Raw genomic sequence first — 72089 nt, 5'->3', positions numbered from 1 at the left:
GTTTCACTAACTTCCATTCCTTAGCCCGTTTAACACCGTTTCTTCAAGAATTAAGCGTTTTTTCTTCAATTTCAAATGTTTTCCTTCATAACCACACTTAATCCTAAAAACACAATAAACACCGGCATAATATCGCACAAAACCAAATAAAAGATTAAAATTGCCTCTTAAAACATGTCATAAAACCATACCAAAACTAGTCCTAACACGTACCATCCGTATTCTAACTCTTCGTGCTCCATGGTTACCACGTGGACACCCCTAAGGACGAGGCTGGTGTGTAAGAGGAGGCCACCACGAGGACCACGGCGTGACCATTGCGTGTGGCATCTTGGGCACCGCGAGACGCTTGTCTCCTTGTGGTGTCGCGAGGCGAGCGGGGTGAGCGGGGCGCGCGGGGCTCGCGAGACGCACTGGGCGCGCGGGACGCTTGGGCTCTTTACTAGTGTCCAAGGTGGAGTGGTCGATTTGAGCAGGGTCATTTGGAGCAGAGTCATTTTGAGCACTAATTTCAGGGTTCAAATGGACTTCAAACATGGTTGCTTTGGACCTTCTAGGGACCTTAGGCATGAGACGTGGTTTCTTTATCGGTCTTGAATTTTGAGCATCCACACTTGCCCCCTAGTCTAGGAGAGGATCTTTAGGTGCTCTGGTAGACTCTTCTCTTTGATTCTTATAAATAGGCCCTCATGCCAGGCCTATACTGTGGCTCAGCGATTTGCCGACTCGGCTCATAACCTTTCCATGTCAAATGCCTAGAGGGACCGTCTTGCGGTTCAGGTCCAGGAGCTTGAGGGGGAGCTTGCTGAAACCAGGTCTATGATAGAAAAGGCCTTGGAGAAAATTTCTGCCTCATCGAAAAAGAAGAAGAGGGCAATTGCCAAGGCCACGATGTTGCAAGAATGGGTCACCAGCCTAGCGGCCGAACTCTAGGGTGCCAAGGCTACCGCGGCTGTGTCGCAGGAGAGAGTCGCTTCCTTAGAGGCGGATAGGGCAGCTTTTGAATATATGTCCATAGAGCGCGCCCTTTACGGTGTATGGAGGCATGATCCAAACTTCGATTTCTCCTCCTTTGGCGAGCACGCCGTTGCCCGGGCGGCTGGGTGGAACGCCCGTAGCAGGTGCCATGGTTGGTGCGTGAGGCGTGGCAAGGTGCACACGAGAAGCCTAGCGAAGTCCCCTGCATAGCGAGTGGGTTCAGGGTCCTTAGAGTGTCTCGCAAAGCTAGGCGGCCCTTTGGGACCTATGTTCGGATGTGTGCGTCTATGCATGCGGGACATGGGAAGTCTAGCAAGGCTGCACCCCATGTGATCACTTGGAGGCAGGATGCGATGTCTCGCGTAGACACGACGCGCGTAGGAGGCTAGCTGTAAGCCTCACGTAGCGAGGGTGGCGCCTCGGGGTACCCGTGTCCGAGGGCTGAAGCGTGCGTGGGAGGCCAGTCATGAGCCTCGCATAGCGAGGGTGGCTCTCTTGGATGGAATTCATAAAGGAAGAATTCCTACATTCACAGCTCCGACGCCCTCGACATCTCTCAGCGTCAAGACAAGTAGGGCCTCGCTATGGGAGGGCCTCATGCACCTGTCCTCTCGTGATGCGTAGCTTGGCCTCTTAGCCTAGCAAGGCCATACTTCATGGCTCATAAGGCGATGCTTCCCTTGGGACAATCTCCTTGTTTCACAAGACTTACAGGTCTGAGCCTGATAATGTGACTAAGTGACCTTTAGTCTTGTATTTTAACTATGTACTGGAGATTTTTTTTTTTATGGTGGATTTTTGGTGTCCACACTTGCCCCCCAGTCTATAGGGAGGCCTTAAGGCTTTCTTGTAGACTCTTTCCTCTTTTTCTTTTTTTTTGTATTTATCATGCTTGAGGTCCTTTGGAGCCCACGCGAAAGGGGGTTCGATAGGTCTCTCTTTGGTGCACCTTGATCGTATTTATAAAGATATATTGACCCCTTGGGTTCTAGTTATCCTTTTATATATTTTTGTGCGCGCTTATTATTTCTTGCGAGAAGCGTCCTTCTCGTCATTAGGCATAGTACTATTTTTGCAAGCGTCTTCTTTGAGACCCTTTTTGCAAGCGTCTTCTTTGAGACCCTTTTTGCAAGCGTCTTCTTTGAGACCCTTTTTGGAAGCGTCTGCTTTGAGACCCTTTTTGCTAGCATTTACTTTTGAGACCCTTTTTGCAAGCATCTACTTTGGAGACCCTTTTTGGTGGCGTCTACTTTGAGACCTTTTTTGCTAGCGTCTACTTTTGAGACCCTTTTTGCAAGCGTCTACTTTGGAGACCCTTTTTGGTGGCATATACTTTTGAGACCTTTTTTGCAGGCGTCTACTTTTGAGACCCTTTTTGCAATTTTTGAGGTGATCTCCCCTCGGGTCGGGACTTTTATGGCTAGATGGTCTTCGTTCAATCTCAAACTTAGTCAGCGACCCCTCTAGCACGACGCCCCCTTCTATATGGAATCTTTAGACGTATTGGCAATAGGGCAACTGGAGGAAGGTTCACTTTCTTCAACATGGAAGTTCTTATGGCCCTCTTCCAGACGTATGTACTTCTGTGCTCTCTCGAAGAAGTCATCCAAATTCAAAACTTCTCTTTTGAGCATGCTACCCCATAACTTGCTTCCTGGAAGAAATCCGGCTGTAATAGCCATCTTGAGCTCCGCTTTGGTTAAACATCCCACCTTTGTTGCTTCTATACTGAACCTATGGATGTAGTCCTTCAGACTTTCATTCTCGCCTTGTTTTATGTTAGCGAGGCTGGTAGTTGGCATGACGTAATCACAGGCTGCATGGTGTTGCTGAAGAAATTCATCAGAGAATTGTTGCCATGACTCGATTGTTCCTGGCCTTAACCTCTTGAACCACTTGTACGCCACTTCTTTAAGCGTAACGACAAAGCAAAGACACTTGGCCTTGTTGTTGACCCTTCTATACCTCATCAAGTTATTGAAGGAGTCTAAGTGATATTTTGGGTCTGTAGTACCCTCGTACAGAGTCATGCGAGGCTCTCTGAAGCCAATGGGCATTTGCTTAGCCTGAATCTCCCTTGTGAAGGGTGAATCATAGTCGAATTCTTCGTCATCCATGTGCCCCCCAAGTGTAGTGGTGATCTTGCCTCGAGGGCTTCGCATTTTGGTGTCTAGTCCCCTCCTCTTTTTTCATAAGGAGTCTTGCGGGTTCTCAGGCTGATCCCTTGCCTTGGTTGTGTTCCTCGGAGGAACCACGGGGGGGTGCATTTCTTACTTCTGACCTCTTCCCATGGATCTCTTTTCTTAGGCCAAGGGGTGCCTCCTTTGAGGGGACTTCGACCTCGCTCTTACGACCATCATCTTCCCTCCGCCTTTGCTCCTGGGGACATTTCGTTGGCCTAGGTCCCCCATGGTACTTTGTCTGGGGGGTTTTACTCGTGGTAAGTTGGTTCCCCCATCGTCTATGGGGACTGTGTTTTCCCCTTTTTTATGCTCCTTCCCTTTACGCTTAGGAAGGGGTATGCTTGACTTCCCTTGCAGTAGGTCGTTTAAAACCTCCTGCATGTTCTCTATCGTGGTTTCCAGCCTTCGAGTCTTTTTATGCAACTCGTGAATCTCATCCTTGTAGAAGTGAGTCCTTGAGCTGGAACTTACCGAGCATACCCCGGGACCCTTGCCTGGCCAGTGCGTCGAGGGACATGGGTCCTGGTGGCCTGAGCGTAGTGTCAACTGGGGACAGTTAAGTGGATACACTAATGGCTCTGAATGACCTCCGCCGGGCTGGATAGCTGGGGACAATGCTTCCCTCTCCTCCCCTGGGGTAAGAGGTTCCTCCGATCTACCTCCATGCTTAGGTGGAGGGGGGTCTTTCTTGGACGCCGTCCACTCTACTCCATCCCCGCAAACTTCATTATCTTGCATTTGTCGTAGGCATTTTGAACGTCTTAGCATTTTTCTTTGTTGGTAGCGATGAATGAACGTTGGCCTGATGCTTGTTCTTCCCACAGACGGTGCCAAACTGTTGACGGTGAAATCTCGTCAACGAAATTAGGTCAGAAAACTCAAAGGTAAATGTTGCGATGTTTAGATAAAAACATAGGATGAACTTATGGAAGGATAAACATAGATCAACAATGGAGTGAAAATTGTATATTACTTAATAGCCTCTGCATACAGTGAATTTTCCAACCCTTTTTCTGGAGGGGTGATCATCTATTTATATTGGAGCTCTAATGGCTCCTTTTTACATAGTGGTCCCTTAGGACAAAATAGTACATGAATACACTGTCAGGATAGCAGTACAGGTGGTAGTGGTGTTGGAAGAGTGGTGGTCTTCTCTAGTGCATGTCAGGGGCCTGCAAAAGTGCTCTTGTCTTGGTACCATATTATGCCCCCACTACTTGTCGAGTACTGACCTCATAAGCGTGTTGAGGGAGTCCTGGCCATGTACCATTCTTGTACTGCCACTACCAGTCTCGCGTGGACACCATACCATCCATATTCTAACTCTTCGTGCTCCATGGTCACCACGTGGACACCCTTAAGGACGAGGCTGGTGTATGAGAGGAGGCCACCATGAGGACCACGGCATGACTGTTGCGTGTGGCATCTTGGGGGCCGCAAGAAGCTTGTCTCCTGGTGGTGTCATGAGGCGAACGGGGCGCGCGCGAGGCGCGGGACGCTTGGGCTCTTTACTAGTGTCCAAGGTGGAGTGGTCAATTTGAGCAGGGTCATTTGGAGCAGGGTCATTTTGAGCACTAATTTGAGGGTTCAAATGGACTTCAAACATGGTTGCTTTGGACCTTCTAGGGACCTTAGGCATGAGACGTGGTTTCTTTATCGATGTTGAATTTTGAGCATCCACACACCCAATTACTCAATTATGGATTTACATGCATATTTAATACACCTAAACATGCATATAATCATTTAATAACATAATAAATCAATTATGGCCCTCCCAGCCTCCTAATCAAGGTCCTAAACCTTATTAGGAAATTCAGGGCATTACAGTGGAGCTCGATAAAGTATTTTTCTTGCATCATTTCTATCGTCGGGTAGCCTTCCTATTGTGAGGTATTCCATTATGGGAGTCATCCAGGTCGATCTTGTGTCGATCATTTCGACTTCTATCATTTCTGTTGCACTCGGATTCTCCAAGAACTCCACTAGCACTACATTAAATGTCTCAGCTTCTTTTGTGGTGGCAAGTCTTGCCAAGGCGTCAGCATTTGAATTTTGCTCACAAGGTATTTGTTCAACAGAACTGTACTCAAATTTAGACAGTTCTTCCTTCACCTTAGCTAGGTAGGCCGACATCTTGGTATCTCTAGCTTGATATTCTCCTAACACCTAATTAATCACGAGCTAAGAATCACTATAGCATTGGACTACCTTCGTCGTGAGCTCCCTTGCCACTCTTTGCCCAGCTAATAATGCCTCATATTCAGCTTCGTTGTTGGACGCCTCGAATCCGAATCTTAGAGCTGTATGAAATTGATGCCCTTCTGGGGAGATTAAGATGATCCCAGCTCCCGATCCATTCTCGTTTGATGATCCATCCACGAAAATTTTCCATAACTCCTGCATTGGTTCCTTCAAGGGCTCCTCTTGAAATCCGGTGCATTCAGCCAAAAAATTAGCAAGGGCTTAACTTTTTATTGAGGTTCGTGGCACGTACAATGTCTCAAACTAGTTAAGCTCGATAGCCCATTTTAAAAGGCGTCCCGACATTTCAGGTTTTTGTAATACCTGCCTTAAAGGTTGGTTGGTCATGACATTGATTGAATGGGACTGGAAATATTGCTGGAGCTTCCTGGAAGCCAATATCAGACAGAATGCCAGCTTCTTTATCAGTGGGTATCATGACTCAGCTCCAAGAAGTCTCTAGCTTGTATAATATACTGGTTTTTTTGCACGGTCTTCTTCTCGGACTAACACAACACTGATTGCATTTTTTGTCATCGCCAAATAAAGTAACAGAGGTTCTCTAGACATCGGCTTAGATAACACTGGGGACTCGGCTACGTGTGTTTTTTAGGTCGAGTATTGCATGTTCGCACTCCTCAGTCCACTCAAAAAAAATTTTCCCCTGAGCAAGTTGTAAAATGGCAGGCACTTGTCAGTAGATTTTGAAATAAAATGATTCAAAGCTGCCACCTTTCCAGTCAGGCTTTGAACTTCTTTACGCGACCTGGGCAAGGGCATTTCTAACAACGACCTGATTTTTTCGGGATTTGCCTCTATTCCCCTCGTGTTGACTATGAAACCCTGAAATTTTCCAGATGCCACTCTGAACGTGAACTTCTGAGGATTCAGCTTCATGTCATACCTCCTTAAAATTCCAAAACATTCTTCTAGATCGGATACGTGGTTATCGACAATCTTTGATTTGACAAGAATATCATCGACATACACTTCCATACTTCTCCTGATCTGATTAGCGAACATTTTGTTGACTATGCATTGATATGTAGGTCCGGCATTCTTCAGCCCGAAGGGCATGACTTTATAACAATATACATTATTTGGGGTCATGAAGCTAGTATGTTCTCAGTCCGCAGGATTCATTGTGATATGGTTATATCCATAATACACATCCATGAAGGACATGAGCTCGTGGCCTGCCATGGCATCTACCAGCTGATCAATCCTTGGTAATGGAAAGTGATCCTTAGGACAAGCTTTGTTCAGGGTCAGAGAAGTCGATGCAGGTCCTCCATTTCTCGTTTGGCTTTGGGACCAGCACGGGATTGGCGACCCAGATCGGGTATTTTGCTTCACGGATAAACCTGCACTTTAATAGTCGAGCTACTTCTTCCTTAAGAGCCTCAGCTCAGACTGTTCCCAAGCGTCTCCGTTTTTGGAATTTTGCAGGCACATTCTTGTGCAAATTTAAAGTGTGCATGATTACACTCGGGCTTATTCCCACCATATCTTCATGTGACCAGGCGAAAATGTCCAGATTCTCTTGTAAGAAATTAACCAACTTCTTCTTCCTTTTATCATTAGATTTCTTCCCAATCTTTATGACTCTTGAAGCTTCATTGGGGTCAATGTTTACCTCCTCGAGCTCCTCTATAGCTTAGAGTTCTTACCTGTATTCGCTTATCTGTGGGTCAATGTCATCGCGTTGGCCATCGTTACTATCCTCTTTTTGCTGAGGTTCTTCCGTCCCGCAAGTAACTTCTACTTCCTGGGACTCCTCACCTCCGTCATTTATGGCCATATCTTGTTGCCCGAGTTGTGATTTTCCCTTCATAGGAATGCTATAGCATTCTCCGGCAGCGAGTTGATCACCTCTGACGGTGCATATTCCCGCAGCTGAGGGGAATTTTATTGCTAGGTGGCAGATAGAGGTTATGGCTTCAAATGTCATCAACGTAGGTCGGGCCACAATCGCATTGTATGCAGCTGGACAGTCGATTACCATGAACTCAAGTTACTTGGAGATAGTTCGTGAGCTATCTCCCAATGTTACCACTAATTCGATCGTCCCGATGGCTGCTGACCCTTCACTAGAAAACCCATACATTTTCGTTGAGGTCACCTTCAATTCTGTTATAGACAACCCCATTTTTTCCAAGGTGGACCTGAAAAGAAGATTCACATAACTCCCCTGATCTACTAGTGTCCTCCGGACCCTCTGGTTGGCGAGCTGAACAGTTATGACCAAAATTTCGCTATGTGGGAATTAAACGTGGCTAGCATACTCTTCTGTAAAAATGATTGGTTGTTTTTCCAATCATTTTTGTTTTGATAATCATTGTTCCATAATGAACTCCACATCGTTATGGGATTTCAGTTTGTTAATGTACCTCTTTTGGGCCCCACAGCTCGTGCCTGCCAGATGAGGTCCTCCCGAAATGATGGCTATATCTCCCCCTATTATCAGAGGAGGGTCGTCTTGATTCACTTGAGCTCCGGTTTGACTTACGGGAGCTTCGGGGACTGATGGAGGGTTTAGTCCAGTGGGCTGATTAGAGACCAACCGATTTCAGGTAAACTAGGCCAAAGGTCTCGCCCTGGGGAGAGTTTCGATCTCATCCCTCAGCTATCAACCTTCATCAGTGTTTTGACCGATATCATTATGGAAATAGAAGAACTTTGAAGGATCTCCCTTCGCCCCCTAGTTCTTCAACGGTTCTGGCTTCTTCCATGGAAGGAGAATAGAATTTTCCAGGAAGATGCGCTCCCTAGTATCTGTTAGGTCGGTGTAAGTGGCGTAAACATGCTTGAATTTCTTCCCATATTTATTTTTCTTTGTCCCGCTCTGGTCCCCTTCACCATTTTTCTTCCTCTTGTTATTTCCCCCTTGGTTATTCTTGGTAACAATTTGAGTCGTAGCTGCAACATCAGTTACCGCTCCAACGGGCTGGACAGGGGTCTGGCTAGTTCATGCGACAGAAGCTCGTGCCTCCTCTTGGTTAATCCACTATTGAGCTCGTGCCAAGAATTCTTCCACACTCTTAACTCCTTTCCTTTGAAGTTCTTGCCACAGGTCGCCCCCGAATAGGATTCATCTCCTCAGTGCCATGAGCTTGGAGTTATCATCAGCATCCCTAGCTCATGCAACGACATTGGAAAATCTACATAGATAAGCTTTCAATGTTTCGCCAGGTTGCTGCTTTACATTGGCCAATGAATCAGCCTTAACTCGAGTTTCTTGTGAAGCTCGTAATGCTTTTTTGAACTCAGAGGAAAACTTCATCCACGAGCTTATGGAATGTCTCCTGTACTACTTAAACCACTGCCTGGTTGGCCCGACCAGAGTTTCAGGGAATAAAATACACTTTAGATCGAGTTCAACATTGTGGGCCATCGTCATGGTGTTATACATTCTGAGGTGATCTGACGGATCTCCATCTCCATCAAACTTTGACAGGTGTGGCATTCTGAAGCCTACCGGATATGTGGCCGCCGCAATATTTGGAGTGAAAGGCTTGAACTCATCCTCTAAGTCGCAATCGTCTTTATCTTTTCCAGATAAAGGCCTCTTCATTTGCTCTTCCATCAAAGCTAGCCTCTTGAGGGTGTGGTCTCTGGTCCCTAGGTTACCTGGGGGCTGTTCAACAACTCCCATCCTATCGTATGCGTTTGATGGGGAGCTTGGTTTGGTGGGGCATTCTCATTATCACATACTATGGATGGACCTCCATCTTGTCAATTATAATTAACATCTTCATTCAGAGCTGGATTCCTTCTCTACGAATTCAGGTGATCGCACAAATCAGGTTGTGAATCGTACTGAGGGCTTTGTGCTGATCTCAACTGATTTCTTAGATCACCCTCGGACCTACCACTACGACGACTTTCATTCCAGTAACTTCCATTTATGAAGCTGACAGCTCGCGGTTGGGGCCGAGGATCTGGATTTTCAACACGTGTCTGTGGGACGTAGGTATTGGTCGATGGAGGAGGATTTCTCCTACTATCTCCATAAGATGGAATGTCCCATGTAGGATGAGGTGGCGTCGGATGTCTTATAGGTGATGGGGGATGCCTTATTGGCGAGGCAATCCTTGTCCCATCAGGGGGAACTAGATTGGCCCGCCTTTGTTCTACCCCATTATTTCTAGCTCTCTGTGCCTGACGATCTGATCGCGACATAGGAGGGTTTTCTAGAACATTTTGTCTCTGTGAGCCTATCCCAGCCCCTCCTCATGTATTTCCATGGTCATTCTTAGGTGCCTGTGAATGAGGCACCAAACTTGGGTTGCGGTTCTAACCGATCGACTGACATGCTGATGACCCCTATGAGGGCCACAGGGTTGAGCATTCTAGAGATTTTTCCCTCTAGGCACAAAACTTGGGGTGGCAGTTCTGGCTGACCGACTTGGTTTGGATCGGTTATTCCTGTGGGACTTGAGACCCACTTTTCCTCTTTCCGCATTAACATCAGTTGCGAGAGGGTGTAACCGAGCCAAAACTTCCTCAATCTGCCTGTTTTCCTTAGCAAGATGGCTTCTCAATTGCATGTTTTCCAATTCGACATAAGTTAAGTAATTTGGATTTGGATTAGGTGGCAATGACTCCTGTAGCGTCCCAAATTTGCTAATAACGCTCAGGGCCTTGATTAGCGTGCCTGGAGGGCAATAATTGATTTATTGTATTAATATGTGAATTTTATAAGTATGTGATTAGAAATGCATGTTTAGGTGAATTAAATATGCATGTGGGCCCTGTTTGGTTATTAGGGGCACATTTGTAATTTTAGCCCATTGAGGACATAAATGCAATATTTGTGTATATTGTGATCTTTACCACGTGTGAGTGGTAATATATTTGTGATTCACGATTCGAGACAGTCCCAGGGAGTGGTTTAGCTAGGAAGTCACAATGGGACCCGATACCCGACTCGGGGTGAGTCAAGGGGTATTTTGAGTGATAGACATTTAATTGAGTTATCGAGTTATGAAAATAAATAATTGGAGATATATTTGAATTTAGAGAATCTAGGAGGGAATGTTGGGAAAATTTACCATTTTTCCCTCGGGGACTTTTTTGGTAACCCGAGCCTTGGGATTAACTTAGTCACTTAAGAAACCTAAGACAGAAACAGAAAACTTTGCCTAAACCGACCCTATCTTCATTCTCTCTCACTCTTGTTTTCTCTAGACCTTTCCAAGGGAACCATTGAAGCCAAAACAAGGAATTGGATCTCTAGACTTGAAGATCAGCTCAGAATTAGCTTGTGAACTCAAACTGAAATTGAGGTAAGGATTAAATTATGATTTTAGCCATTAAATTCTATAGTTCTTGGCTGAGTTTTAGTGTTCTTGGGTTTTTGAAGTTAAAGATTGAATTTGGGATTTGATAAGGTTTTAAGCTAGCTTTTTGTTGGGTTTTGTTGCTGGGAACATTTTAGAACTACTGTGATAGTTAAATTGTGTTGTTGGATTGATTTTGAGTTAAATTGGCTGGGTTTTGGTTGTTGAAATGAGGGATTTTTCTGGGTTCAAAGGGGTCGGGCCACGGCTCTATTCTTGGTGAGTCGCGACCCTCTAGAATAGATGGGGGCCAAGGAGAAAGGCGGGTCACGGCACCACTATGGCTGGGCCACGGTGCGTGTCTGAGGTTTGGGGAGGCTGAGCCTCTAGTTGAGGCGGGCTGCGGCACAAGGTCATGGGGCCGCGACTCTTAGGGGGTTTTTGGACCCCGAGAGGGTTTTTGGCTCGGAAACCCAAAAGTTAAGGCTCGGGATGAATTTTATCACCCGGATTGATAGAATTCAAAGTCCCGGAGACTAGAATTATATCCCAAAGTTATTTAATTGATTAGAGCTTGATGGATGGATGTTGTTTACACGTTGTGACTAGGTTTTCAGCGAGGCTCGGACTAGGGGACTGTGCTCAAGATATTGGTGCTCGGGAAGCTTGGGACACAGGAAAGAAAATTGTTGTACCCGTAGAGCAGGGTATGGCCCTATAGTTTGTATTGTAGGGCATGACCCTATGTGATTGTGTTGCAGGGCGTAGCCCTACTGTTTATGTTTGTATTTGTTTAAGTATTTGTTGATTACATGCTATGTATTGCATATTTGTGAATGAACGGTGAAGGCTGAGAACGGTAGGAGGCCGAGTACGGCAAGGGGCTGGGAACGACATTAAGAACGTGGAGTGCAAGGTCGAGTACGGTAAGGGCTGTGAGCGGAATTGAGCACGCGGAGTGCAAGCCACTAGGGTGAGACCCTTCTCGGATGTTTGAGTCATCAACAAGGTGTAGACCGCGACCCTAGGGCCTGGTAAAGCGCCTGGGACGGCATGGCTACTATATGTTTAGCCCGTTGGCTGCTTTGTTATATGCTGATTGATATATATGCATATGCTGATTATTTGTGTTGAGTTTTCTTGCTGGGCTTCGGCTCATGGGTGCTCTATGGTGCAGGTAAGGGCAAGGGAAAGGTCGACCAACCATGAGTACGGAGAGAGTGAAGCAACATGTACATGTTCGAGGTGCCTGGCTGCCACGACCAGGCGTATTTTTGGGAAATGATATGTATTAACCTGAATTTTGTCGTTTGGTCGACTTTAAATGTATTACGAGTTGTAAATCTATTTTCTAAACATTATTTTCGGATCCCAATTGTAAAACCTTTTGAGATTTCAATGACTATCCAAATATTTTGTATTTAATGACTGGAATGGGTTTTATCTCAACTTAGCTACACTAATAACCTAAAACCTCAATTAGCGAGTGATTAGCACATTTTAAACTCGCTTAGTAACGGCTCTAAGGAAGTAGGGCATTACAACTCCGAACTCCCAGTGTCGTTGTGACCCTCCGGTTGTTTCCCCAGAAGCTGCTGGATCTTAGGGCCATGTTCTTTGAAACAGCGGTATGATAGGCCTCCTGCCCACTAGGTTGTTCTATCTCATTATCGTTCATTGAGCGAGTGAGCACCATGATGAGAATCGATTGGGATCTTCATCAAGCACTATTTTCCCTCTCAATAAAAACACCAAACTGTTGACGCGGTTTTTGCCAACGGTGTATTAAGAAATAATAAGGTAGATTAGTTCTTAATAAACCGTAATGAAAAATAAATGATTTCACTCAAGAACATAAAACTTTTACGTGGTTCAGTGGTTAAAATCCACCTAGTCCACGAGTCTATATTATTGTTGTTTCTCTCTCTATTTTGGCAGAGTTTTGGTATTACAGAATAATGGTCCCTTTTCCTGTCCAATATTCCTAGTATTTATAAGGGAAATTGTTGGACATGTTTGGGTAACCGCGTGAGTCAATCACGCATTTACATAATTATTACATTTAATACAAATAATTCCCATTTATATTGGGATATGATTTGATCGTAAAGTAAATGTTCTCCTAATATTTAAGATATTAAATATGACAGCCTGGTCATAAATAAATGTATAAAATGACCCGAGACTCTGGGGATCCGCGGATATGCAATATATTAGAATTACCACGAGCTGGATATCTCCTCCAAGCTCGTGCTTCAATGGTTGTTTTGATATTTTGAGCTCGCGCTTCACAGCCTTCGTGTTCGTAGCTCGGGTTAAACCCAGGACGCCTAACACCATGCATGACCACATGAAATTGGAGTTGTCCACGTGGATAATAAGCAGATATCATTCCCTTGGTTATTTCTCCATATATTTATTTGCCAACTATACCCGAGCTAAGTGAATGAACTCGGGCTAAAATTAGGGTACAACATTTTCCCCCCAAGCTCCTACTCGTGTTAATTAAAGAAAAAAAGATTTACAACCAACCGACCTAAGCAGCAAAATAGGGTTTAACCCTAGTTCCTCTTTAAACCCTCAGCAGTGGTGGTCGAGATGCCGCATATGTACACGTCGTCACCTAAGCTCTCCAACTCAAGGATGGCCCAACTTTCTTTTGCCTTTACCTGCACCACATAGCACTTGTGAGCCGAAGCTCAGCAAGAAAACTCAATATGCTCATGAACAGTAATAACATGTTACGAAATCATAATAAGCATGCCTAGCAATAATAGCCCTATTCATCCATGCAAATAAGTCCAAACAATGATTGTGGATCCTGCCCTCCTGTATGGATGACTATCAAGTCAATCCTAATCAGATGAGTGATTAACACTTCGAGATTCTGATAATCATGATGGGGCTTATATCCCTAATCAGATAAGTGACTGGTGAGTAAGTCATGAACTTGAATCAGATAAGTGACTGATGAGTGAGTGACGAACTTAAACCAGATGAGTGATTAACAATTTTAGATTCTGATAATCATGCTGGGGCTTATAGCCCTAACCAGATGAGTGACTGATGAGTAAGTCACTAACTTAAACTAGATGAGTGACTGATGAGTAAGTAACTAACTTGGGCTCAGCACCCATAGCCATGTGACGTTGCAGTCACCTGAGCCTTTTGGCCCTGGCTCTAAATAACTAGTCTTTAGACTAGACAAGCGCTTTTCATTTTCATCGTAGAAATAGTTATGGATTTTATAAGTTTAACCTATGGTTTAGAGATATTAATTTTATCATAAGGTTTGATTAATGAATATAGTCCTAAGAATATTATTTATTATAACCTAAGGTTTAGATAGAATAATTAAGAGCGTGACACTTGTCACAAGCATGTTTATTAAGGATTTAAGTATTTTTTTATTAATAGTTTAATTAAAAGAAAGATCTAGAAGCTCTAGAACCTTCCATTATCTGTTAGGATCACGGTTTACTCAGTCAAAGTAGCTTTTAATCAATTTCAAATTATCCTGAAATGTGCAAAAACGTGTTTGAAATATTAGCGTATGCTGATATATCGCAGCTATAAGGGTCGATATATCGCCTACAATTGATATGGAAAACATGTCGACTTCGCACGAACGAAACCTCGGACCCTCAACAACCTAGGCGATATATCGGCTCAAATGACCAATTTTTTAATTTTCATAGAAGTCTGAACTAGAAAGAGCCCTCAACAACCTTGACTCGTTCCTGAACGTTTTTGACCAAGTTTTGGGCATCTGTTGAACAGATAATTCAAATTTATTCATTTTTAATCATTTATTTATTCATTTTAAAGGAGTTAGTTTCACTCCTTGAACTCTATAAATAGGACCCTTCACTCAGCTATTCTATTCATCATTCAAGCACAATTCAGAGCCTCCGAGCTGCTAAGATTGTTCTAGAGAGAAACACTAGGATTTTGGGGTTAAAGCTTTCAAATCTAAAGCTTTTATAAACACTTGGGAAGTAAGTTTTTGTGTGATTTTGGTGTTCAAGGTATAGATCAAGGTTCTAAGCTATCCAAGGTATTCATTATCTTCAGGGTTAGTTCACTATAGTTTCTATTATTCTTTCATTTTTCTTCAAATCCTAACTTGTGATTGTGACTTTTGGTTAGGTGTTCAATTCCTTTGAAACATAAGGTTTCTGGTAAGTTCTTATCCCGATGGTTTAGATCTTCTCTTCAACTTCATTTCTTTAGAAACTTATGGTTCCTTTATGTTTGGTTTTAGGAGTTTCAATCCCGCTCTTGTCTCCAATATTCTTGTTTTTGGTAAGGAAAATTAGGTAGTTTAGTATTATGACCTAGTTTATGTAGTTTATGTTTGTATGACCTAACATTTCTGGTACAATAAAGGGGTAAGTATGTCTGGACCTAAGGTGTCCAATGATGTATGACGGACTATGTCTGGTAGGCTTGGTTGCCAAAACTTTATGACGGACCCAAGTGATATCCGGTGTATGACAGACTTATGTCCGGGGCATAATTGCCACCCCCTATATAAGCACTTATCTTTTTATTATATCTTATTGTTATTATGATCTATGACCTATAGTTATGATTATGATTATGACTTATGACCTATGATCTATGACTTATGACTTATGACCTATGATGTATGACTTAGGACTTATGTCCTATGATCTATGACTTATGACTTATGACCTATGACTTATGACTTAGAGTATGATTTATGATTTATGACTTAGATTATGATGTAGAATTATGACTTGAGCTATGATATGACCTAGAGTTTTGTGTTTGTATGACTCTTGTAAATTTATGTTATGTTTGATTATATGACTAACCCTTGTTTGTATTTTCCTTACTGGGCTTAGAAGCTCACTCCTTATGATGTTGTTATTTCAGGGAATTGAGGAATATGATTGTAATGTTCTCTTGTGTTATTTTCATAAATTAGCCCAATGGACACAAGACTCAAGTGTGGTTAGAAAGGTTAAAGTTATAAGAAGAATACCAGACCCTGAGTATGATAATTGATCTGATGTGGAGGATTAGACGTATATAAGAACACATCATTAAATTTATGATGTTTTAGAATTATTTTTTTCACTAGTTTGTAATTTCTTTTATGAAACATGTTTTTTGCTTTTGTTATTGTTATTGTTTTATTGTTTAGAAAGTGTTAAGAATTTTTGGATTCAATTGAAAGTGTAAAGTTTAGACTCCTCTCTTATGGGTTATCCCATGTAACGTCCTGGGTAGCCAAGACCGTTACACTGTGTGTTTGTAAAGGTACAAGACTTGCAAATCAAGTCGTTTAATGGAAAACGTGTCACTAATCATTAATCAACTAGGGTTAAAAGGTTTTTGTCACAAAAGATACATTTCATTTAAATAAATGTTTTGTACATGGGATCCCAAAAGTAATAGAGTTCAAAGGACAGTTTACAAAATTTACAAATATACACAACCACTGGCTGCTCTAAGAGCAAAACAAACATTTAAAGTTCTCCTGTTCCTGTCCATCCCTCGACTGTGGCAAACGAGCCGCTAACTATGTACATTCTGCCTCTAAAGCTCTCCAAATCAGGGCTGATCAAGCTTACCCTTGCTTTTTCTACACCACGTAGCACCCAAGAGCCAAGGCCCAGCAAGAAAACCATAATATCACAACATGGTGAATGACAATAACCAGATAACTTATAAAACATAACCGTATACTCAGTCATACATAGCATTCACATAGACAGACATTCGACATACCAAACTCATCAAATCAACATTAACAAGCAAGTCATATAACAATCAGGGTCGACGCCCTTAGGCTGTACCCTCTGTTAACCCCATAGAATCCGGTTTGCTTAAATCGAGCTCAGTGAATATTAAGCTGTCCTCAGCTAGCAGTGGTTGTTCCGCGCCCTATGCGCCAATATTAACTCTGACACTCTTAAGGGTTTTTTTTTATATTCACATGGTGTAATTCCATCATACAATAATGCATAAATGTATAGGGAACCCTTAGTCCCGACATAAACTCACAACCGGGTGCAGTTTTCTTACCTTTAATTCTGAACGCTTTGATTACGAGAAATGACCCTTGAGCACGATCCCTTTCCCGAGCCCTAGCGAACACCTAGTCACAACCAAGATAAGGGATTCCGTCAATAGTAATTGGATAAAGGTTTTCGGTCCAAGTTCTAGCCTTCGGGACATCGAATTCCACCAAACACGGTAGTGGAATCGATCCCGAGCAACCTAGGATAGGTCCCCGCACCTAAAACCTCCTCATAGCCAAAAATGCCCTTAAGAGCCATGGCCTTAAGCCCTTTATGCAGCGACCTGCCTCCAACCAGAGGCCCAGCCTCCCCAAATAGCATACACGGGTCACAGTCCAACACTCCCCATGTCGCGGCCCGCTCTTCTTCTTCAGCTCCCACCTGTTCTACATGGCTGCGGCACACCAAGAACAGAGTTGTGTCCCGACCCCTTCAAACCCAGAAAAATCACCATTTCTAGCAGCCAAACCTCACTCAATTCAACCCAAAACCATCCAATAACACAATTTAACTTTCACAAACATCCTAACATGCACTCAGCAGTAAAACCCAACAAGAACCTAGCTTAAACACTCATTAAAATCATACTTCAATCCTTGAAACCCAAAAGCTCATAATCCTCCAAAAACAGCCAGCAATTCATAGAATTCAAGTGCTAAACCACAATTAGAAATTTACCTTTACTGAAAAACAAATCCCCCAAGTAGTTGCTGAGCTGATTCCCAAGTCCTTAGCCTCAATTCAATCTTCAATATCAAGAACCCAAAAACACTTAGAACCCAGCCAAAACTATAGAATTTAGATAGCTAAAATCATAATTCAATGCTTACCTAAACTTCTGTCTGAACCTCCAAATTGCTACTGAAATACTCCCCAAGATTCCAGCTCAAATCCTCGAGTTTCTATCTAAATCTTCCTTGGTTTCAATAATTTCCTTGAGAGATAGAGAGTTGAGTGAGCTGAGAGAAGAGGGAAGGGTCGGTTTAGGTGTTTCTACCGTTTTCCTTAGTTTTGTTTTATCTACCCTTAGTTAATCCCAAGGCTCGGGGTACCAAAAACGTCCCCGAGGGCAAAATGGTAAATTTCCCCAATATTCCCTCCTAAACTCTCTAACTTCAAATATATCTCCAATTATTTATTTTCATAACCCGATAACCCAAATAAATATCTAATACCTAAAATACCCCCTGACTCGCCTCGAGTCAAGTATTTGGTCCCGTTGTGACTTTCCCGCTAACTGGCTCCCTAGGAATGCCTCAAGTCGCGTGCTGCAAATATATCCACATAATAATGTGGTCTCCACAGTTATAACATATAAACAAATTTATGCCCTCAACAGGCTAAAATTACAAATATGCCCCTTAAAACTAAATAGGGCCTACATGCATACTAATACTCATAGACATGCATTTCATATATCCATATAATCATATAATCTTGCTTATCATGGAATCATACATTAAATCATTTAAATCACACATAAACCAATTAAGCCCTGCCGGCATACTAATCAAGGCCCTTAAGCCTTAATAGTGATTTTTGGGTCGTTACAACTATCCCCTCCTACTGAGAATTTCGTCCTCGAAATTTACCTGAATAACTCGAGATACTGATCCCGCATTGCTGACTCAAGCTCCCAGGTCACTTCCTCGATCCTGCTATTCCTCCTTAACACTTTAACTAGAGGGATTGTCTTATTCTATAGAACCTTATTCTTTTAGTCTAAAATCTAAACCGGTCGCTCCTCATATGACAAATCGGTCTGCAACTCCAAGTCCTCATACTTCAACACATGTGTCATATCTAAGACGTATTTCTGAAGAATAGAAACATGGAATACGTCATGTACTCCTGACATCGATGGTGGCAAAGCCAACCTGTAAGCCACCTGCTCGATCCTCTCTAGGATCTAAAAAGGTCCAATAAATCGAGGGCTCAGCTTGCCCTTCTTCCCAAACCTCCTCACCCCACGCAGTGGCGAAACTCACAGAAACACATCGTCCCCAACCTAGAACTCCACGTCCCTAAGCTTAGGATCAGTGTAGCTTTTCTGTCTACTCTGTGAAGCAAGCATTCTTGCTCGGATCTTCTCAATAGGTTCATTAGTCTTCTGAACCATGTCTGGCCACAAGTACTTCCTCTCACTCATCTCATCCTAATGAATGGGTGATCTACGTCTCCTCCCGTATAACATCTCATATGGAGCCATTCCAATCGTTGACTGATAATTGTTTTTATATGAAAATTCAATCAACAGAAGATACTTACTCCAATATCCCTCAAAGTCAATCACACATGCCTTAAGCATATCCTCCAACACCCGAATCATCCTCTAAGACTATCCATCAGTCTGAGGATGAAAGGTTGTGCTAAACTTCAACTGAGTCCCCATGGCTTTCTGCAAACTACCCCAAACTTGGAGGTGAAGATAAGATCCCTGTCTGACATAATAAACTTAGGAACCCCGTGAAGACGTACAATCTCCCTTACATACAACTTCGCATATTGATCCACTACATAAGTCAACTTCACCGGAAGAAAATGAGCTGACTTGGTGTATCTGTCCACTATTACCCATACCGAGTCATAAAGCCCCAAAGTCCTGGGTAAACATCCCACAAAGACCATTGTAACATCCTCTCGTTTCCACTCAGGAATACCCAAAGGCTGCATCAACCCTGCTGGTCGCTGATGCTCAGCTTTCATCTGCTGGTAGGTCAAACACCTGGCCACGTACTCCACTACATCCTTCTTCATCCTAGGAAACCAATATAATGTCTAGAGATCCTGATACATCTCTGTGGTACCCGGATGAAGTGAGTATGGTGTAGTATAGGACTCATCTAGTATCTCTTGTCTGATCCCTACATCAACTGGAACACAAATCTGCCCCTGATAGCATAACATACCAACCTTAGAAATAGAATAATTCTTAGCTACCCCTGCTAGGACATTCTCTCTAATCTCTTGTAACTACACATCCACCAACTAACCCTCCTTGATCCGTTATAATAGGGTCGACTACAAAGTAACGCTGGCCAATCGGCCCACCACCAATTATATCCTTGCTCTAGTCATCTCAACCTACTCTCTGGAAATCTGAATAGAACTAAATAATTGCCTCGAGCCCCTCCGACTCAATGCATCCGCCATTACATTGGCCTACCCTGGGTGGTAAAGAATGTCACAGTCATAGTCTTTTACCAACTCCAGCCAATGCCTCTGCCTTATGTTCAGGTCCTTCTGTGTGAAGAAGTACTTCAAACTCTTATGATCGGTGTATATCTTGCACTTCTCCCTGTATAGATAATGTCACCAAACCATCAGTGCGAATACCACCACTGCTAATTCCAGATCATGCGTAGGATACCACTGCTCATACTCCTTCAACTGTCGCAAAGCATAAGCTATAACCTTCTCATTCTGCATCAACATAGAACCCAAACCTAACCTTGATGCATCACTATATACCACAACTGTCCTTCCTTTGAAGGAAGACTTAGCACTAGAGCAGTAATAAGTCGTCACTTCAACTCTTGGAAACCATTCTCACACTTCTCTGACCAGAAGACTTTTGATTTTTCCGTGTCAATTCTGTCATCGGTGCAGCAATCTTTGAAAACCCTTCCACAAACCGTCGATAGTAACCTGCTAACCCGAGAAAACTCCAAACCTCTGAGGCGTTCCTTGGCCTCGACCAATCTCTCACTGCCTCCACCGTAGATGGATCCACCTTGATCCCATCTGTGCCAACTATGTGTCCAAGAAAGGTCACTTCTGGTAGCCAAAACTCACACTTTTTGAACTTGGCATATAACCGATGTTCCCTTAACCTCTGCAAGACCTGTCGAAGATGTTGCTCGTGCTCTACCTCTGAACTAGAGTACACTAAGATGTCGTCGATGAAGACAATGCCGAACTGATCCAAGAAGTCTTTGAACACCCTGTTCATTAAGTCCATAAAGGCTGTCCGGGCATTGGTCAAACCAAATGACATGACCAGAAACTCATAGTGCCCATATCTCGTTCGGAAGGCCGTCTTCGGTATATCCTCATCCTTGATCCTCAGCTTGTGATAACCAGATCAAAGATCAATCTTTGAGAACATCGTCTTTCCCTGCAGCTGATCGAACAAGTCATCGATCCTTCATAGAGGGTACTTATTTTTTATGGTCAACTTGTTCAATTCTTTGTAGTCTATACACATCCTCAAAGTCCTATCCTTCTTCTTTACAAACAAAACCGATGCACCCCATGGTGAGTAGCTAGGCCTGATGAACCCCAAATCCAGAAGTTCATGTAATTGTATCTTCAATTCCTTCAACTCTACTGGTGCCATCCTATATGGTGCTCTTGATACTGGTTCTATCCCTGGTGCTAACTCAATAACAAACTAAATCTCCCTATGTGGCAGTAGTCCTGGTAGATCCTCAGGAAAATACATCCAAGAATTCACAAACCAATCTAGTGTCTCCCGGCCCTGCTGGCAAAACTCTAGTAGTATCCACCACACTAGCCAGAAAACCTATACATCCTCCCTGTAATAAATCCCTGGCTCTCAACACTGATATCATGGGTATACGGGGTCCACATACTGTACCCATGAACACAAAGGGATCCTCTCCCTTAGGCTCAAAAGTCACCATCTTCTTCCTGTAGTCAATAGTAGCCCCATATTTGACCAGCCAATCCATGCCCAAGATCATGTCAAATTCCTCCATATCTAGCTCAATAAAATCTACTGAAAGCTCTCTACTATCAACCATCACTGGCAGAGCTCTAACCCACCTCCTAGAAACTACCAATTCCCTAGTAGGCAATATAGTCCCAAACCCCGCAGTACAATACTCACTAGGTCTACACAATCTATCAGTCACCTTACTAGAAACAAAATAATGTGTAGCACCAGAGTCAATCAATACAGTAAAAGGAGAGTCAGTGTTAGAAAGCTGACCTGTCACAATTGAGGGACTAGCCTCGGCCTCTGCCTGTGTCAAGGAGAACACTTGAGCTAGAGTCAAGCTGTCCAACTTCCCTGCTTCCCTATTCTTCATTGTTGGGAAATCCTTCTTGAGGTTTCCCACTGTTCCGCACACAAAGCACGCCTTGGCCCGGCACTCGCCTTGATGGCATCTTCTGCACCTCGTGCACTCTGGGTAACTTCTCCATGCATCACCGCCTCCCTAACGACCACCCCGACCCCTCCTATCAAGACCACCAGCGGTCGAGGTGTCAGGGGTCTTCCTCTTTGGATCATTGGGGCCTTCGCCCCTACCAGACTTTGAATATGGAGGCACTGCTCTGCGCCCCTCTCGCCTTGCATCACTCTTCCTCGAAATCTTATTCTCTGCTTCCTCAGCGATAAGAGCCTTCCCAACAGCCTGGGCATAGGTCATCCCCCCACGTACTGTTGTAATTCTCACATCCCGGGCTATCATAGCGTTAAAACCTCTGATAACCATGTCCTGCCAGTTGCATCTGTAGGCACAAGATCTGGTGCAAACTTCGCAAGTCTATCGAACTTCAGGGCATACTCAGTAATTGTCATGTTTCCCTGCACCAATCCCACAAACTCATTCACCTTTGCTTCCCTGATGGAAACATTATAGTACTTCTGACTGAACAAGTCTTTGAACTCATCCCAACTCAAAGTTGTCACGTCTCTAGTCTGTGATGCCATCTCCCACTAAATGTGGGCATCCTCTCTTAGCATATATGTGGCAGAGGCCCCTCTAGCATGACCTTCTACCCTCATCAAATCCAGGATAGCAGTAATCATAGTCATCCATTGTTTGCCCTTCAGTGGATCAAGTCATCCCTCAAAGATTGGAGGATGCTACCTCCGGAACCACTCATATAACGACTCCCACTTATTCCCCACTTCCACTGGCGGAACAACTGGTACCACTGCAGGTGGCACAATGGGTGCATCACTCCTTGACGGAGCCTGCTGCCTCAGAAGATGGATCTGTTCATCTTGGCTCTGAAGTTGGGCATGCATATCTGCCATAATCTGCTGCCAGTTCTCAGTGACTAGCGGAGGGTTCTGGTCCTGGTCATCATCTCTAGTCTTAGACCTGGCATCGACTAGTCGCGTAGATTGCCTTGGATGCATAGCTATCCAAGTTAATCTGCAATCAATGACTCGACAATCATACCATGAGGACAGGGTAATAGTCTTTCCATAATCCACCATTGGGAATCCACCAAACACAAACAATCAAAATATAAACATTTATCCATGTATTCATCCATATATCAGCAATATACAAGTAATCATTTCAGATATTCATTTAAATGCATGGAAATGCTAATAAGCATGCCTCAATATTGTCACACAGCAGTCAAGGGCCATGCCCTATCAATATCCCATTCTCCCTATTAATCCAACAGATAACAACAATCATAGCTCTTTCCAATCACTTAAGCAAATAAACATGTATACACATTTACCAAACCCTAAGTCGAGCTTGTCTTTTGCAGTGAATGTACATGTCCATCTTGTCTTCAGGAACCCTTAAACCTAGGACACTCTGATACAAGTTGTAACATCTTGGGTAGCCAAGACCATTACACTGTGTGTTTGTAAAGGTACAAGACTTGCTAATCAAGTCGTTTAGTTGAAAACGTGTCACTAGCCATTAATGAACTAGGGTTAAAAGGTTTTGGTCACAAAAGATACATTTCATTTAAATAAGCATTTTATACATGCGATCCCAAAAGTAATAGAGTTCAAAGGACAATTTACAAAAAATTTGGATATACACAACCACTGGCCGCTCTAAGAGCAAAACAAACATTTAAAGTTCTCCTGTCCTGTCCATCCCACAACCATGACGGTCGAGCAGCTGACTATGTACATTCTGCCTCTAAAGCTCTCCAGATCAGGGCTGATCAAGCATACCCTTGCCTTTACCTACACCACGTAGCACCCATGAGCCAAGGCCCAACAAGAAAACCATAATATCACAACATGATGAATGACAATAACCAGATAACTTATAAAACATAACCATATACTCAGTCATACATAGTATTCACATAGTCAGACATTCGGCATACCAAACTCATCAAATCAACATTAACAACCAAGTCATATAACAATCAAGGTCGACGCCCTTAGGCTGGAGCCTCTGTTAACCCCACTGACTCTGGTCTGCTTAAACGAAGCTTAGTAAATAGTAAGCTATCCTCAGCTACCAGCGGCTGAGTCACGCCCTGTGTGCCAATATTAACTCTGGCACTCTGAGGCCATTTGTTTGATATTCACATGGCGTAATACCATCATACAATAATGCATACATGTATAGGGAACCCTAAGTCCCGACATAAACTCACAACCGGGTGTATTTTTCCTACCTTTAATTCTAAATGCTTTGAATACGAGAAATGACCCTTGAGCACGATCCCTTTCTCGAGCCCTAGCGTACACCTAGTCACAACCAAGATAAGGGATTCAAACAATAATAATTGAATAAAGGTTTTTGTTCCAAGTTCTAGCCTTCGGGACATCGAATTCCACCAAACACAGTAGTGGAATCGATCCCAAGCACCCTAGGTTAGGTCCTCGCACCTAAACATCCTCATAGAAAAAATTCCCTTAAGAGCTACGACCCTAAGCCCTTTATGACGCGGACTGCCTTCAACCAGAGGCCCAGCCTCCCCAAATAGCAGACACGGACCGCGGTCCAACACTCCCCTTGCCGCAGCCCGCCCTTCTTCTTCATCTCCCACCTGTTCTAGAGGGTCGCAGCACACCAAGAAAAGAGCCACGGCCCGACCCCTTCGAACCAAGAAAAATCACCATTTCTAGCAGCCAAACCTCACTCAATTCAACCCAAAACCATCCAATAACACAATTTAACTTTCACAAACATCCTAACATGCGCTCAGTAGTAAAACCCAACAAGAACCTAGCTTAAACACTCATTAAAATCATACTTCAATCCTTGAAACCCAAAAGCTCATAATCCTCCAAAAACAGCCAGCAATTCATAGAATTCAAGTGCTAAACCACAATTAGAAATTTACCTTTACTAAAAAACAAATCCCCCAAGTAGTTGTTGAGCTGATTCCCAAGTCCTTAGCCTCAATTCAATCTTCAATATCAAGAACCCAAAAACACTTAGAACCCAGCCAAAACTATAGAATTTAGACAGCTAAAATCATAATTCAATGCTTACCTAAACTTCTGTCTGAACCTCCAGATTGCTACTGAAATACTCCCCAAGATTCCAGCTCAAATCCTCGAGTTTCTATCTAAATCTTCCTTGGTTTCAATAATTTCCTTGAGAGATAGAGAGTTGAGTGAGCTGAGAGAAGAGGGAAGGGTCGGTTTAGGTGTTTCTACCATTTTCCTTAGTTTTGTTTTATCTACCCTTAGTTAATTAAGTTAATCCCAAGGCTTGAGGTACCAAAAACGTCCCCGAGGGAAAAATGGTAAATTTCCCCAATATTCCCTCCTAAACTCCCTAACTTCAAATATATCTCCAATTATTTATTTTCATAACCCGATAACCCAATTAAATATCTAATACCTAAAATACCCCCTGACTCGCCCCAAGTCATGTATTGGGTCCCGTTGTGACTTTCCCGCTAACTGGCTCCCTAGAATCGCCTCAATTCACATGCTGCAAATATATCCACATAATAATGTGGTCTCCACAATTATAACATATAATCACATTTATGCCCTCAACGGGCTAAAATTACAAATATGCCCCTTAAAACTAAACAGGGCCTACATGCATACTAATACTCGTAGACATGCATTTCATATATCCTTATAATCATATAAGCATGCTTATCACGAAATCATGCATTAAATCATTTAAATCACACATAAACCAATTATGCCCTCCAGGCATACTAATTAAGGCCCTTAAGCCTTAATAGTGATTTTTGGGTCGTTAGAACTATCCCCTCCTACTGAGAATTTCGTCCTTGAAATTTACCTGAATAACTCGGGATACTGATCCCGCATTGCTGACTCAAGCTCACAGGTCACTTCCTTGATCCTATTATTCCTCCATAACACTTTAACTAGAGGAATTGTCTTATTCCGTAGAACCTTATCCTTTTGGTCTAAAAGTTGAAGGACCAAAAGAAAGATGACAAGCTTGTGCCAGCCAGAGTTTTGTTCTTACTAGAGGTGAAGCAGAAACTAGTAATACAGTGGTAACAGGTCAGGTCACTATCTCTGGTAAACTATGTAATGTAGTATTCGATTTGGGAGCTACGCATTCTTTTGTCTCTATGAATATGATTGATAGCTTAGATAAGCCATGCGAACTTTTTAGAGATAAGTTTGTCACGGAGTTACCCTCGGGGGAAAGAATGCTATCTAGTAGAGGGGTGCGCAATGTTGTAGTTAAAATCGAAGGAAGAGAATTACCAATATAATTGATCGAGTTAGACCTTAAGGATTATGAAGTAATTTTAGGCATGGACTGGTTAGCAAAATATGGGGCAATGATAGACTGCAAGGGTAAGGCAGTCAACTTTCAAACAGAAGGCGATGAGCAGTTCACCTTCAAAGGAAAAGTTTCCCGAACTCGCATACCAATTGTCTCAGCTCTCAAAGCTCAACGGTTAATCAATAGCGGTTGCTAAGCGTTTCTAGCCAGTGTGGTGGACAAGTCACGAGAGATGCTGCTCGAACCAAAGGATGTACCTATTGTATGTGAATTTCCTGAGGTGTTTCTAGAAGATCTACCAGGATTACCTCCGAGCAAGGAAATCGAGTTTGAAATAGAATTGGCACCTGAGACGACACCAATTTCGAAAGCTCCCTATAGAATGGCGCCTATCGAGTTAGAGGAGTTAAAAATACAACTGTAGGAGCTATTAGACAAGGGTTTCATCTGACCAAGCTATTCGCCTTGGGAAGCACCAGTACTATTTGTCAAAAAGAAAGATAGGAGTATGAGGATGTGCATCGACTATCGAAAACAAAATAAAGTAACAATCAAGAACAAATACCCTTTGCCTCGAATAGACGATCTTTTTGATCAACTACAAGGATCTACAGTATTCTCGAAGATAGATTTGCGGTCAAGGTATCATCAGCTAAGAGTACGAGAAGAAGATATCCCAAAGACGGCTTTTTGGACTAGATATGGAAACTACGAGTTTCTGGTGATGTCTTTTGGCTTAACAAACACACCAGCAACGTTCATGGATCTTATGAATAGAGTATTTAAGAACTACCTGGATAAGTTCATGGTGGTGTTTATAGATGACATATTGATCTACTCAAAGACGAAAGCCAAGCATGAAGAGCACCTGCGACTGATGCTGGGACGACTCAAAAGTCATCAATTATACGCTAAGTTTAAGAAATGAGAATTATGGCTAGAGAAGGTGACATTTCTAAGACACGTTATGTCTAAAAATGGCGTAGAAGTAGATCCAGCTAAGATCGAAGCAGTGAAGGACTGGCCCGAACCCAAGAGTGCCATAGAGGTGAGAAGTTTTCTGGGATTGGTAGGATACTATAGACGATTTTTTGAAGGGTTCTCTAGAATAGCTACACCCTTAACAAATTTTATGCAAAAGCAACATAAATTTGTATGGACGGAGAAGTGCGAAGAAAGCTTCCAAACGTTAAAGGACAAACTCATTTCAGCCCCTGTTCTATGTGTCCCAAACGATAAGGGCAAGTTTGTAGTGTATTGCGACATATCGAAGTAGGGACTTGGATGTGTTTTGATGCAAGACGAAAGAGTGGTCACCTATGCCTCGAGACAGCTAAAGGAGTACGAGCAGCGGTACCCGACCCGTGACTTAGAACTAGCAGCAGTTATTTTCGCTCTAAAGATTTGGAGGCACTATCTGTACGGAGAAATGTGCGAAATCTATACGGACCACAAAAGTCTAAAGTACTTCTTTACGCAAAAGGAGCTCAATATGAGGCAGTGAAGGTGGCTAGAGTTAGTAAAGGACTTTGATTGTGATATCTTATATCATCCGAGAAAGGCTAATGTTGTGGCAGACACACTTAGTAGACAGAGTTACGGAAGCTTGTCAACACTTAAGGGGATAGCTCAACACTTACAAGATGATATTAAAAGGTCCGAAATTGAGTTAATAACTAGACAGCTAGATCACCTCACAATCAAGTCAACACTAATGGAGGAAATAAAGGAGAAACAACAAGAAGACGAGTTTCTTCTTAAGATGAAGGCAGCACTACAGAGCTCAGAAAATGTTGATTTCTCCTTGACAAAAGAAGGCATGTTACGATATAGAAACTGAGTATGTGTGCCAAAAAGTGGAGGATTAAGAGAAAGTATTATGAAGGAAGTGCACACTACTCCGTATTCACTTCACCCGAGATCAACCAAGATGTACAACGATGTCAAGACAATGTACTAGTGGCCGGGGATGAAGAAAGACATAGCAGAATTTGTAGCAAAATTCCTTACATGCCAACAAGTTAAGGTCGAACATCGAAGACCTGCTGGAACTTTGCAACCATTAGAGATTCCCAAATTGAAATGGGAAGATATAGCAATGGACTTCGTGACGGGCTTACCAAGGACCACCAACCAGCATGACTTTGTTTGGATGATAGTAGATTGACTCACAAAATCTGCTCACTTCTTGCCAGTAAAAGAAGCAACCGAGGCAATAGAAAAGATAAGACAACGAATGACTGCCGCTCAAAGTCGCCAGAAGAGTTATGCCGACGCTAAGAGGACAAATGTTGAGTTTTCAGTAGGCGATCACGTCTTTCTCAAAGTTTCTCCGATGAAAGGGATTATGCGTCTCAGAAAGAAAGGAAAGTTAAGCCCAAGGTTTATAGGTCCTTTCGAGATATTGGACAAAGTAGGGCATGTAGCATATCAGTTGGCTTTACCGCCATCATTAGCTGAAACGTATAATGTTTTTCATGTATCGATGTTGAGAAAATATATATTGGATCCATCCCATGTGCTCGATTACAAGGCTTTGGAGTTAAAACAAGATTTCAGTTATGAAGAATAGCCAGTATGTGTTCTAGAACGGGGAACTAAGGAGTTAAGGTCCAAAAGTGTCCCTATGGTTAAAATTTTGTGGAGCAATAGCACTGAAAGAGAGGCCACATGGGAATTGGAGGAATATATAAGGGAGCGATATCCCAAGATGTTTGGTAAGTAAATTTCGAGGATGAAATTCTTTTAAGTAAGGAAGAATTGTAGCGTCCCAGAATTTTACTTAGCTAGATAGTAGTAGCAGTAGTAGTAGTAGTAGCTGTAGAATTTTAGTTTTCGTGGATATTGGTCAAAGCCGGGATTTAGTTAGAAACTCGTAGAAATATTTATGGATTTTATAAGTTTAACCTATGGTTTAGAGATATTAATTTTATCATAAGGTTTGATTAATGAATATAGTCCTAAGAATATTATTTATTATAACCTAAGGTTTAGATAGAACAATTAAGAGCGTGACACTTGTCATAGGCATATTTATTAAGGATTTAAGTATTTTTGATGAATAGTTTAATTAAAAGGAAGATATAGAAGCTCTAGAACCTTCCATTATCTGTTAGGATCACGTTTTACTCAGTCAAAGTAGTTTTTAATCAATTTCAAATTATCCTGAAATGTGCAAAAACGTGCTTGAAATATCAGCGTATGCCGATATATCGCAGCTATAAGGGCCAATATATCGCCTATAATTGATACAGAAAACACGTCGACTTCACACAAACGAAACCTCGGACCCTTGGGATCATGGTAGGGGCGATATATCGCCTACCCTAGGCGATATATCGGCTCCAATGACAAATTTTTGAATTTTCATAGAATTCTGAACTAGAAACAGCCCTCAACAACCTTGACTCGTTCTTGAACGTTTTTGACCGAGTTCTGGGTATCTGTTGAAAAAATAATTCAAATTTATTCATTTTTAATAATTTATTTATTCATTTTAAAGGAGTTAGTATCACTCATTGAACTCTATAAATAGGACCCTTCACTAAACCATTATATTCATCATTCAAGCACAGTTCAGAGCCTCCGAGCTGCTAAGATTGTTCTAGAGAGAAACACTAGGGTTTTGGGGTTAAGGATTTCAAATCTAAAGCTTTTATAAATACTTGGGAAGTAAGTTTTTGTGTGATTTTGATGGTCGAGGTATAGATCAAGGTTCTAAGCTATCCAAGGTATTCATTAACTTCAGGTTTAGTTCACTATAGTTTCTATTATTCTTTCATTTTTCTTAAAATCCTAACTTGTGATAGTGACTTTTGGTTAGGTGTTCAATTCCTTTGAAACATAAGGTTTCCGGTAAGTTCTTATCCCAATGGTTTAGATCTTCTCTTCAACTTCATTTCTTTAGAAACTTATGGTTTCTTTATGATTGGTTTTAGGAGTTTCAATCCCGCTCTTGTCTCCAATATTCCAGTTTTTGGTAAGGAAAATTATGTAGTTTAGTATTGTGACCTAGTTTATGTAGTTTATGATATAGTTTATGTCTGTATGACCTAACATTTCAGGTACAATAAAAGTTAAGTGTGTCTGGACCTAAGGTGTCCAATGATGTATGGCGGACTATGTTCGGTAGGCTCGGTTACCAAAACTTTATGACGGACCCAAGTGATGTCCGGTGTATGACGGACTTATGTCCAGGGCTTAATTGTCACCCCTGTATAAGTACTTAACTTTTTATTATATCTGACTTGTTATTATGATCTATGACCTATAGTTATGATTATGATTATGACTTATGACCTATGATCTATGACTTATGACCTATGACTTATGACTTAGAGTATGATTTATGATTTATGACTTAGATTATGATGTAGAATTATGACTTGAGCTATGATATGACCTAGAGTTTTGTGTTTGTATGACTCTTGTGAATTTATGTTATGTTTGATTATATGACTAACCCTTGTTTGTATTTTACTTACTGGGCGTAGAAGCTCACTCCTTATGATGTTGTTATTTCGGGGAATTAAGGATAGTAAGGCTGATGGCGACTGTGGGACCTAAGAGCTTCGTGATGTACTCGTGGGGACCATATAGTCGAGGAAGATCAAGTGGGCCTATTTATTTATTTTTATTAAAGAAAGTTTTATTTTAAAGTTTTATTTAAATGTTGTTCATTTTTATGTTAAAGACAATTATTTTAGTTTTGTAAAACCATGGATCCATGTATGTATATATTTTCAAGTTTTTATTCAATAAAAGATCAATATTTACGATTATGACCCAACGATGTGTTCTCGGTAATCTATGAGAAATTATGGCGTTACAGTACAACAAGGTTTAAAATAAAAGTACTCTTTTATTTATAGAAATCTATCGTAAAACAACTTAAATGTTTAAAAGAATGAAACTCCAGAGTTTCGTAGTTATCGTAAATAAATAAAACAAACAACTTAAAATCCAATTGATAAAACTAAAACATCATTCTTAAAACTAATAGCGATAACCTTATAGGACATAACCCCATAACCTTAACTGAGAATTTAAATCAATAACAATAGCGATAATATAACATAAATCATAACTCATGAAAAGACTTTTCCCAAGTTGAGTTGGATAGTACCGTATAACGTAAGCATGCAATTTCAACATATCATAAGCATGCATTTTTCGTAACGTAGACATGCATTTTAAACGTAAGCATGCCAAGAAATTATCACATACACATACAGAACACATAACCATAATTTCATATAAGCTCATTAAACATAATCATTCACTAGCACAATCATGCATTAACATAAACATATCGCATAAAACAGTTTCTACCATAAAGTACGTCAAGCATACACCCTGCGTGCAAGTGTCCACTCTTCTTACCTCCAAAAGCAACAACAATCCACACACCCTAATGCGTCTCTTCACGTATCCTCGGCGAGCCTATACAAAACATATAACATCAAAGTTTTAAAAACCTCAACCAAAGAAAACCATAATTATACCCACCACTATTCTAACTATGATTAATTCATCCCTATATCATCCTTAAGAAAGTCTTAAACTCCCTATGCATATAGCCCAAAAATTGACAAATATATATCTAAAAGGAACATTAAAGTCCTCAAAAAAACACATTTCTGGGCCACTGGCGCGGTCGCGCTCATAAAGCGTCAGGCCAAACTTGACAAGTAGTGTGGTCAAGCCAGGGTTGGCCAGGGTTGGGTGCGGTCACGCTAGGTCTCTACTTTCAGAGATCACCGTTGAGATTTCTAAACCTGAAACTCGAGCCAAATCGTAAAATCTCGATCCCAAACCACCAAAACAGGTATCCTAACATTTTTCTAACCCCATGAATCCAAATATTAACATCCCTAAACCTATATTACACATTCATCAACCCAGAAACAATAAAAACGGTCTCAGAACTTCAAAAACTTAAATTGACAAAACTTTAAACATAAGTTTGAACACTTACAGATCACGTTCCAGCCACCAAAATCTTAGATCCTTGACGTCTAAGGGATCTCCTAGCCTTTCAATATCCCAGATTGATGATCTCGTCCAAACCTCAAGCTTTAAAATCTCAGATCAAGAATGAGATATTGTTCTTGGTATGTTTTTCCTTAAGTCTATCGCAAAACTAGATTCTGAAAATCACACGACATTTAAACCTATTTTACCTATTAATTAATTATTTAATCTGATTTTTTTAATCGTCTAAAACAAAATTACCTTTCTGTCCCCAACCTCAAATTTATCCTTAATAATCACTTAAGACCCTTATTATAATTTCAAACCAAAACTACTAGTTCTAACTTTTGATAATTACGCTTTCTATCATAAAACTCATAATTGTACTTTGACCCCCCAATACACAACTTCTATTACACTTTGGCCCCTAATACCTGAAGAAACTAATGCGTGCGGATTGCTTGACAGAACAAATAAAGAAGCATACATCATAATGCATGCATATCATAATTCATATAATTAAACACATAATGTCATGCAATTTACCATAATACCCTTACTAATAGAAGCATATATTACACAATAATTCATAGTTAATAGATTAATTAATGGAACTAAGAGTTAGAGAAATTAATTAAATTATTGGATCTTAGAACTATGGGTTTATATTGTCCCCGTACTAGCTCAATAACACAAAGGTAGGATTTTCGTATTTAAAGGAAATAATTAAAAATAATTAAGTATTATTTTTTATCTCACAAATTAATAATTATATTCAAAATATTATTTATGAAATAATATTTAATGGAAAATAAAATTATATTAATAATTTGGTGAAATTAATTTTTATTGAAAATTAATTTAATCGTATTTAATTTTGTGGAATAATTGTATACTACATAAAATAATATGATAAAGGCCCAACAAATAGCATTTTATAGAGATAAAATAAATACCACAGGGTCCAAAGCCTTGTAGTTGGCGCCAACCACAGTCCAAATGGACTATGGCCCACGCATAGGCCCAATGTGATTAGGGATAGGTCTTATTTCCATTATTGTATTAATAGAACATGACATCAATAAAAACCAAGGAGAGACATCAGATGCAATTTTCACCATATATTTTCCAAGAGAGAAAAATAGAGAACTTTGTTCTCTCTGAATTGTGAGAAGAACACTCTCTCTCATGTGCTAAGATTCAAAAGTGTGTCCTTGTGTATCCTGCCAAATAGCATAGACTTTCACTTGTCTCCTTCTTTTTGTGCGAGTCATAGTATGGAAGATGGTGGGTTAGGAGGCTAAGATACTATTTGATCTACGCGTGTTCTACATCTAGAAAATGTATTTGTAATTTTCATTTTATATAGATTCATGTCGCATGAGAAAGATCTCATTCTAGTTATGGTTCCTAGAGTGATTCGATCTCATGCTTTAATAATTGGAATTATTTCATTGAAATGTTTTCCCATGTTTCTGTTGCACTGTCAATCACATGATCAAAATCGAAAAATTTGTAGCAGAGCCTTGATTGAGATCCTGTTTCATTAATTTGATTTGTGTTTATTTTGTATGTATGAACACGTAGAGCACATTTTTTATAAGTGGGCTTAAGGATTGTTCTTATTTCTTATATATTTTGAACATGTTGAATGGGTGTGATGAATGAGATTAATCGTTAGCTATATTGTTCTCTTTATTTTTGGTTTTGTTATTCATTTATGAATTTGATTCAATGCAACCATATTATTTTGTTAGGTATAGGTTATATGTAATTTTTAATTTTATTGTTTTAGAATTTCAGTTATGTTCCTGAATGAGATGTTATTCAACAGGATTGAACATAACCAAAATTATTTTGTTTTTTTTTTAATGATTATTGTAATTAAATAAAAAAAGACAAAAATAATAATAATAAACAAAAAACTTACGGCCTGCGCAGCAATGGAGTCGTGGGTTGTCCATTGGCACATAACACATAAAGATTAGATATTAGCTAAACCAAGTAATGGATGAATTTGGGTGCAGTACGACACATATACAGCGAAACAAGAGGGTGTTTTATTTAAATTATTTTATTAATATGATTAATTATTTAATTTAAATAAATATGTTTTTTAATATTTGATGTTAAGATATTTATGAGAATAATTTAGTTGTTAGTTTAATAATTCAATATTTTTAGTTTAATAATCAAAAAGAGAATACTCTCTCCCTTTAAAATAGGGAAGTTGATGATGGTGACCAAATTCAAATTTGATTTAAATTAATTATTTTAATTAATTTCAATTTTTGAAAATTAACTATATTAATTAAAAAATTTAATTAATTTATTTATTACAAAATAAATTGTTAATTTTGAGAAACAAGACATTTATATCTTAATTCAAAATTAAGAAAGTAAATTGTTCACTTTTCTTAATTTTATTATTATGAACATTTGACTATTAAATTAGTCAAATACATTGTTTATGAAACAAGATTATTAGTTTTTATTTCTTAATGAAAAATATTTGATTTATTGAAATCAAATATTGGTTTGAGAAATCACTAATAAAATTAATAATTTATTTTCATTTAGAGAAATGGAAATTTTTTAACACCTTAAATGGAGTCAAATTTTAGTTTATAGAAACTAATTAATTATTAATTAAATAAAATTTGAGTAATCATAATCCTAATAATTGTAATTATATAAAATATTTTAAGAAACTATTTATTATAAATAAAAATGATTATTAATTATTTTTCCCCAAAAAAATGTCATTATAGTTTTGGAAAATATTAGTTATTAAGTAATAATTTATGAAATTATTATTTAATAAATAGTAACCACTTTCCATAAGTTATTAATTAATAATTTATGAAACTATTATTTTATAACAAAAGTTTACAAACTTTTGATAAAATCCTAATTTTGTAAATTATGTCATCTCATTTAAAACATATGGTTAGAGTTTGATTGTGCAGTTCCCAAGACCTACAACAAAGGATGAAACTCATGGAGATTACAAGAAGCTTTGAAGCCCAAGGAATGTCTTGGTGTTTTTTTTGTAATTTTGTTTAACAAAGACAACCCGGTCAATACCTGTTGACGCGGTTTTTCGTCAACAGTAGATTAAGAAATCCAATGACAAAGATATTAGTGTTCTTTTCTAAATTGTAATGAATTATATGAACAACTTCTCACACTCACAATTTTGCGTGGTTCAGTTGTTAAAATCCACCTAATCCATGAGACAATATTATTATTCTCTCACAATTTCTGCAGAGTTTTTGTATCACAAAAAACAGTCTATTTTCCTGTCCATTATCCCTGATATTTATAGTGGATATTCCTGGACAGGTTTGGTTAACCGTGTACATAAATGTGGTAAACAATTAATCAAGATAATTTCCATATTCATAGGGATGCGATTGCCTATGGAAATTACTCCTGTTATCTCGGGCAATAAATGTGTAATACAGCCTAGGCATTAATGAGAGTATAAGGAGCCTCCAAGTCTTTCAGGATACTTCGCTGTGCGTCTTGGCCAGGTTTCCACAATCTGAATATCTTCATTGAGTCGATGATTGAAGAGTATCCGAACTTTAGTTCAGATTAAGTTCAGAGCACCCTAAAGGCAATCTAGCCATTACATGTCTTGAACTGGATTATTGTCCTTAGAGGTGATTCGGAGTAGCATTATTTGGCAGCGTGCTGATCTCCTCTCACGGTACATATATATGATGTTGAGGGAAGCTTCATCGACAGGTGTTGAATCAAGGTGATGGCCTCAAAAATCATCAGCACGGGTCATCCCAAAATTGTGTTTTATGCAGCCGGATAATCGATTATGACGAACTCAAGTATATTGGAAACACCTCGTGTATTATCCCCTAGTGTAACTACCAGTCTGATTGTCCCTATGGCTGTTGTTCCTTCTCCTGAGAATCCATACAGTGTCATTGAGGTCACCTTAAGATCGGTTACAGACAATCCCATCTTTTATAGGGTGGACCTGAATAGCATATTTATTAAGCTCCCATTATCAACCAATATCCTTCCTACCCTTCAATTAGCGAGTTGAATGGTTACCACCAGCAAGTCATTATGTGGGAACTGAACGTGGCTGGCGTCCTCTTCTGTGAAAATGATTGGTTGTTTTTCTAACCGCTGTTGTTTAGATAAACGTTGCTCCAAGATAAATTCAACTCCTCTATATACCTCTTTTGGGCCCCACTACTCGTGCCCGCCAAATGAGGTCCTCCGGCAATAGTCGTTATATCTCCTCCTACTATGGGAGAAGGGACAACTTGGTTCCCCTGATCTACCTAAGCCCTAGGTTGACCAATCGGAGTTTCTAGAGCTGGATGAGAATTCTGGCCGGTTGATTGATTGGGAGAGACTTGGTTTTGGGTATACTGGGCTAACGTTCCAGCCCGAATGAGAGTTTCGAACTCGTCCTTCAATTTTCGACAATCATCAATGTTATGGCCAATGTCATTATGATATCGGCAAATCATAGAAGGATCTTTCTTCGCCCTCTGGTGCCTCAGTGTCTCTGGAATCTTCCACAAAAGGCGATTAGAGTTCTCCAGGAAAATATGTTCCCATGTATTCATCAAGTCAGTGTAGGTAGCATAAATGGGCATGAATTTCTCACTTGGCTTGTTCTTCTTTGTGCCGCTCTGGTCGGCCTCATCATTCCATTTCCTCTTATAGTTTCCCACCTGGTTATTCTGGGTAACAGGTTTAGTCGAAGCGACAACATCTAACACCGCTCTGGCGAGCTGAATAGGGACCTGACTAGTTCCTGCAACAACAGATCGAGCCTCCTCCAAATTTATCCATTCTTGAGCCTAGACCAAGAACTCATCTACACTTTTAACTCTTTTTTGCTAGAGTTTCTGCCATAAATTGCCTCCTACAAGGATTCCCATTATCATTGCCATAAGCTTGGAGCTATCATCAACATCTCTAGCTCGTGTTGCAACGTTGGTGAACCTACTCAGATATGCTTTCAAGGACTCACCAAGTTGTAATCTTATGTTGGCCAATGAGTCAGCCTCTACGCGAGTTTCCTTTGAAGCTCGGAACGCTCTCTTAAACTCTGAAGACAACTTCTACCATGAGTTGATCAAATTTCTTTTGTATTTTTTGAACCACTATCTGGCACGTCTAGTCAGAGTTGTGGGGAACAAAATACATCTTAGGTTGAACCCAACATTGTGGATCATCATCAACGTATTGAACTGTTGGGGTATTATGCCCTAATTAAAACCGAAATTCTTTGTAATCTCATTTTATTATCAATAAAAGGATATAAATTATTTTTTGACTTGGTCAATCACTTTGCTCACATGTTTTATTTTCATGATTATTTGTATAATATAAACTTCTATTAAATCCCGAGCATATTGCTAATCTTATTTATAGTGACATAATCACAGTGGAATATAAATATGATTATATGTTCAAAATAAGTTAGTCCTAAGATTAGTCAGTGCACAGGATTTACACTGACTTGCCAATCTAAGATATGATCTACTTACACATTACAGTGTTATGTTCTTTCCAGCACATTAGCAAAGTAGATAAGATCGGATGTCTTTGTTACATCAGACAGGACCGATATTGGTAGTTGATAAGATAAGTAAATATACCATTATTATCTATTCTAGTCATATCATATAGTTGACCATAGGTCAATTCAATCTCAATTATGAGTGGTTAGTATTATAACTGATTGTATTATTTGATTTCTTTGATTTGTTCGTTACCAGCTTACCCTACGAACTAGCCCATACTTACATCTTGGGAACTCGGTAGTATAATTGAGTGGGAGTGTTAATCATAGATATGAACATCTATAGCTTCTGATAAAGAAGTGAAATGATGGTTTCCTTTTGTAGAGTTATCACGCGCGCGCACGCCCAGCCCCGCGCGTGCGCCACCAACAGCCCAGGCACCATGCACTCGGGTGAACAGTACCTGAAACAGGTACTGTTCATCTAGATTTTTTTAAAAATATTTTTTTGAGAAATAAAGAAAATTAAAATTGTGAAAATACATTATTTATTATCAAAACCAAAAATATCTTCTTTTTTTTTGTTTTATCATTTCAATTTTTTTTAAAATAAGATATTTTTGTTAGTTAGGATTTAAATAATTAGATATTTTCTACAAAGATTCAAATTCAAATTTAAAAATAGACTAACAAATTAATTTTAAATCTTTTCATATATTAAAATATTAGAATTGTAATATCAGATATTTAAGATATTTTCATTTAAATTCTTGATATTTTTATTAAATCTTTATTTGAAAATATAAATATCTTTTTATTCTATAGTTTTTTAATATTTAAATTATTTGAAATTTCAATATTGTTAGTTAGATATTTTTATGGATATTTAAATTCATTTAACTATTTTGAGATATTTTAGGATTGTTATAACTATTTATATTTTATTTTTCAATGGTTAAAATATTAGCTAATAGTTATAACAACACAAGATATTTTGAAAAATAGTTAAGATATTGATTTTAAAATTTAAAATTGGCTAAATTTTGAAAAATATAATTTTTTTCCTGCCAATTAATAAAATCTTTTTTTTATAAATGGGATTTAAATTAACATTGGTTAATTGTTGATAAATCCTATTTAAATTAAATTAATATTTTTTTTTTCAAATTAACCTAAACCAAGTTGATTGTTGATAAATGAAATTTAAATTAACTATTGTTAATTGTTGATAAATTTCATTTAAATTGACTTATTTTTTGTAAAAATTTAATTAATTTGAATTTTTTGATAAATTCTAGATAATGAATTGTGGTATTTTTACAAATTAAACAAATTGTGGTATTTTTGCATAAATTCATAGAATTGCTCATATAGTAACATGACTAGGCTTATCCAATTATAACATGTCTGTTTGCACTATATGTGGTATTTTTGCAATTGGGTTTAGATGCATATAGTGGCACATATGTTTGTTAGATATATGGTATTTTGCCAAATAAAATATTCATAAAATGATAGGTTTTATTTGGGCCCATTAGAAAATATAAAGTTTAAATTCCTCTCTTGTAGGTGATTCCACTTGTGAAGGCCCATTTGCTTTGCATGACTATAGTGAGCCTAATCAATTAATAACAATTAATCAAACGAAGGTTTAAATTCCTGTCTTTTTGGACCTTGTATGGAAGATAGGGGGTCTTTGTAGTGGGAATGACATACTGGACCCAGCCCTCCTCCATACAAGCCCAATTGTTAAGGCTCATTTACTTGAGTTTGACTTAATTGTATAGGTTCATTATATTAGTTAAACCTAAATATTGATTAGCAACAAATTAATTCTAAATTAATTGAATTTGTTTCAATGTGACACTTTAGAATTAATAGAAAATTATAGGACTTTGGTTTTAAAAAAATTTAATATGTTTAATTTTTTGGGGGGAAAACCATAGTCATTTATTTTCTAAAAATAAATAATAAAAATACTATTTTTAATTTTATAATGAGCTTATTTTAAGAATTTTATTCGATCTCCACCGTTGGTTTAACATAGTCAATAGCTTAATGGGGCCTCGAGGCGCTTTGATTCGTCCCCCTACAGAAGGTGTTCATTAGTTATTTTGACAAGGTTAGATCTCGAAAGATAGATAATTATAGGTCAAATTCTATTAGCCTCACCCCTACGGTGACTACTAGGACTAAATCTATGATTATCGAAACCGTGGGTCTAGCTCATAAAATAAGAGATTTTGTTTTCTTATTTTGATCGAATAGTAGGTTGTTGATAGTAGTGTCCATTATTAAATGAGTTTACAACTCTATTTAACTAGTGGTATTTTTGACTCTCACCAACCGGGACAAGGATATCATAGATTAGTTAAAAACCTAAAGAAATAGAGATATGATTGTTTTTGGTATTTTTTCTCATATCTTACATATTTTGGTATATGTTGTGTTATTTCTTGAAATTTGTGTGAATAGAAGTTTTATTGAGCAAATGTGATTGATTTATATTTTATTGGTAATTTGTAGTTTAATTATGGCTGTGCCTACTCCCATCCTTTCTCAACTTTCGATGGAGAAACTCACTGGAGAAAACTTCCATAATTGGAAGCACAATATCAACATAGAGTTGATAGGTGACAACTCCGAGTTCGTCATGATTGAGGAATCCCCAGAACGAGCATCGTCTCTGCACGTTCTTGATAGCACCGTAAATGCTTCGATAACACCGTCCCCACACGTACGTGATGGCACCGTGAATTCTCGGATGGCACCGTGTCTGCAGGTTGGTGATCAACTCAACTATTGTCTGATGCAGCTCATGAATGAGCTTCAGACTTTTGAGCCTATCATGGGTGGATCTAGTAAAGGAGGAGAAAATAAGATTACTGATGTTGTTGTCGATCTAGCTAAGGCTGAAGTTAACACAGCTTCGTCTTCTAAAGCTAGAAACAAGAGGAAAGGTGGACAAAACAACAACCCCAAGCCTGCAAAGACGAATACACAACCACGTGCACAGACGCCTAAGGGGAAGAACATGAAAAACAAGAAAGGTAAAGATAAATGTTTTCACTGCAAAGAGAAGGCGCATTGGAAACGAGATTGCCCCAAGTTTCTAGCAGCGAAAAACAAAGGTAATGATTATAGTTCATTTATCTTAGAAACATGTGTTTTAGAGAATGATAAATCCGTTTAGATTATTGATTCTGGATCTACCAACCATGTTTGGAACTCTTTACAGCTTCTTGAATCGTGGGAAGAAGTGAACGAAGGCGGCTTAAAGCTTAAAGTTGGGAACAGAGTGTTCGTTGTGGTCCAAGCTAGAGGAAGAGCTCGTCTAAAGTTCAGAAATAAATTTTTAATTTTAAAAGATGAATTTTTTATTCCGGATTTTAGTAGAAATTTAATTTCAGTTTCCATGTTGCAATTAGAACGATTTGTTATGACTTTCACAAGTTTTAATATATCTATTTCTTTCAATGGATCATAATTGTGTATTTCATGTTTGGAAAATGGGCTTTATATTTTGCGACCTAATGAACCCCTCACTCTTAATAATGATTTATTCAAACTAGCTAAACCTAGGACCAATAAACGTCAAAAGAACAATAACAATAATATGATGTATTTATGGCACTTGAGACTAGGTCACATTGGCTATGATAGGATTCAAAGACTTACAAAGGACGGACCTTTGAGGGAACTCACCTTAGGTGAATTACGTGTCTGTGAATCTTGTCTAGAAGGCAAACTGACCAAGCGTCCATTCTCTGCAAAGGGTGATAAGGCCAACGAACCACTTGGTCTTATGTATTCAGATGTTTGTGGACCTTTTAATGTACAAGCCAGTGGTGGTTTTGAGTATTTCGTCACTTTCATTGACGATTACTCTAGATACTCATGTCTTTACCTAATGCATAGGAAATCAGAAACATTTTCAAAGTTTCAGGAATTCCTAGTAATGGCTCAGAACCAATTAGGCAAAACGTTAAAGGTCTTGCGATCTGATAGGGGTGGAGAATATTTGGATATGCAGTTCCAAGATCATTTAACTGAACTTGGGATTTTATCACAACTTACTGCCCTAGGTACTCTGCAACAAAATGGTGTAGCGGAACGCCGGAACAAAACTTTATTGGAAATGGCTAGATGCATGCTTAGTTACTCAACTCTATCACCTTCGTTCTGGGGACATGCAATTAAAACTGCGAACGACATTCTCAATGTCGTGTCGTCTAAATCAATCCTCAAAACACCTTTAGAACGCTGGAATGGTCGTGAACCTAGTTTATGCCATTATAAAATCTGGGGGTGTCCCGCTCACGTCCTGAGGAAAAAGGAGGGAAAGCTAGAACCGCGAATTGAAGTTTGCATGTTTGTTGGCTATCCTAAAGGTACTCGGGTGGACTTTTCTATACTCATTCAGAAAAGAAAGTGTTTACTTCTACAAATGCTACTTTTCTGGAAAATGACTATGTCCAGAACTTTAAACCTCCCAGCAAAGTAGTTTTAGAGGAGATGGTTAAAGAATTGACTCCAACCAATGTTCCATCGTCCTCAACACGAGTTGATGATAAAATTCCCACTCTTCATGTACAACCGACGCAAGTCAATTTAAATGAAGAAAGTACCACTGTTCCTGAGCAAACAGTCACGGAGCCTCGTCGTAGTGGGAGGGTTTCTAGGAACCCAGTTCGCTATGGTTTGGATGGTGAAACCAATATGGTTGTTGGTGCCACTAGTGATGATGATTCATTGTCTTTCAAACAGGCAATGGCTAGCCCTGAAAAGGAACTATGGCTCGAAGCCATGAAACAGGGAATGGAGTCCATGTACTCAAATCCCGTTTGGGATCTTGTGGAAGCACCTAGTGACTTTAAGGCCATTGGGTGCAAGTTGATCTACAAGAAGAAATGAGGTGTTGATGGAAATATCTAGACTTATAAAGCTCGATTAGTGGAAAAGGGCTATACCCAAAGAGAAGGCGTGGACTATGAGGAAACTTTTAGTCCGGTAGCCATGCTCAAATCCATATGCATCCTTCTGTCCATAGAAATCGCTCTCGACTATGAGATCTGGAAAATGGACGTCAAGATAGCTTTTCTTAATGGAAAGCTTGACGAAGTCATTTATATGGATCAGCCAGAAGGATTTAAAGTATCTAGACGAGAAGGAAAAGTTTGCAAGTTGAATAGGTCCATCTATGGACTTAAGCAAGCTTCTCGTTCCTGGAATCTTAGGTTTGATGAAATAATCAAGTCCTATGGCTTTGAACAAAATATTGATGAGCCCTGTGTTTACCAACTGAAGGCAAATCAAATAGTGGTATTCCTGTTTCTTTATGTAGATGATATCTTACTCATTGGAAACAATGTTAAGAAATTATTAGATGTGAAGAATTGGCTGAGCACTCAATTCCAGATGAAGGATTTGGGTGAAGCAAATTATGTTCTAGGTATCTAGATCATCAAGGATAGAAAGAACAGACTCTTAGCTCTAACTCAAGCAGCTTACATAGATAAAGTGCTTGAACATTTCTCAATGACAAATTCCAAGAAAGGGCGTCTACCATCCCGCCAAGGAATTCATCTTTCAAAGAAGTAGTCTCCCCAAACTCCTAAAGAGGGAGATGCAATGAGAAAAGTTCCTTACGCATCTACAGTTGGAAGTCTAATGTATGCCATGTTGTGTACTAGACCAGATATCTGCTATGCAGTGGGAGTAGTAAGCATGTATTAGTCAAACCCGGGACCGGAACATTGGATAGCAATTAAGCATATCCTGAAGTATTTGAGACGGACTAGGGATTATATGTTAGTCTACAAGGGTGGTGTTCTGAACCCTGTAGGCTACACCGATTTAGATTTTCATACTAATGTCGTTGACAGGAAGTCTACTTCTGGAATGGTGTTTACTCTTGGGGGTGGAGCTGTGATTTGGAGAAGCATAAAGTAGTCTGCAATCTCAGATTCCACCATGGAGGCTGAGTACATAGCCGCGTTAGAAGTAGCTAAGGAAATAGTCTGGCTAAAGAAGTTTTATTCAGATCTTGGTGTTATTACAAAAATGGATAAACCGCTTGTGTTGTTTTGTGACAATACAGGAGCGATAGCCAACTCGAAAGAACCTCGAAGTCACAAGAGGAGTAAGCATATAGAAAGGAAGTATCACATTATTCGAGAATATGTGGCCAGGGGAGATGTGAAGGTTATGAAGATTGCAACTGAAGACAATCTTGCGGATCCGTTTACAAAGACACTACCAGAAGCTACATTTGATAAGCATATCAAGGAGATGAGATTAGTAGAATTAAGGTATTAGTTTCAATTAGTGCAAGTGGGAGTTTGTTGGGGTTTTATGCCCTAATTAAAACCCAAATTCTTTGTAATCTAATTTTATTATCAATAAAAGAATAGAAATCATTTTTTGACTTGGCAATCACTTTGCTCACATGTTTTATTTTCATGATTATTTGTATAATATAAACTTCTATTAAATCCCGAGCATATAGCTAATCTTATTTATAGTGACATAATCACAGTGGAATATAAATATGATTATATGTCAAAATAAGTTAGTCATAAGATTAGTCCATGCACAGGATTTACACTGACTTGCTTATCTACGATATGATCTACTTACACATTATAGTGTTATGTCCTTTCCAGAACACTAGCAAAGTAGATAAGATCGGATGTATTTGTTACATCGGACATGACCGATATTGACAGTTGATAAGATAAGTAAACATACCGTTATTATCTATTCTAGTCATCTCATATAGTTAACCATAGGTCAATTCAATCTCAATTCTGAGTGGTTAGTATTCTAACTGATTGTATTATTTGAGTTCTTTGACTTGTTCGTTACCAGCTTACCCTATGGACTAGCCCATACTTACATCTTGGGAACTCGGTAGTATAATTGAGTGGGAGTGTTAATCATAGATATGAACATCTATAGCTTCTGATGAAGAAGTGAAATGATGGTTTCCTTTTAGTTTGGTTCAAGGTGTTAAAATGATAGAGATCTCATTTCAGTAATTAAATTAGTTTACTGATATATCATTTACAAGGAACTAAGTGTTTTAAGGATAAAATACAATGAGGGGTAAAATGGTATTTTAGTCCTATCTCATTGTAGACCGTCTATAGAGGATTGAGTGACAATTATGGTTGTAACAATGGATAATTAATACCGTATCTATATTTGTTATAGAGCGTTCTATGAATTCAAGAGTGCGATTCCGAGTCTATAGTGGAGTCATGAGGAATTAATAAGTTAGTAAATTTATTTGTTAGATTTATGATAACTTATTGGAGCTTGATTTCATAGGCCCATGGTCCCCATTGTACCTTTGATAAAATCATCTAGATAGTCTCAATTAATTGATTTAATTATCAATTAGAATTATCAAACTTGACCAGGTCAATTTTGGATAGTTTCACAGAGTTGTATAATTTTGAGAAGAAAAAAGAAATTATGACAGATTTATTAATTAAGATAAATTGTTATCTAAATTAATAAATAAATTTAAATCAAGGTTCAAATTATAAATAATTAATTTGATAAAGTATTTTAATAATTATTTAATTAATTAAATCAATAGAAAATAATATAGGCATTGATATTAAGTCCAATGGGCTTATAATCAAATGGGAAATTTCACGGGCCTAAAGCCCATGATAATTTCGACCTAGGGATTTAAAATGGCTATTATTTTATTGATTTTTTAATTAAATTAAATGGCCTAATTGAGTCTATAAAATGAGTGCTTAGAGAGAAGTCAAAACACAAGTTTGACAAGTTTAATCACTGGTTTTCTGATAGTTTTAGATTCTCTCTAAACACAAGTATTTTTCTAAGCCTCTTTGATTATTTTCTTTTCTTCTTCTCTGTATCTATCTCATGTGTTGAGAATTTACCACACTAGTCTAGGTGATTCTAAGGATACATTGGAAGATTGTGAAGAAAATAGAAGATTGGTTCAGTTTCTTGATAATACTCTGCGACAGAGAGGATACAAGAGTTAGAGAAACTGAAGGAATGACTCTTTATTTCTACTGCGTATACTGCAAGAATTCTATTCATTGTTTCTCTTTTAATTCAATTTTAGAAACATGTTTTAGGCTATCTCGTATTAATTTGTTTAATATTAGATATACATGAAAATAAATAAAGATCCTGCATAAGTTTCCTAACATGAACGCAGGCATGGTCGGCATCCTGAAGCCAACAGGATACGGAGCTACTACAATGTTTAGGGCGAAAGGCTCAAGCTCCTCATCGAAATAACAATCATCAATTCCTTTTCCAGACAAAAGCTTCTTCATCTGCTCCTCCATCAAGGCCAGTCGCTCGAGGGTTGGATCTTTGGTCTCTAGGTTAACTGGGGGTTGTTTGCCAGCCCCCATCCTATTGTACGTGTTTGTTGGGTTGTTTTCCCTTCAAGTTCGAGCTTGGTTAGGTGGGACATTCCCATTGTCATGCACGATAGACGGATGTCCCCCGTGCTGAGTATAACTCATACCATCATTGCGAGCTAGATACCTCCTTTGTGAATTCAGATGGTCACGCAAGTTAGAATGTGGATCGGAATGAGGACTTTCTGTGGAACTCAGATGATTCCTCAAGGCTTTCAGACCTACCTCCACGATGGCACCCCGTCCAGTAACTTCCATTAGCAAAACTTACGACCCGCGGCTGAGATCGAGGACCTGGATTATCAGCGCGAGGTCATGGGACATAGATGTCCACTGACGGGGGAGGATTTCTCTTGCTATCCCCATGAACTGGAGTGTCTCTCTCTGGGCACAGTGGTGTTGGACGCTTAACTAGTGATGGAGAATGTCTTATTGGTGAGGCTATCCTCGTCCCATCAAGTCGGACTAAATTAGCCTTTCTCGGTTCTACCCCGATATCCCAAGTCCTTTGTGCCTGTGGTTATGCTCATGATGCAGGTGAATTTGTTGGGCGTTATTTCTTCGTGAATTTATCCCAACTCGCCCCGTTTGGTTGTTGTGAACATTCCTTGGAATTTGTGCGAAAGGCACGATGCTGGGGATCGCAGTTCTAACCGATCGACTAACATGGGGATGATGGTTCCTATGATGATTAGTAGATTGAGCACTCCACTGATTTTACTCTGAAGGTACAGAGCTTGGAGTTGCAGTTATAGCAGAACAACTGGGATTGAGTTAGTTATTCCTATGGGACTTATGGGACCCACTTTGCCTTTTTTCGACATTGACGTCGGTTTCTACTGGGAGTAACTGAGCCAGGACCTCCTAAATCTTCATGTTAGCCCAAGCGAGATGGCCCCTTAATTGGGCAGTCTTCATCTCGATGGTTGTTAGATATACTGGATTAGGATTTGGAGTGACGCTAAACTCCCAGCATCGTCTTGGCCCACCTGTTGCTTTCTAGGGCGTTGCTGAACATCTAGGCCTTTTTCAGTGGGAACGGTCGTATAATGCGCGTCTTGCCCACCAGGTTGCTCCATTTCATTGTCATGCATTGATCAAGTGACCACCATGATGAATGTTGAATGAAACTTGTAAAGGATTAAACACAAATGAAGTCTCAATGAAAGCACCAAACTGTTGACGCAATTTTTCGCCAACAGTAGGTTAAGAAATCCAATGACAAATATATTAGTGCTCTTTTCTAAACTGTAATGAATTATATGAACAACTTATCACACACACAATTTTATGCGGTTCAGTGGTTAAAATCCACCTAGTCTAGGAGATAATATTATTATTCTCTCACAATTTCTGCAAAGTTTCTGTATTACAAAAAACAGTCTATTTTCCTGTCCATTATCCTTGATATTTATAGTGGATATTCCTGAACAGGTTTGGGCAACAATGTGCATAAATATGGTAAACAATTAATTAAGATAATTCCCATTTTCATAGGGATACTATTGCCTATGGAAATTACTCTTGCTATCTCGGGCAATAAATGTATAATACAACATGGGCATTAATGAGTGTATAAGGAGCCTCCAAGTATTTTGGGATCCTTCACTATGCGTCATGACCAGGTTTCCAGGAGTTGAACATCTTCATTGAGCTGATGATCGAAGAGTATCCGAACTTTAGTTTGGATTAAGCTCAAAGCACCCTAAAGGCAATCTGGCCATTACATGTCTCGAACTGGATTATTGTCCTAAGAGGCGATCTGTATATTATCTGCATGTCGCACTGCCAAGTACTAACTCGAGCTTCTCACATCGACATTAGCTAGATGTTCTGCTCGCCTGCTTTTTCTAGGTGTTTATCTACCCGATGTACCCCTAGCTTAGTGATTGAATCCACGCTTATTTTTAGGGTACAACAATACCATAATGTTTAATTATATTCTATGATTGGTAACATGTTGATATGATTACTTCACATGCCATATATAATAGGAGCCGCCCACTCATTGCAACATTAAAATGACATTGTGACATCCTAAATTTGCTAATAAGGCTTAGTGCCTTGATTAGTGTGTCGGGAGGGCATAATTCGATTTATATGTAAATTATGTTAATTCAATTGAATATATGGGTGATTATGTGGAATATATGAGTTATATTATGATCTGACTACTTATGCATGTTTATGTGTATTAAATATGCTTGTGGGCCCATTTTCGTTAAAAATTGCATTTTTGTAATTTTGACCAATTGAGGGTATAATTGTAATTATATGTGTTATTTCATTGAGAACCCATTATCACGTGAATATATTTGCAATATTTAGCTTAAGTCGATCCTTATGAGCAATTGGGCAGAAAAGTCACAACGGAGATTTATACTCGACTCGGGGTGAGCCAAGGGGTATTTTGGTAATTTTGCATAGGTTGGGACTTATTGGAACATTATTGGGGGGAAATATTAATATTTGGAATATTATAAGATTAATTGGGAATTTAGGGGTATAATTTGAGGTGTAGTGGGAAATTAGGCTAAATGACCAAAATGTCATTGCGAGTTAATTGGTGGGTTAGTTGAGCTAGGGGCAAAAGGATCATTTGACCCATACGGTGGTGAATTTTGGCTAAGTGTGGATATACAGAAGCTACCACTACTACAAAGTTGACATAGGACGATGGTTTTAAACCGTCGTATGGACTCTCGTACGTCGGTTCTAATACCGTCGTCTCATGTAATGTCATGCCATGTAAAGCATGAAACGACAGTTTAAATAAAAGTGTCATCTCATGTCGTACATGAAACGATGGTTCCTATACAAACGTTGTCTTTTGTGGTACATGAGACGATAGTTTCTATGCAAGCGTCATCCACTGAAATAAATGAGACAACAGTTCCTACTCAAGCGGCATCCTCCTGCAATACATGAGATGACAATTTATGTGCAAGCATCGTCTCCTGCAATACATGAGACGACAGTTTTGTGGAGACCGACGTCCCATGTAGAATATGATAATTTTTTCATTTCTCTATTTTTCAACCACTAATTCATTCATAATTTCCTGTATAATTACAACATAGTTAAGACAGAATCAACAAGCAGACAAAATCAATTGAACTCAGTATGTTCCAAATCTAAAAATTACAAGATCAAAATATACACTTACAATAACTATGTAAGTGTTATCTAAAAACTACAATTAGTATATGATAGATAAACAATTGCTTGAAGAAAGCACAGCTGAGTTGATATTTCTTCATCAGGACTTGAAGTGTTTGAAAGTACAACATTAGTAGCAGACAACAACATGAAAGATGGGTACAGGTTTCCCTCCTGCCAACTTACAGTTCCTACAGTGTTGCAGACTATTGTTATCGATATATCATGCCTTGATAAGAGTTACATAAACCAAATAAAGTGGATGCATACCTCCATTACAGGCCCGGATGTTGACTTATGAGTTATAGTGCATTGATCATGATCGTGACCAGACAAGATAAGTACCTGAAAAGAAGTACATGTTAGTGATTGCTCAACTTGAACTTAAACTTTTCATGGACACAATATAAAATGTCTAAAATCAATAAATTAGCTCATGCTTTTTCATAGCAAGTTGAGACCATAGTTGCACATGAGGTCAAGATAGTTGCCTGCGTGTCTATAATGTGTCAATCTCTGCCTAAAGTCTGTATTGTACAGTTTTGATCAACTCCAGTAAGAAATCTAATGACTCCTCAGAAATGTAATTCTGGTACCTATTTATTTGAAACAAAGATCAATCCGAAAGCATCTACGAGGTCACCAACTCAAAGTAATATTTCAGGTGCACATTTTGTAGAAAAGCAATAATATAATCAAACATTATTTCTCTATCAGCCGTGTGCGTCACTCGCTGGAATCAGAAATAAAAAAGAATAACAATCGGATACATGTGAAAAATGTTGACAAAAGTAAAACCATAACAATTATTCACAACCACTCTACATAAAGGTTATGATATGAAGTAATGAATAATGAAAAAAAAGTGTACTGATAGGAAATCAAGAAAAAAGAACAGATAAATCAATACCTGGTTGATAATTGGAGATTTGCGATTAGGCCCACAATATGTCCAATCATGTCGATACAATGGAATATGGGTCAATAAAACCCTTGGATAAGATCAAACAACTAAAACATGCAGAATACATAAATGAGTAAATTATATTGTAACCACAAACTTAATAACACAAAATAAACATAAGTCAACAATCTATACCAATTGATACATTCTTGACAAATTCCAAGACGAGAAAGCTTGATTCTTTTGATGATATGATGTGGATGATTTACCATTGTTAACTAAAGAATCCAGTCATCTACACTCTAATACAAAGTCATCTAAATGCCATCAGAGCAATAATAAATCATTTTACATTATACAAGGAATGCAAATTCCATGAGAAATTAAGATCAATTATAGTAAAGATACCAACTACAAGGAATAATTTACGGGTTAATTGATATTAAACTTCCATGTCTAGGAAAAACAATTGCTTGGCTGACGTCACATTCATTATTATCACATCCAAATTTCAGAGTTCAAACAACAATTATATGATAGATAAACAAAAAAAAGTTGCTTTTTCTCTTTTACCATCTAAAGTTTGGGCATCAATGGCAGTAAATTCTACTTCTACTGCTGTAAATCGATAGTTCCTCTTTCCAAACTCCTGATTATAAGTAGAACAAGGAATATAATTAACAAAATAATCATAACAGTTTGAAAATGCACGACAATTTATAGAATTAAGGTGCTTGATTACCTCTAGACTATGAATGAGGTTACTTTCATAGCCAATGTCATGGTTTCTAGGAATTAAGTAAACCTTGACATCTCTATGCTTTCCTTGCTTACCCAGATAAAAAATGTGCTTAAAATGGCTTAAAGATTCCTGCCATCTATTCAAACAAATATTTTAACAGCTAATCTATATCGTGAAACATCAAGCAGATATGCTGAAGAAATTCTATTAGAAAAGTTTTGAATAAAGTGAACTAGTAAATCATATAGGTTGTCCAGAACATATTTGCAGCAACACCAATACTTTTAAGTCATCTTTGAAAAGTAGAGTAGAATATGATATAATTTTTTTCTATATATATGAGAAAAATTAATTCAAAAACCAAATTAATCCACCCAACAAAAGATAATGTCTCATTGAGAAACTTATAACAATTTTATTTTTTTAAAATTCTATCTTCGTATATATCATTAATAAGACAAAAATTTACAACTTCGAATATTATGTTGTTTTTTATTTTTTTCTTTTATTTTTCTTAATCAAATTCAATACTATTATATTGCATAGGGAGAAAATAAAATCAAGCTACAAGGACAAAATTCAATAATAAGAAAAATGATTAAAAAAAACTCAAGTTAAACCAAATGATAAAAATGATGTATACATATACAATATCGATGTGTAGTAGCTTAGTTTGATAACCATACATTGTGAATTTGCTAATATATTTCCAAATATGTTTTGACATTGAGTATGCAGTACATAATTAATGAGACATAATCAACTAACACAACAAAAGTGCAAACTAAAAAGCTAGTTATCTTTTGCCCAAATAAATAAAAAAGGCCAATCATCAATGAAGTAGTTGAAACAGATCAGAAGTTCTTGCTTAAATTAATAAGGGAAAGAGAGGAATCATAGCTTTTTATAACCAAAAAAATGATTTCAAAGTTCAGATTGGTCATCCACTTATATCCATTAAAAATGCAGATCATCAAGCACCGAAAATACCAAACTCCAAAACAGATACATGCTTTCAATTCACAAAGCAAAACACCAAACACCAAATGTCAAATATCAAACGCTTATACAAGTTTTAATCAATACAACTTTCAGTCAGAACTAATAAATACCATCAAACGTAAGAGAGCCCAGACTTGAAATCCATCTGAAATTTCCAAAAAAAAAAATCAAAATCAAGCTTATTACAAAGCTTTTACCTTTTTGCATTTTCTAGACAAACAAACAATCCATGCAGATGCAGTGTGTATCCAGAAGCTTTACTCTAAGAAATCCTCCAATTTAATTCTCTATAGCTTTTCTAATATAAATGGAGAAGAGAGCATTGTAGTTACATAAAACAAGATAGTGTTTCTTATTCTGGCTAGGAACATTGATTCTTTTAAGGAGTAGACTTTAAACACACCAAAAAATACAAGAAATTCTACCATAACATATAAGTTGTACACTTTCTGAGGTAGTTGAAGATGATTTATGAGTACTTCAAATGAACATGTGCAGTACTTGTCAACAACGCCTTTGTTTTCTCACTGTCATTGGCACCATTCAATGAGTATGAAGCATGATGATGTTGCATTAGCAAAACAGATTCATATTGCAAAGAATAACATGAAAAGGGCAAGAGCAGCAGTACTTTAAGTTACTTTGGAATTCTGTCATGCTCAAGATATTTGACATAACAGATTTAGAATATGAACTCCATGGACATGAGAAAGAGTATGTAAATCCAAATTTTAATCTTAGAAAGTTCGATCTATGTCTTAGAAGATATAAGTGCACATAAACCAGACATTATCATTCTTGAATCTTTAACCTTAACATACATGCAGTTAACATCAAAAGACTAAATTATAACCTTACTATAGCCAGTCAAGATAAGGAATCATCAAATTAAACCAATACAATTTTTTCCTACATTGTTATGATACACAACTTTTGGTTTAATGTGAATTCTTCTCTAAGTTCATATTTTATAGAATATCTTATTACTGAAATGCAAAGGTGATCCATGACTTTATCCTTAATATATAAATCCTTATACTGAACACTATTCCCACCATCACCTTGACTTTTTTAAACACTCAAAACCTTCTTACTATGTTGACCCAGGTTGGCAACTAAATGCAAAACTAGATGTAGTTGAAAAAAAATTAAAAATCTAAAATAGTAATGAAAGGAGAAGATTTAGATTCGGCAAGAAGAGTCGATCTCTTAAAAAAATACAATCTGCAAGAGTGAAGCCCCTACAACTAAAATAAAATTTCTCAAAATTAATTGAAAAGAAGCTAAAACAAATATAGAGTAGGCCTTTAACAAAGGACTAGTTATAACAAATACATGAGAAGTGAGCAAAACACTAGCAAAAGAGATCATCTCTAACATGAACTCTGATGGCATTATCCATATTGATAGCACAATATACCAAGCTACAAGCTCCCATTTTCCGGGAAAGGAAACATAGAAAAACAAAACAAGATTAACCCAAAAAATCTTAATCTTGAATTACCTCAAATAATATGGAAAGTTCTCAATCGAAACCTCGTTTTCTCTACTATCAAACAAAATCATCAGCTCATACTCAATCTGGTCCGCAGAAATCAAATCTGGGGAGCCCTTCGTTCCTTTAACCCATTTACTCACTGACTGCCTTGAACTCAACAGCCCAACTCCAACACTCAAAGATGACAACAACACATGCTTCTGTTCCATTATAATTTTCCTCCTAACTCACGAGAACATACTCATCTTCATTCAAATCAGTGTTCTCTCCCTCCCATAAATCATTAGCACTCACCACATCCCAAGATGTACTTTCTTCTGCAGCCAAAAAATATTTAGAAGCAAAAGATAGTCAAGATATTTAAGCTTACAATGAAAATTAATTTCAATCGAGCTGTAACAAATAATCATTTGGTGGAAACATAATCTAGGAGAAGGATCAATGAAAATTATAATAAAACATAATTAAAATAGCAACATGGCAGAACTTTGAAACTTGTCTTCTACAAGCTTCTAAATCTGATCTGAGCAAGTCTTCAACTGCATAGCAAGTCTTGAAGATTTAGATACAGAGTCCAACTGATTCAAATTTAATATGAAGGTCAAAGATACCTGATCTTCAATTCTTGCAGCTTTCATGTCATAAAAATTAAGGGATGAATTAGCTTGCTGAATCTCCCTCTCCAATGTTCTTTTGCCCATTAATAACTTATCCTGCAGTTGTCTTGCCCTCAGACCCTCCAAAACAAGCTGAAATTTGGGTTTGGGTTGGTGGGGGGAGTTATTATTCAAACAGTAGTTTACGAAAATAATGATCCCTCCTTGAAAGTACACTTGCCTCGTGGAGGAAAAATAACAAGTTTAGTAGTATTACACATAACCAGCATACAAAGTGAAATGGCATTTATTTGTGGCCAGAAAAATAAAAAAATATAGCAGGTCATACACATCATAAACCCAAACAGATGCATCAAATACTAAAATGGGAAAGAAAAATAATAAAGAAAGAATCCTTTAAACCAAACTTCAATTATGTAATGAGAGCAACAACAGAAGTATGTCAGCCTAGTTCATACTATACTATGAAAAGAAAAATGTCAAAAAAAATATGACTTTATTTGTTCTTGTCCAACGGAATATCATTACAAATAGCAAAGGTTTATTGAATTATCTTAAGTCATTAATATATACCACAAAAAGGGAGAAATAAAAAAATAAGAAAAGACGAGCATTGACAATTAAACTCCAAAACGAGCCCCAAGTTGGACCAAAAAGGTCAAACATTTAAATACATTATATGAACTTTTTTTTAATTAAAACAGATGATAGAAAAAGGCATTTACCTTTATGTTATAATCATCTCTTTCGGTTATTTGCTGTATTAGATGTTGGTTTTGAGTCTGCATATCATCATATGCTTGTCCAATAGTCTGAACAAAAATAAAACTTCAATGTTGGAACAACTTCATCACTGTACAAGGGTGAGATCCCAATCCACAGAAACCAACATGACACAAACCTCAATTTCAGACAAGTAAGCCTCATTCTCTTCATTTTTGGATTTCAATACATCAGCGAGCTCCAGCATATTCCTGACATAACAATAAAACAAACAGCTATGAAGCTCTACTATAGAAAGTCTTGTCAAAAAACATAAATTCATGAAAACAAAGAATTAAAGCTTCATCAGAAAAGTATTAAAAAATTAAATGATTATTATTTGAATAACTCATTTTCACACCAAAAAAAAACTCAATTAATTAATACTTTTTTTTATGAAAATATTTATATAATATATTAAATTCTATTAAGGGGAAATAGCTACAAAAGTACCCAAATTTTGAAAAACTAGTGAATTAATACCCAATCTTTTTTTTTGTGAGAAAAATACCAAATGTCATACCAAACACACTAGAAGATAAAGAAGGTATAAAAAAGAGGGATTAAAACAAAAATTTAAGAAGCAAAAACTTAGTGACGATGCTTACCCAGTCCGAGGATCTCGAACAATTTGTTGAAGTCGCTTAACAATCTCAATGTTGTGTGCAAACACATCTAATATAAGTGAACCAAAGTGTGCACAACAGTCATGTCACCTTGAAAATCAGAGGTTAAACACTCAACCATGATTTCAGGCTTGAGATTCTGCATAAAGGAAATTGTGTAAAATATACAAAGTCTCCTCATTTCAGTCTCGTAATTCAATAACAACCAAGTTAATATGCATATACGCATACAACGATAGTAGCAACATCATATTAATTTAAAATTAAAAAACCCTAATATACTTAGCAAAATCATGAAGCCAAAGCCAAAGAATAACTATATTCTAAAACACAAAATCAAATACTAATGTTGAAATGAAACAAAGCTTCTCTAACCCCACCACAATAGACAAAACAGAAAGAGAAAAATGTATCATTTAATTATAGAAAAGCATGGCAATGAGAGTTTTCATAGTATTTTTTTTCCTGATTGGAACCAAAAGAGTTTCTGACATGTTAACTATTTCAATCTTTTGAGTAGGCAACACAAAATAGGCTGGGCAAACTCTGCTACTTGCTCCTAGTAGGTGATTGAATGCCACATTATCCAAGTATAAACTTTACCCATCAATGTAGGTGATTGAATGCCACATTATCCAAGTATAAACTTTACCCATCAATGTAGTCTTGTTGGGAGAATAATATATTAAGGTTCTACTTTTAAAGAAAAGACTCATCGTAGCTCACTAAAAGCAAGAAAATAAAGAGAGAAATGGCAAAGACAGACAACAAAATGGAAGGAAGCAACTACATAGTCATTAAACAAGAATTGGTAGTAGTAGTTTAATAAAGAGATAGACACCCACAAGGGTAATTAACAAAATTCACCTATAAATTATGAGTTCTTTTATTCGTACACACACCTTTTATACAAACATCCTACCTAAAGCCAAAAAAATCCAATTACAAAGAAAAACCTGATAACTTTGGCCTAATTTTCAGATTACATTTCCAACTTTAAGTTACTACCAATGACACATTTCTAGCTTAACGAAAGAGTTGGTGTCAGTGATATTTTCTTTTCTAGTGAACTTTTATCTGAAATCATATTCAAGAACCAAACCAACACAGAGCAAGTCAAGGTCTGTAACAAGTAACAACTTCTAATCATAATCAAAACAAACAAGAACAAAGCAATAAGTTTACATGGTTCTACCACAATGATCTACATCAAAGAGTAAGCAATTAACCTAAAAAATAAGCATCATTAATTCTACAAAAAAGGGAAAATCAGAAATCGAAGGAGAGAAGGAGAGGAGGACAACAACTACGGTTTTTTTCCTTGGGTCCAAAGAGTTGGAGAAGAAAAGAATCTAATTCAGAGTAAAAGACTTCTCTTAATAAAAAGCCATTGATTGAAGGAAAATAGATTATAAATACCGTAAGAAAATAATGATAAAGAATTAAAGATGCAATCAAAGTCTCTTCTTATTTTTGGAACTTCACGATTTCGATTTGCACAATAAGCTTTGAGTAATGAATAAATCTGCCATAGGTTAGAAAGGTTCCCTATGAACAAATTTTCAAAAAGTTTTAGAGATTAAAGTTTCAAAAAGTTTCAGAGATATAAGTTTACCGTGAGAGAGAGGATTCAATGCTTGTTGGGTCTTGACTTTGACGGAAGGGAAGAACGGAACGGGCGACTTTAACGGACCCCAGGTGCGGAGAACCCCAGCAACGTCGTGTCGAATTCACCTCCCTCTGTAGTAGGCGTCGTTGTCGCCTTCACCCTCACCTCCGTTTGTAGTAGGCGACGCCGGTGAGAAGCACGAGTGCAGAGGACCCATCCGTAGTCTTTTCTTCTTCTTTAAGCAGAGAAAAAATGAATCCCTAATCCTAATTAAGCCCCAATTCGAATATGACCCATATTTTATTTAAAGCATATTTTAAATTTAGTTTTTTTAATTTTTTTTTAAAATTTAATTTATTGTATGTATTTCTTTAAAATATGACTCATATTTAAATTTATAGCATATTTTAAATTTAGTTTGTTTATTTTTGTTAAGTATGTATTATTATTTTTTAATATTCATATCATATTTTAAATTTAATTTGTTTTAAATTAAAGTAAAATAATTAACATATTAAAAAATAAATTTTATTAGATTTAGAAGAAAATTAATACTGCAACATCATCATAATAAGTATCATTAATGAATTTTTATTTAAAAAAAACTTATTTTACTAAATATATAATAACTAATCGAATTAACAATCAATATTACAAATTATTAAAAAAACATATTTTTTAACTAATAAGTATTTTATATCGTAAATTATTAATTAATATATTTTATGAATATATTTATATATTATACTAAATTATATTTAAAAAGTTAAAAATTTAATTAGTACTTGATTAAAAAAATTGTATTGGATGAGACAACAGTTTTCGTAAAAATGTTGTCTCGTGTTAAAAGTAGACATGTTACGTTAGTCTTACTAGAATTGTCATCTCATGGATGTTTTATTTTGCATGGCACGATAGTTCGAGGGCTACTGTTGTGTTATGTCAATTTCTGACACGAGATGATAGTTCTACGAAAACTGTTGTCTCATGTGTGTCGTCTAAGTACAGTTTTGTAGTAGTGTACTCACATTCAAGTTTTTTTTTTCCTCTCTCTTAGTTGTTCTCAAGGGCACTCAAGGACTTAGCCATTCATCTTGCATCTTGGTGGGATTTGGGCAATTAAGAGGAAGTCAAGGTTTGCAAATGGGTATTTGTAGCTGCTAAGAGTCCATTTCACATAGGGAATTCAAAAATTTCAACAAGGTAAGTTTCTTGTTTTAGTTTCCTTGATGTTCTTCCAAGTTCTTGCTAAGTTTTGGGTTTAAAATAAATTATGAGAATTTGGTGTTTCTATGACCTTTTGTGTTGTGATTGACGGTGGAAATGCAATTGTGAGTTGTTTTGAAGCTTGGGAGTTAATTGAAAATTGGGAATTTGTCTTGAACTCTCAAATTTGGGTAAGCTTCTAAGCATTAAACTCAAAATTTGTGATTTGTGAAGTTTATGTGTTTCTGTTCAAGTTTTGGGTATTTTGAAGCTTGGGGTAGGTTTTAATAGTGAATTAGGGGATGAGTTATGGTCAAATTGTTGTCGGAAGTATGTTTGAATGATTTTTGGTTTGGTATTAGAGCTAGAAAATAACAGAATTCGCAAGGGTTTCATTTAAGGAAGAACACTTTAGTTATGTGTTCATTTTGTGTTTTTGGCGACCTAGGACGACCGTGCTAGGGTGTGGTGCGATCGCACTAGTATCCCAGAAACCATGGTATTTGATTTCAATTTGGGGTTTCATGGTCTTTGGCGCGACCGCGCCAGTACCCCAGAAACCCCAAAGTTTTTGTGGGTGCGATCACACCATGTGCCTCGAAAGCTAGTTTTTGCTAATTTTAGAGGTAGAGCTCAGGAGGTTCGGGAACCCACTTAGGGGCCCACTTGGGGGGGCTGGGTGACGTTTCTAACATCCCGACAACTAGGAATAGTAACTTTACAAGCTGGGGTTCAGAGTGAGCCTCAGGATTTTGATTCAATCCCTAATAGGAATATGTTTATGTTGTGACTAGATTTCCTCAAAGCTCAGGAACGTGATCGTACTTGAGGTTGTATCGTCATTCGCACGGAACTCGAAGTAAGAAAACTGCACCTTGGTTGAAACTAGTGCTTGAGCCCCCATGATTGAACTGGCTATGACATTGTTTTGAAATGTTTGTTGGAGTATGAATAAATGTGCTTTACATAGTTGAGTTATGTATGTAATGTTGTCTGTTTATACCTGGAAGTGCGGTATGCACTGGTACAACCCTATGGCCGCTTGAAAAGAGACTGAAGCGTGACTTACACCTGTCCGACTCTATATCGGTATGAACGAGGCAAGTGCGGTGCACACTTGGGTGGCCCTATGGCCACATAAATGGATGGAATATTGTTGAGCGTTGTTTATAATTATTAAGCAAGCTATTTATAATTCTAATATGTTGATTGTCTGTATGCTTAATTGAGTTTTCTTGTTGGGCCTTGGCTCATGGGTTCTACATAGTGCATGTGAGGGCAAGGAGAAGCAGGACCTGTAATGAGTTGGAGAGCTTCGGGAGCGGCGTGTACATATGCAGCCTACTCGACCGCCACGGTCGAGACTTCTTTTGGAGAACTAGGGTTTAGTGGTTCTGCCGCTTAGGACGACTATTATGTATCTTGCTTGTTTTCACTTGTATCAATTATAAACACTTTTTTTGGGATCCCGTGTACATACCAAATATTTAAATGAAAAGTAGCATCTGTTTGACCAAAAACTTTTATACCAAAATTTTAATTAACTTTAATTACATATTTTAATCCAAACGACTTGCTTAACGAGTCCAGCACAATTTTAAACACACAATTCTGTCCTGGTTTAGTAGGCTGTTACAAACATGCTTTGTATGAATGTTAATTTTATTATTAACATGTCTTCTAGGATAGAAAAGTAGTATAGTTTTTTTTTCTAGCATAAATGGACACAAATAATGTGAATTAGAGTTAAGCAGTTAAATTGGGTAAGTCGCATTAATAGCATGTCTAGATTACCTTAATATGTTTTAGGGTTATTAATGAGTTTAATACCAAGGAAAAACATAGTTTAGAATTAGTTAGTAATTATTCTAAATTTTGTAATCTTAGAATTTTAAGAGTTAAAACTTTCATTGCATAAGTGATTTAGATTTAATATTTAATTTTGTGTAATAATCAGTTAGTAATTAAATTATGAGACATTTTAATAGAAAACATTTTATTTCTAAAATAGTGAGTGGGAGAAGGTTATAAGGCACTATAACCTTCGATATCTACTATTGGTTGAAAATCATTGTTCTAGTCAGGGCCTCGAGATGGCTTTACTTTCGTCCTCCCTATCGGAAGATGTTTTGGCTAGGATTTTAATGGGTAGACCTCTTTAGAATAGGTTTTTAATATGTATTCCATGTTTAACCTATCCTATTGACGCCACTCATGGGTTAAGTCGAGAAGCCTGAAATAGTAGGTTACACTCATGAAAAAATTATCTACCCTTGCTGGATATATTTTTGACCAAAATAATGGTAATTGTTTATTATAAAGATATCAAATATTTTAATATAATAACAATTGAGAGTGTCTCTTTTTAACTTGCAAGTGTTTGACCTATTCGATTGATGGCACTTACTTGTGTTGGTTATCTCATTGTTGTACCTTACATGAATAGGTTTTTGTAAGCATGCACCATGTTTATTTTTATTTCATTGTACGAATACTATGATTTATGGTGTATGAGTGTATGGTTGTATTTATTATTTTTCTTTTGTTTAATTACATGAATACAATGACGGGAGGAAACTCACATATGTCCATTTGTGCTAATGATGAATTAACTGGTAATATCAAAAGGTGGAAAAGAAACAAGAATCTATCACAACTCAAAAGCCTAGCATTAACAAAGGAAAGGGCAAAGAAGTTGCCACTCCAACTACAATGGGAATTTTTCCTACTATCATACAGATGGGTATTGTAAGAGGAACTGTAAAAGGAACCTCGAGGAGTTGAAGAACAAAAAGGAAAGTAAGTCTGATTTGCTGGACACTAAGGCTTGTTTAGTGGAAAATAATTGTTATACCTGGATAGTTGATTCAGGAGCCATTAATCATGTTTGTTCTGATTTGCAAATGCTTAGCTGTTGGAGAAATCTCCAAGAAGGGGAGTTCATACTGAGAGTGGGGACGGGGGCTTTTGTTTCAGCCAGAGCATTAAAAGAAGGGAAAATTTACTTTACTAAAAATATCATTTTTTCTTAAAGACATTTATTTTATTCCTAATTTCAAAAGGAATTTAATTTATGCTTCAAAATGTTTAGAACAATTCTATTCTATTTCTTTTGATAATAATTATATTATTATTTCAAGAAATGGTTCGCATGTTTGTCACAAAAATCTAGAGAAGGTCTATATGTGATCAGATCTTAAATGTCTTCACTACTCAATACTGAAATGTTCAAATCTTAACAACCAAAGCCAAAACGACAAAGAGTACCTAAAAATGATGCGTGTCTTTGGTACCTAAGACTAGGACATATTAACTTAGATAGTATTCCAAGAATATTTAAGAATGGGCCTCTAAATGAGTTAAAGGTCGGAACTCTACTGGTTTGTGAATCTTGTTTGGAAGGAAAAATATCCAAAAGACCTTTCTCCTCTAAATGTGTTAGAGCCAAAGAACCTCTCGAGTTAATTCACATAGACGTTTGCAATCCACTGAATGTACAAGCTCAAGGTTTTAATGAGTATTATGTCACTTTCATTGATGACTACTCAAGATACGGTTATGTATACCTGATGCAAAGGAAATTGTAAAACTTTGAAAAGTTCAAAGAATTCTGAGACGAAGCTGAAAATCAATTTGGAAAAACCCTTAAAATGCCACGATCAGATCGAGGCGGGGAATACCTTGACAAGGAATTATAAGATTTCTTGATAAAGCATGGAATTGTTTCACAACTCACTGCACTAGGTACACGTCAACAAAACAGTGTTGCAGAAAGGAGGAATAAGACTACGTTTGACATGATGAGATCAATGTTCAGTTACTCATCATTGCCCTTGTCATTTTTGGGATATGCTTTAAAAATAGTTGGATACATCTTAAACCTAGTTCCAACTAAGTTTGTAGCTAAGACACTCTCAGAATTATGGACAAGTCGCAAACCTAGTCCGAGGCATGTGTGCATATGGGGATGTACAGCACATGTGCTAAAAGCTAAGACCGGGATGTTGGAACCTAGTTCCAAAGTAATTTTATTTGTTGGATACCCTAGCAGCACTAGAGGAAGTTACTTCTATTGTCCGACAGAAAAGAAAATATTTGTATTGACAAATGCTACTTTTTTGGAAGAAGACTATATGAGGGACTTCAAACCTCGAAGTAAGGTTGTACTTAAGGAGTTACTTGGTGATAAAATCACACCAAACCTGACTTTAGAAGTTGGAACAAAATAGACCACAATTCCAAACCAGGATACTATAGTAGTCTGTTGTAATGGGAGAGTTGTAAGACAACTTGTTCGTTACACTAAATTCAGAGAAGCACAAGTTGCAATATTTGATGACAATGTTGACGACCTGTTGACTTTCGTTCAAGCGATGAATGATCCTGATAAGGAACAATGGCTTGAAGTTATGGAATTCAAGATAGAATCGATGTACTCCTACTCAATCTGGGAACTTTTAGATCTGCCTCAAGATGTAAAACCCATTGGGTGCAAATGGATATACAAGAAAAAGAGAGGAGTTGATGGGAAAGTAAAGACTTTCAAAGCGAGGCTTGTATCCAAGGGATACACACAGAAAGAAAGTGTAAATTATGAAGAAATATTTTCTCCTGTGTCATTGCTAAAATCCATCTGGATCCTCTTATCCATTTCCAATCATTTTGACTATGAGATTTGGCAAATGGACGTCAAAATGACTTAGCAAATGGATATGGAGGAGTATAAAGTAATCTTGCATTGCTGACTCCACCATGGTTTGGGAACTATGATATGATTATGTGCTTGCCTGCTTACCTGATATATGAATGCTTTACCTGCATGCAAGAATAGAGAGCATGATATTTGTATTGTTAAGAGCATGTCTTATTAATTTATGCATGAGTAATATGGGTAGGTATTGTAGCATTATTGTTGTATGTGGATGCTATGTTGTTTGGTTTTTCCCATGAGACAGTCTCCGGATGTGATCACCATGCCTGATAGGTCAAGTCACTGACTGCAGATGAACTCAGGGTTTATGTACTCAAGGCAATCAATTGGACTCGACAGTGTTTATATTGAGTCCAAAAATGATAACCAGGGCCAGAGCCCTCCACTTGCCCCTCAAAATTGGCAGAATGTGTTTACAGTTATGCAAGCAAGATTAGGTGGTTGAAACAACAGGTTTTGCCAAGGAACACCACTTCATTAGTTTTGCCGGGAGTGTTACCAGTTTTGGCTCAACCTGGGGTTGAGAACATATGGGAATTTATATATGAGAGGTTTCAAAAACATTACCCTCCAACTTTTGAGGGAGGCCTAGATCCATTCAGATTTGAGCAAGGGATGGACATGATTAGCTCCATCCTCGACTCCATGTGGGTGGTAGGCAATGACAGAGTGATCTGTGCTGCGTATGTGTCACGGGATGATGTCCAGACTTGGTGGGAAGTGATATCCAAAACTCAGAATGTAGCCACGATGGGCTAGGAAGAATTCTGACAAATATTTAATGAGAGATATTATTGTGACACAGTTAAGATTGCAAAGAAAAATGAATTTCTGAATCTAGTTCAGGAAAACATGACAGTAATAGAGTATGTTAACAAATTTGATGGGTTGGCCAAATTTGCTTTTGATATGGTGCCAACGGATGTGGCTCGAGGAGCGATTTATCCAAGGATTGAATTCTAGGATAGCTAAGGGCATCAAGATCGCTCCAATACACAAGATCTCTACCCATGCTCACGTGGTAGGGAGGGCCCTTACTGTTGAGGGCACAGTAAATGAAATATGGAGGAAGGGAATCGTAGGGCGTGAGGCTTAAACAACAATACTCTCATTTACTGGGTCAGACAGGGGCGGAGGCCTAAATGATCAGAAAAGAAAAGTTACAGACACATTTAGAAACCCTAGACTAGAGGAAGGGCTCTGGGGCGGTCAGATAGGTTGTCAAGGCGAGAGTGAGGAATGGAAGACTTACCCAATGTGTGCTTAGTGTAGGAGGCGCCATCTGGCAGAATGTCGAGCGAGGGCATGTTTCTTATGTGGGATGGCTGGGCACTTCAAGAGGGATTGCCCAAGATGGAGGAATGAAGAACCAAAAGGGGCAGACAGCTTAACTCTAGCTCGAGTGTTTGCTCTAACACAGTTAGAGGCTGAGGCTAGTCCCTTAGTAGTGATAGTCCAGCTTTCTTGTTCTGATTCTTTTTATATTATACTGATTGGTTCTGGTGCCATGTACATCTTTGCATCTAGCATAGGCATAAATATACTGTAAAGGTTAGGTGACTTCACTACAAGAAAAACTGCTTTCAATAAGACCGAAAAAGTGTTATCAAATATATACCATAAAACTTTTTGATGTGTTAAGGAAAGCGGTGTTATAGTAGGTCGGAGCACTTTCCATAACACCTTTCCATAGTTATAGACATGTGTTATGGAATAGCCTACGATAACACTTTTGTTGTGTTATTTTAATAATTAGATAAGTATTTCAATATGCTATTTATAAATAGACGATATAACAATTTTTTGTACTTATAAAGTAGTGTTATGTTATACTTTATAATAACACATTTTCTGTATTATAGAAAATAGTTTGCATAGCATAATTTTATGCTTATAAACTAGTGTTATTGTAAAAGATACAATAACACATTTTTTGTATTATTCTAATATTTGGATAAGCTTTAATTATTATTATATAACACTGTATATTATAATTATTTTTATTGCTTTAATTCAAACCTGCTTCATTTTATATACTTAAGATACCCTTAAAATTGTACGAATATATTTTTGAGTACCAATTATGTGGTTCATAACACATTCATCAAATTATACATATTTTCTTGGGTAAAATCAACATGATCTTCAAATAACCAAATAATAGTGTCAAAAAACATTCAAGATTATTCAATAAACAATCCAAAAGTCTTAAGATATTCAACACTGTCTAATTAACATAAACAAAGCATTCAACATTGCCTAATTAACATAAACAAAACATTAAGCATTGCCTAATTAACATAAACAAAACATTCTCACAATAGTCAACAAAATAGTCTTAAATAGTTAGCATATTCAAAAGTATAGGTAGGATTTCATGATCTTCCAATTGTCAGCACAACAAAGCCTTCCAAATCAGATTTTTTTTTGCACTTCACTTGTTGAATCTGGTAAATAAAACATAAAAGAAAAACTAATGAAGTAATGAAATATCATATCATTCATCTAAAATAGTCAATAATATCATGAACCATAACCAAATTTACAATAATTGAGTTTGAATAATAAACAGGTTATTATATTACACACATTAGTACAACTATTTATTCTCAAGTGACATTAGTACTTTAATTAAATGGTGCATAATATTAATTCAAATTGGCCCCGTTATCATTTTGTCTTTCTCATCTTCCCATTCAAATCAATCAAATAATACTATCATAATGTTGGATTACATATCGATTAATGTTAAATAAGCATTTATATAATCAAATAACCAAATAAATGAAGAACTCATATCATAACTAGAGATAATAAAAAAGCTAATCACAACTCATGTGTTTAATGTTTTATTATTCAAACCCTACGGTTGGGGACGTGGAAACTACCCTTATTCACACCCCCAGACGAGATATTTGTCAATATAATTAAACCAATTCAAGCAAACACAATTTATTTGTAAGATAATAATACATAATTCTAGATAAAATCTGACATCAATTCCCATATAATAGTGACCTAACCATCTCCCAATACCAAGTAAAACAATTCAAACAACACACAATAAATTTTCTTACTTATATCATCGCAACACACAAATAAATTTTCCAGAACCTACTTCTCTAAGACACAAGTTTTCAACCTTCCGTTATCACCGCAACACACAATTTTAATCTCACAACCTACTTATCTACAGATGAATATTTAAGATATTCAAACTCCTCTAACATTTGTATGATATTAATAAAAGAGTTAAGAGAACATACTTGCGTACCTCTTGCAATTAATAATCAAGTTAATTAACTTTGCAATACTCCTTGCCAATTCGATCAACAACCTAAAGAATATAATCAATACCTAAAAGATTAATACAAAATTAAAATTAAATGATACATTAAGTAAAAAATTTCTTTTATATATTAATTTTTGGGTGTATATGGTTATCATATAATAGGGACTAAGGAATAGAATAGTCGAAACTAAGAGTATTGAATAAAAATGAAGAATCACCATTCCAAATGTGTTCTTTGTCAGCATAAACAAAAGCATTTTTGAATAAAATAATGTTTTGACTATTTAGCATGTGATTTTTTTTTTGTATTGAATGCCCACCAAAAAGAGAAGGAATATATATATATATATATATTTATATATATAATATAAAAAATATTACAACACTAATAAAACTAAAGCATAAAAAAAGTTTGGAGTTTAGTGAAACAAAAGAACCTGTTAAAAATTTACAACAACAATAATTGCTGATATATATACACATAATTAAGAAGCATACTTATTAAACATCATTATTATTAAGAAGTTATATAGCTAGTTAAAGAGACTGATTGACTAGCTACAATAATTGCCGTCAACTATTTAAACAAAACGTACCCAAAATAAAAAGAAGCCCCCTTTTACAATATTAATTAGCACAAACTAATTATATAAACAAGACTCATAATATTACAAAAATACTCTTACCCTATGCACAACAACAGAGAAAAAAACTAGCTAAAAGAGAGTAGCACTCCACAAACAAAAAAGGACTAATGATAACTTCCAATCTGAATATATAAGGGAAATTCATAAGATAGGAAGAGAGAGTAATGTAGCTGTTCATATAGTGGCTAAGTGGTCCATGTAGAGATTAGCCATAATGTTTGTTTAATTGTATTTCTAATGGTTTACTGGGGTAAGATTTGTTATGGTTAAGCTTAATTTCTATATAACAATAGCATCTTTCTTTTTTATGGTTTTTCTACACAAAATTCTTATACAAACATTGATTTTAATAAAGTAATTGTGTGGAATATTTATGTGTCATAGAAAGGAAAAAACATAAAAATCATATTATCTTTTTCTGTAGAGTTAAATTACATAATAATGAAAGGTCATAAAAGAAAACAAAAGAAGACAAATGTAAATAAACAAATTAATAAGACACCAAAGTTATTCCTCACAATTATATATATAGCATATATGAAAGCTGTGTTGGATTTTTTTTTAATTTAAAATGGTACTTTCCTAGACAGGGGCCACACACTTAATTCATTAAAACAAAGTAGAATACAGCACAACATAAGCTCAAGGGCCATTACTCAGAAAAGAAAATGACACCAAAAAGAAAACAAATAAAACTACAAAAAATAATCTACTGGACTCTAGAAATGAACAAGACAAAACAAACATAAGGAATAAAAAAGAAAGCACCATACCAAATATGTAGGAAAAAGTTAAGAAAACTGTATATTAATCAATGCAAGAGAAGCACAACGGTACAAATCACTGAACTATCGACAAAATAACTTAAAGAAAAAAAAAAACAAAGTCACCACATATATATAAAAGTAACATCAATTTGGGGAAGAGACCTTTATTTTTATAGATCATCTTCTGTAACAAACTAGTCTCTTTATTTCTCATAAATTTTTTTAACCCAGCTAACTCAAAGAAAGCTCATTAAAAGATGGATATCACTCGACCTTCAAACCAAAGACCAGTAGCAGAACAAAAACAAGAAGTCAAACCATAAAAAAAATGCATTACCTTGATAGAGAGTGATGCTGCTAGACACGATAGCAGACTACCAAAGACAACAATATGAGTCAATGAAGATGATCCGAGATGGCGAAGATAATTAGATGAGAAACAACAATCTGATGACTTTAAAGCTGAAATGGAGACAGTGATTTAAAAAAATTATAAATAAACCATTGTATTTACCAAATGCCAAAAACTGAGATAAACCATTTTGTTTACTGTACCATTTATTTTATTTGTGTATTATAATACTATTTTAATAGAGTTATAATCACGTGTTGTGGAAAGGGTATTTTGTATCTATCCAAATAGGCAAACAATAATATCTTAACACATTAAATGAAACTAACTAGGAAAAGAAGAACCAAAGTCCAACAAAGCAATGTAGAGTCACAAGAACCCAACTAAGAACAGAGTCTTACTCTAAACGAAACTATATCAGTACTTAAAAAAAAAAAAGCTATATCACTCATAAGCGTGGGAAACACTTGGAAGGTCACTTTACAAAATAAATGCTAAATGCTAATTTCTTTAATGTGTTAAGATTTAAACTACAAGTATAGAATAAGTAATGGAGAAAAAAAAACTTAATATGTTAAATTAATAATAAGCCCACATGAATATGATGATGGTAAAACAAGATATAAGATAATTGTAGTACATGTATTGACAAAAAATGATTTGGAGATCTATTTGCCTATATATAACATATACTTATATAACTCTATAGTTCAACTTTGGAGATGGCTTGAGCTTGAAAACTACATATAAATAAATATAAAATTAGTTATCACTTTCATAATTGAAAAGATATATGAAGATCCAAAATAATAAAATAAAAGACACTTAATATGAATAAAGGGGATGCCATAAAGATAGGAGCAGATTTGGAATGCTTGGGCTTTGTTATAATGTATTTAGCATGAAGGTTTTTGTGTTATGTTAAAAGCAATGTTTTATGAAATAAATTCAAAACAACTAGTTTCTATCTTAAAACCAATTTACTGGGATGTGACAACACTCTTTCACAGATTATAAAACCTCTTTATTCACACAATTTCTTAAGCAACTCTGAATCACATCTCTGTTTTCTGTCTAGTTAACTCACTTCTTTTTAATGTGCAGAAAAGTCTACACGTAATTTTATGACTAGATAACAATAAATGAAATAAAAATACCCTGTATACAAACTGATTTATATTAGGCCAATCACAACAAATAAATAGTAACCTTCATATAATAATGATGTTTGAGTTATTATAAGGCAATAACAACAAATACAAATTAAAAAACAGAACAATCCAAAGATTTTTCTTATTGAGTCAAGAAGCCATTTTCATTTGATTAAATGTTTTTTTTAAATTCTTCACAAGTATTAAGTATTGGCTTTGACATGGCAAATAATAAAGAAAATATAGGATTGAAAATCTGCTATTACAACTCAACTATGAGTAACTATAGAATTACAAGTAAAAGAAACACATGGTAAATAATATAAACATCCATGGGGATTATTGTTAGTCATATCCAATTTTGCGAAACCAAATGCCTCCTCAAAAGAAATTGTAATAAAATCTGGCTAGAAGGTGATAACATATTTAGAAATAAAAATAATTAAATTTATGATACTTAAGCTGTACATAAATTAATTTTAAAAGAACAGTCGAATCCTATAATTCTTATCTGTGTACATAAACTCCGCCATGGCAACTCAGTCGAAAATGTTACAAAAATTTATTCTTAGACTCACATTTGGTCATAGTTTATTAGAATTTATATATATATATATTTGTAAATAACACCCATACCCATAAACTTTTAACCATCTCATTGAGGAGATTTTTCAAACAGATTTTAGCTATTTCTAAATAGAACTATATTTTCCAAACTAACAACAATATGAATAGATGTGATTATCAAACTATTTTCTAAATATCAAAGCTACTGCATAATCTTATCAACTAAAAGATAAAATTGGCGTAAGAATTTGAAGTAGCATAGACAATGAAAATGAAGGCATAGATGTATCTAAATTTAAAGTACAAACAGGGGTTAAAAACCAAAATATTTAGATAAAAACCTGGAGCGAGTGATGAGAAGTTGTTAGATAAAATAATTAGAAGCCAAAGGAGTGGCACCGTAGTGAGAGGTGGAGTTCGTGCTCAGAAGTTGCTTATGGTCTGGATGTTTTTTTTTACTCTTGAGTGGAAAGAAAGGCATCATAACAAACTTGTACTGGTGAAGCGTATTTGACACAATGGACAATACAAAAAAATATTGATCACACTACAGAAAATAAATCTTAGGGATCTACTTAAAAGAAATATATTATTTAAAAACAAATCAGAAACACAATAACAAAAATCCTCATAAAGCAAAGAAAAATAGACTTAAGTACAAGTACAAAAGAACAAAAAATTTGTGGTTGTGTTACCTTTTTATTGTGGAAGAAAGAATCCCAAAATAGCTTAACAGAATAAGAAAACTTTGTTTCTTTTTTATTCAGACCCAGTAAGAGAATGATGAATAAAATTGAGAGAAGTTAGCTCAATGTATAAGGCTTTGGGGTGCTGAAGAGGGAAAGGGGAAAATCATAAATAAGGTTTTATGAAACAATACCACAAACACAAGTTGTTAGAATCAAGAACATACTCTGTATAAGATTGGAAACGCCAAAGATGGAGCCCAACAATTGGAAACGTTGAAGTCTCGAACATTGTAGACAGAGTGGACTGACTTCGGAGACACTGTAGGCGGAGGAGTCAAACAATGATATTTCCCATTTCCCTCTTTAGAGTATGTTCTTTCGAGCTTTGTAATTAAAAAAGGAAGACGAAAAAAATAACTTTTACAAGTTATAACGGGCTCCCAAAATTATTAACGCCATTTTTTTTTCTTTGCCACTTATTATTTTAAGTATCATAATACTTTTCAGTAGTCTTATATTCATATGTTATGAAAAAGGATATTTGGATTATAGTTTTGAACAATAACAGACATTGAAGATAGTAGTTTACAAATACGCATATATAATATTATGTGTAAATGGCAGTAAACATATGTATTGTTACTTCTTTCTAAAAGATACATGGAAAATTAAATCAAGAAATTGCACAAAGCTTACTTTTTAGATGCATTGTGGTGCTAGCAAAACTGATTGTGTTTGGAATGTCTCTTTACAGAAAGCTTCTAACACTTTTCTCTGACAAAGGGTATGTTGACTTCTTGATTATAAGCACACTGAGCTTTAAAACTATTTCAAACACTATCACCAATATATATTCAGATTAAAAGTAAACAAAGAAAAGGTAAAAGTAATATGTAATATGTAATCCACACAAACTTTCAAACCAATATAGAGAATAAACAGAACCAATTACATAATGATTTCAATTCCACCATTCTTTGAAAGTCATTGCATGAAGCATTATAAAACTGAGCAAAAGGGAAAATGAGAAGAATATAGATAAGTCCTCAAACTGAATGTAATTTAGACGACACCAATATTTATGTTCGTCTCATAAAAACAAACTATAAAAGAAAGATAACAAATTAAACTTAATGGATAAAGATATAGAGCATGGTTTTCTTATCCACATGAATATAGATCAACATATATAAAATGTATAAATATATTAACTAAATAATTATAATAAAGGCCATTAACTTATTGAAAATTGTCTTGAAAGGAGGAAAGAGCAAAACAATTCTAATAAATTGGATAAACAGAACATGGCAATCTAGATATTCCTTTATGTGTTATATTATATATAGATATCACAAAATTAATGTTTAATATTTATTATTAGTCTTTTTATTATTATTGTATAATGTTTATGGGTTAAAATAATTAATTATAAGTTATACAACCACATTGACCAAAACTTTTGGATTTTACAAATAAAATCACTCTAAAATAATTCTAATTTAGGTCAAGAATCAATCACATCAGGGCATAAGGTTCCTTGAAACTAATTAAGAGAATCAATATTCAAATAAAAACTTAATTAATCATGAAAGTGTGATCTAGTAATAATAAATTACCATTTTTAGTATATCAAGCATCTATTAAATAAGTTTTTTTGAAATAGTGCATCACAAAAATACTTTGATAAAAAAGCCAACATGATACATTAAATTGACATTCTTGAGAGAGTA

General features: G+C 36.9%; 1 protein-coding gene across 33 annotated transcripts; it reads right to left on the bottom strand.

Moving 5' to 3' along the window:
• Positions 1–49138: 49138 nt before the first annotated feature.
• Positions 49139–57261, bottom strand: LOC133806458 (E3 ubiquitin-protein ligase BRE1-like 1). Of its 33 annotated transcripts, none has more exons than XR_009879054.1 (13): positions 56984–57258; positions 55351–55507; positions 54882–54954; positions 54706–54792; positions 53975–54112; positions 52291–53680; positions 52063–52163; positions 50864–50999; positions 50695–50770; positions 50317–50423; positions 50128–50228; positions 49488–49562; positions 49139–49408 (listed from the first exon to the last, which is right to left on the bottom strand). XR_009879054.1 is itself a non-coding variant. In XM_062244558.1 (6 exons), exons 3-6 carry the CDS (start codon positions 54948–54950, stop codon positions 53654–53656), a joined length of 321 nt encoding a protein of 106 aa, XP_062100542.1. In that variant the 5' UTR covers positions 54951–54954; positions 55351–55507; positions 56984–57250; the 3' UTR covers positions 51908–53653. The 33 variants fall into 33 exon arrangements, 2 of the variants coding, with proteins under 2 accessions (XP_062100542.1, XP_062100549.1); XR_009879052.1 differs by lacking the exon at positions 52063–52163 and adding an exon at positions 51976–52010; XR_009879047.1 differs by having other exon boundaries at positions 50864–52163; positions 52291–52392; positions 53370–53680; positions 56984–57255.
• Between the last annotated feature and the right edge of the window lie 14828 nt (positions 57262–72089).

Source organism: Humulus lupulus, chromosome 1 (genome assembly GCF_963169125.1).
Source record: "Humulus lupulus chromosome 1, drHumLupu1.1, whole genome shotgun sequence".
In the NCBI taxonomy this organism is placed as follows: domain Eukaryota; kingdom Viridiplantae; phylum Streptophyta; class Magnoliopsida; order Rosales; family Cannabaceae; genus Humulus; species Humulus lupulus.
The sequence above is the reverse complement of the archived record's forward strand: the minus strand, read 5'-3'. Positions and strand labels throughout refer to the sequence as shown.

Excerpts from the sequence above, each read along its gene's own strand:
- LOC133806458 (XM_062244565.1), bottom strand. The coding sequence starts at position 54,950 with ATGCTGGAGCTCGCTGATGTATTGAAATCCAAAAATGAAGAGAATGAG. Across the intron at positions 54,793-54,881 it reads CTTACTTGTCTGAAATTGAG|ACTATTGGACAAGCATATGA; the intron begins GTTTGTGTCATG and ends ATTTTTGTTCAG. Across the intron at positions 54,113-54,705 it reads GAGATGATTATAACATAAAG|CTTGTTTTGGAGGGTCTGAG; the intron begins GTAAATGCCTTT and ends CCCAAATTTCAG.